The 70363-nt window shown below is 33.8% G+C and overlaps 6 protein-coding genes, 2 long non-coding RNA genes and 1 pseudogene across 13 annotated transcripts in view; 4 read left to right on the top strand and 5 right to left on the bottom strand.

Annotated features, from left to right (window-relative positions):
• The window catches only part of LOC125217082 (DNA polymerase epsilon catalytic subunit A-like), a 19392-nt gene extending 3687 nt beyond the window's left edge, over nucleotides 1-15705 (top strand). Inside the window, exons 12-49 of one of the 2 annotated variants that reach the window (XM_048118906.1) lie at nucleotides 1235-1399; nucleotides 1686-1862; nucleotides 2448-2561; nucleotides 3239-3343; nucleotides 3887-4005; nucleotides 4097-4238; nucleotides 4324-4418; nucleotides 4583-4688; nucleotides 4770-4849; nucleotides 4943-5119; nucleotides 5332-5419; nucleotides 5559-5639; nucleotides 5756-5899; nucleotides 6062-6157; nucleotides 6551-6751; nucleotides 7023-7077; nucleotides 7168-7310; nucleotides 7396-7844; nucleotides 7954-8080; nucleotides 8177-8374; nucleotides 8477-8551; nucleotides 9371-9561; nucleotides 9683-9866; nucleotides 9941-10005; nucleotides 11041-11173; nucleotides 11272-11373; nucleotides 11462-11545; nucleotides 11682-11756; nucleotides 11888-11947; nucleotides 12042-12304; nucleotides 12371-12419; nucleotides 12601-12761; nucleotides 12910-12979; nucleotides 13498-13644; nucleotides 14045-14212; nucleotides 14306-14509; nucleotides 14815-14921; nucleotides 15121-15705. In XM_048118906.1, coding sequence (XP_047974863.1) covers nucleotides 1235-1399; nucleotides 1686-1862; nucleotides 2448-2561; nucleotides 3239-3343; nucleotides 3887-4005; nucleotides 4097-4238; nucleotides 4324-4418; nucleotides 4583-4688; nucleotides 4770-4849; nucleotides 4943-5119; nucleotides 5332-5419; nucleotides 5559-5639; nucleotides 5756-5899; nucleotides 6062-6157; nucleotides 6551-6751; nucleotides 7023-7077; nucleotides 7168-7310; nucleotides 7396-7844; nucleotides 7954-8080; nucleotides 8177-8374; nucleotides 8477-8551; nucleotides 9371-9561; nucleotides 9683-9866; nucleotides 9941-10005; nucleotides 11041-11173; nucleotides 11272-11373; nucleotides 11462-11545; nucleotides 11682-11756; nucleotides 11888-11947; nucleotides 12042-12304; nucleotides 12371-12419; nucleotides 12601-12761; nucleotides 12910-12979; nucleotides 13498-13644; nucleotides 14045-14212; nucleotides 14306-14509; nucleotides 14815-14921; nucleotides 15121-15487 — 5367 coding nt within the window. In that variant the 3' untranslated portion in view covers nucleotides 15488-15705. The remainder of the gene's footprint in view (nucleotides 1-1234; nucleotides 1400-1685; nucleotides 1863-2447; nucleotides 2562-3238; nucleotides 3344-3886; nucleotides 4006-4096; nucleotides 4239-4323; nucleotides 4419-4582; nucleotides 4689-4769; nucleotides 4850-4942; nucleotides 5120-5331; nucleotides 5420-5558; nucleotides 5640-5755; nucleotides 5900-6061; nucleotides 6158-6550; nucleotides 6752-7022; nucleotides 7078-7167; nucleotides 7311-7395; nucleotides 7845-7953; nucleotides 8081-8176; nucleotides 8375-8476; nucleotides 8552-9370; nucleotides 9562-9682; nucleotides 9867-9940; nucleotides 10006-11040; nucleotides 11174-11271; nucleotides 11374-11461; nucleotides 11546-11681; nucleotides 11757-11887; nucleotides 11948-12041; nucleotides 12305-12370; nucleotides 12420-12600; nucleotides 12762-12909; nucleotides 12980-13497; nucleotides 13645-14044; nucleotides 14213-14305; nucleotides 14510-14814; nucleotides 14922-15120) is intronic. The other variant, XM_048118907.1, reaches the window with a different exon arrangement.
• Nucleotides 15706-28453: 12748 nt separating this feature from the next.
• On the bottom strand, nucleotides 28454-31294 carry LOC125210263 (protein IQ-DOMAIN 3-like). The gene is made up of 6 exons (XM_048109825.1): nucleotides 31079-31294; nucleotides 30081-30157; nucleotides 29692-30000; nucleotides 29380-29607; nucleotides 29105-29224; nucleotides 28454-29017 (listed from the first exon to the last, which is right to left on the bottom strand). Exons 2-6 carry the CDS (start codon nucleotides 30153-30155, stop codon nucleotides 28454-28456), a joined length of 1296 nt encoding a protein of 431 aa, XP_047965782.1. The 5' UTR covers nucleotides 30156-30157; nucleotides 31079-31294.
• Nucleotides 31295-34400: 3106 nt separating this feature from the next.
• Nucleotides 34401-37635, bottom strand: LOC125212891 (protein PHOSPHATE STARVATION RESPONSE 1-like). Of its 5 annotated transcripts, none has more exons than XM_048113179.1 (8): nucleotides 37483-37635; nucleotides 36101-36542; nucleotides 35801-35930; nucleotides 35600-35676; nucleotides 35485-35524; nucleotides 35302-35344; nucleotides 35164-35233; nucleotides 34401-34833 (listed from the first exon to the last, which is right to left on the bottom strand). In XM_048113179.1, exons 2-8 carry the CDS (start codon nucleotides 36500-36502, stop codon nucleotides 34588-34590), a joined length of 1008 nt encoding a protein of 335 aa, XP_047969136.1. In that variant the 5' UTR covers nucleotides 36503-36542; nucleotides 37483-37635; the 3' UTR covers nucleotides 34401-34587. The 5 variants fall into 5 exon arrangements, with proteins under 5 accessions (XP_047969136.1, XP_047969135.1, XP_047969137.1 ...); XM_048113178.1 differs by having other exon boundaries at nucleotides 35801-35933; nucleotides 37483-37633; XM_048113180.1 differs by having other exon boundaries at nucleotides 35801-35933; nucleotides 36101-36469; nucleotides 37483-37632.
• A 2210-nt stretch (nucleotides 37636-39845) lies between these two features.
• LOC125215418 (putative late blight resistance protein homolog R1A-10) lies at nucleotides 39846-46460 on the top strand. Its single transcript, XM_048116825.1, has 3 exons — nucleotides 39846-40329; nucleotides 43909-46144; nucleotides 46273-46460. The coding sequence occupies exons 1-2, from the start codon at nucleotides 39913-39915 to the stop codon at nucleotides 46129-46131; spliced, it is 2640 nt and encodes an 879-aa protein (XP_047972782.1). The 5' UTR covers nucleotides 39846-39912; the 3' UTR covers nucleotides 46132-46144; nucleotides 46273-46460.
• A 1298-nt stretch (nucleotides 46461-47758) lies between these two features.
• On the top strand, nucleotides 47759-49014 carry LOC125211251. The gene is made up of 2 exons (XR_007174480.1): nucleotides 47759-47894; nucleotides 48630-49014. It is a non-coding gene; the product is annotated as an uncharacterized LOC125211251 (long non-coding RNA).
• Nucleotides 49015-52452: 3438 nt separating this feature from the next.
• On the bottom strand, nucleotides 52453-53218 carry LOC125211402. The gene is made up of 2 exons (XR_007174503.1): nucleotides 53164-53218; nucleotides 52453-52688 (listed from the first exon to the last, which is right to left on the bottom strand). It is a non-coding gene; the product is annotated as an uncharacterized LOC125211402 (long non-coding RNA).
• An 8187-nt stretch (nucleotides 53219-61405) lies between these two features.
• Nucleotides 61406-64821, top strand: LOC125212092 (annotated as a pseudogene).
• A 758-nt stretch (nucleotides 64822-65579) lies between these two features.
• LOC125210265 (probable disease resistance RPP8-like protein 2) lies at nucleotides 65580-66746 on the bottom strand. The gene has a single exon (XM_048109827.1). The coding sequence runs from the start codon at nucleotides 66744-66746 to the stop codon at nucleotides 65580-65582; it is 1167 nt and encodes a 388-aa protein (XP_047965784.1).
• Nucleotides 66747-66761: 15 nt separating this feature from the next.
• Nucleotides 66762-68564, bottom strand: LOC125213106 (putative disease resistance RPP13-like protein 3). Its single transcript, XM_048113466.1, has 2 exons — nucleotides 67718-68564; nucleotides 66762-67265 (listed from the first exon to the last, which is right to left on the bottom strand). Exons 1-2 carry the CDS (start codon nucleotides 68538-68540, stop codon nucleotides 66763-66765), a joined length of 1326 nt encoding a protein of 441 aa, XP_047969423.1. The 5' UTR covers nucleotides 68541-68564; the 3' UTR covers nucleotide 66762.
• Nucleotides 68565-70363: the final 1799 nt, after the last annotated feature.

Raw genomic sequence — 70363 nt, forward strand, 5'->3', positions numbered from 1 at the left:
GAGAATTACTAGGTTCAGAAGTAGGTGGTATGTTTGGTGGAACCTTCTTCTGTTCTGGAGGCTGATACTAGACAACACACTCAGTCACAGACTTACAATACATGTGCATGCAACTGTATAAGCTGCAGACTGCAACTGTCAAAGCTGTAGTATCAACGTATTATGCAATGGGAGTTGTACAAAGCGGATTTGAATAAATCCAGTCAACAAATAGGAGTTCATGTTATTCAAAACAGGTTCCCATCTGTTACGGGGCTGCTCTAAAATAGAGAATTGGTATGGAACTGGTATAAAAAAGATAAATTATTATCTCAGTATCTCTCAGTATCTCTAGTCAACAACAGCCACCATTGTCAAGGCGAATGTGTTTTAAATAACAGTGAAGGCATGGTTTTGCCCATGTTAGTTGGTTGATCTGAGATGATCATATTTTTGGATTAGTTTAGATAATTGTCAATATTTATCTTTAGTTTATCATCCTTAGTTGTTTAGAGTTGATCTTTAGGAGTCTAATAGCTTGTATTTTCCTAGTTTGAGTATGTTTAGGATCTTTATTTTGTTAGAATTTTATTTCAAGTTGGAATCTTTAGTAGGTTTTATACATAGGGTTACGTTTATCAGTTTTAAGCGTCCATAAATTTAGTTGAGTTTTTCCAGCGCAAGCTATGTGTTGTCGGTGTGTTGCCCTCCTTGAAGGTGTGGCCTTTTCAAAGGTGTTATCTAGTAATCATTCTATTACTTTATAGTATTATATTATTTTCTAGTCCTTTTCTGTTATTTTCCTGGTGGTTTGGTGTTGTCTCTGATCTCTACGGCTTATCACTCTTCATCCACCTATACTCCTACCATTATCAGTCAAACAAATCTTAGAGACTTGGGATAACATGAAACTCTCATGGATACCTTTGAAGTGTTACTAAAGTTTTTTGCATTCAATTTCTTAGAAAAACTGGCACTGGCATTGTTTCTTTTGGCCTATTGGTATTTGGTGTTTTTGCCATCCACCCCCAAGATAACAATGGAGGCATTTAACAATCAAGGATCCCTCATTTTTCCATCCTGAAAACAAGTATCAGGATGAACTAATTGTTCTTTATTTCATTAGTTCTACTTTCTGTTTAACTTAATCATGATCTTTACTTGACCTTTTACTGCTTTCAGTATGAATGTATGATGTTTCATGTGTGATACTCCACTAACCATCTACTTGGTTTACATTGTTGTAACTTCGCAGATGATGGCATCATATTCCGTTTCTGATGCTGTTTCTACCTACTACCTATATATGACATATGTACACCCCTTTATTTTCTCCTTAGCAACCATAATTCCCATGCCACCAGACGAAGTTTTAAGAAAAGGAAGTGGGACACTTTGTGAAATGCTTCTCATGGTTCAGGTGAATCATTGAAGTGTTATACATTATGTTTTATGTTGGAATTGTGGGTCATTGATTCTTTCAAGTGCATACAAGCTTTGTTCTTCATTCACTAGGTTTATGCTTTGCATTATTTGTCTTATGAGCCTTCTAGCCTCTCCATGTTCTATAATGTTATCCAACCCAATGAGTAAAGGAAAAGAAATCACATAACAGGAAACATCAGATAAGCCATTTTAGCTCCGTTGGCCTCTTTTAAACTACATATGGTGATACCTTTTTGTTCTTTGCCTTTTTATTCTTGCAGGCATACCAAGCAAATGTTATCTGTCCTAATAAGCACCAATCTGATCCAGAGAAATTTTACCACAATCAACTCCTTGAGAGTGAGACATACATTGGGGGCCATGTGGAGTGCCTAGAAAGTGGAGTTTTTAGATCTGACCTTCCAACAAGTTTCAAACTTGATCCAGCTGCTTATGAGGTAATCATCTATCTCAGCTCCTATTAAATAAAATATGGAGTATGTGTTATTTTGTTACAGCAGCTGTGTTTTACAAGGTCTTCAGCAAAACTTGGAGCAATCTTAAGTGAAACAGTGCAATTCTTTTATATGGTGCATATCATGAACGGCAATCTGTACCATCAATTTTGGAACCGTAAACATCATTTTCTCACATATCTTGAATAAGGAAATACCTCAGCACACACTATATCTTAGACATGTTGAATGTGTCCTTCCTGTCTTATACCAGAGTGGTCTAGGGTTCAAGCACCACAGTTCCCCCACCCCAAAGTCAAAAAAATCAAAATATATTTTACACGTGCTGAATGCTTTCAAAATCTTATACATATGATTAAATATTAAAGTTACTGATTTGGCTGCTAACTGTTCCTATTTAGAAAGTTGTGATACATTATACACATATAATGTTGAAGGAAAACATGCTAGGGGGTCGATTATTTGTGTTGGATGATCTGTGCTCAATTTTTTAGTCTGCAAAGGCTTGTAACCTGCAAGAAAATTTTCCTTGTAACTTACTGAAGTAAGAATGAATTATCCTTACAGCAATTAATAGACAATCTAGACCGGGACCTGCAATATGCTATCATAGTGGAAGGAAAGATGGATCTAGAATCAGTTACGAATTATGATGAAGTTAAGAATGCCATTTGGGAAAAGGTAATGTAACCTCTTCCGTCCATGTGAAGAATGCTTCTGATCAACTCATTATGTAAAGCACAGATGTTAGATTGTTTCCTTTGCTTTATCCTTATATTTAATCTTATCCAACGGGAGAAGTTTATCTCATCTGAGCTTTTTCTTTCTTGACCGTATCATCTGAACTGTAACCCTTTTCCTCCCTTTTTTTTGCTGATCACCATCTGAACTAGTCAATCCTTGTTAATCGCTATCTCGAGCCCAGTGCAGGTAGAGTATTCCATATTCCTTTCTTTGCACAATATATTTGATCATGCAAAAAGAAAAAAAAAGGGTTTTGAAGGGGAAGTTCAAAAGCATCAATATATTTGGAATTACCTTGTATCTATCTTTCTTCATAAAAAATTAGATGTTGCCCCATGTTTACAAACATACCTTGGAAAGTGTGCATGATCTAGTAGAAGACAATATCTAAATAGTGCAAATTGAGAGGGTTGTATATGCAAACCTGAATACGAATATTGTGTGCATGTGGGTAGTAAAATGCATGTATTATTAGTGTGTATGACAAATATGTGCTTGTTTAAATCTCCTCAATTCTCTTCTTATCTGTTATCATATTCAAGTTTGTAACAAATGCATAGCCTGTATCCATGTGACTTACTAAGTTTGGTTTGCTTCTCTCCTTCAATGTGCAGCTAGTGAAACTGCGAGATGACCCAATATGTGAAGAATTTCCTCTCATATATCATCTTGATGTTGCTGCTATGTATCCAAACATCATTTTAACAAACAGGCTTCAGGTAATCATATATCATATCTCTCATTATGAACTTCACTTTGTAGTGCAATTTAGAGTATTATACACAAAGGAGAAAACATAGATGCACATATCAAACCACAGTTGATCCTATCATCTCAACATGATCCTATCATCTGATGATCTCAACATGATCCATGACCAAATAGGTAGTACTATTCCATGAAATTCAAACCAAGCATTTTCTTTTTTGTGAATTTTTTGGTTATTGCTTATGGGGGCAATTAGCCATTTCCGAAGCTTCCAAGCCTTGAAGCTTCTGTCAGATAAATGCAGTCTCCAATATTTTATCGCAATATAATTACGGTATATGATCTCTACTTGACTGTGTGGGTGCTATGTTCAAGAGTCACGGGAAAGTTTCCGCTTGATGGATTCATGCAAGATGCAACAATAGTCAGCATATAATTTAATTAAAGTCCATTTAGGCTGATATGTACTCGTAAGCCATAATATGACCCTATTACGAGATGGCATCTGACTTGAAATGCTGTTATACTTATGTTTCTTCACTCTCAAATTGTAGCCACCTTCAATTGTCACGGATGAAATATGCACTGCATGCGATTTTAATCGTCCTGGAAAAAATTGCCTTAGGACGCTTGAATGGGTTTGGCGTGGAGAGACATACATGGCAAAGAGAAGGTTTGATTAGTATTCCTCTATCATTTAGTTAATTAAACAGAAAACTGCCGTGAGTATTTTTTAATCAATCCAGTTGATTATATTGCTACAGTGATTATTATCATATAAAGAGGCAACTTGAGTCTGAGTTTGTTGATGGCATGAATGGAAAGTTATCCAACTCTTTCCTTGACCTGCCTAAAGCAGAACAACAAGTGAGACTAAAGGAGCGACTAAAAAAATACTGCCAAAAGGTATGTGTATATCGTTTCCCACATCCCTTTATTTATAACAGCAACTGCTTGAAACAGAGTTTATACTATTTTCTCCATCTTTTAGGCATATAAAAGGGTATTGGATAAACCTATTACTGAAGTTCGAGAAGCAGGGATCTGCATGCGTGAAAACCCATTCTATGTTGACACTGTCCGCAGGTAGGTGTCTAAAATATTGTCATGATTCTTTTTGGCACTTTCAATCCACTATTTCATATGGACCCTGTGAGGATCTTTCACAACATTATTAACTGTAAATTGGAAATTTCAAGCCAAGTGGCCACACTCAAGATTGTCCTCTTTTTTGTTGTTGTTTGGTTTAGCTTTCGAGATAGAAGGTATGAATACAAAGGGCTTAATAAAGTTTGGAAGGGAAAGTTGTCAGAAGCAAAAGCCAGTGGGAACTCTATCAGAATCCAGGAAGCACAAGTATTAATCTCTTGGTCCGGTTTACAGTAATGTAAGGCTGTTGTGGAAGTAAGACTAACTCTGACGGAATTACTTTTTCAGGACATGGTAGTGCTTTATGATTCACTGCAACTTGCTCATAAGTGCATTCTCAACTCCTTCTATGGCTATGTTATGCGCAAGTATGTTGTTAGACTTCCGTGTTATTGAAGTCCTATCTTTCATATAAGTCTTATGTGTTCTTAAATGTCTTGGTGAAATTCTAAATTTGTCAGGGGTGCAAGGTGGTATTCAATGGAAATGGCTGGGGTTGTTACGTATACCGGAGCTAAAATAATTCAGAATGCACGCTTACTGGTAGAAAGAATTGGGAGGCCTCTTGAGTTAGACACCGATGGTATCTGGTGTTGTCTACCTGGATCTTTCCCAGAGAACTTCACATTCAAGACAAAGTGCGTTTTAGTAGCAGAAATGCTTGGCTGCCTTTTATATATTCACCACTCACCCATTTGATTTTTCAGTCTATGTAGATAACAATAAACTGAAGTTGCAACATGATGATTGAGTTGTTATTGTTTATGTTTTGATATAATGTCCTGTATTTTTCTCATGCACTAATGTTGTTTGAAGATATGCTGACCACATTTTTGTAATATATGATTAGAGACTCAAAGAAGAAGCTGACAATTTCATATCCATGTGTCATGCTAAATGTGGATGTGGCTAGAAACAACACCAATGATCAATACCAGGTTAGTAAATAACCCTTCCCTTCTTATTCCAGTTAGTTCCGACGTAACTTTGTAATTTCCAAATGGTTTGTCATTAACGTTGGGCAGGAGAATTAAACGTCATATTACTAACACAAGAATCATCTACTGCTTCTTGCAGAATCTAAAAGATCCTTTCAGTAAGACATATACAACGCATAGTGAATGCTCAATTGAGTTTGAGGTGGATGGGCCATATAAGGTGATGCCAAGTAAATGCATGACAGCTGTAGATTTGCGCTTTCGGCGATGACTTTGTCCGTTAATTTTTCTTATATTACTGATTACTGAAGAACATATGTAATCTTATGCATATAGGCAATGATTATACCAGCTTCCAAGGAGGAAGGGATTTTGATAAAGAAACGGTATGCAGTTTTCAATGATGATGGTACCCTAGCTGAACTCAAGGGTTTTGAGATCAAGCGAAGAGGCGAGCTGAAGCTGATCAAAGTTTTCCAGGTAATTCTGTAACAGGCAGTGCCCCATGCTGTGACATTTGAAGAACTAACAAATTTATCTGCCTATTTCTATCTCCCATGTTTATGCTTTTGTGGTAATTTATCCTTATCAGTATTCTAGTACCAAGGTTTTTATTATCTAAATTGTTTTTATTTTTTGTAGGCAGAGCTTTTTGATAAGTTCCTTCGAGGGTCAACCTTAGAAGAGTGTTATTCAGCTGTTGCTGCTGTTGCAAATCGCTGGCTTGACCTTCTTGATGTATGTTACTTAGTTTGATGATGACTTCCTTTAACATATGCAAGATTGCAATATCCCATTGCCAACATGATTATTAATCAGTTTTATCTAAGTCTAACTCGCACCATTGGAGATACTGGAATGGTTACCTTACTTTCTTTTTTTGACGTTTTAGCTTGCTCTGAATAGTAGAAATGCATTTCTTTTGAGATTAGGCAATTTTGAAAAGTACTTTGGACTTTGGAGTATGTTTGACATATTTTCAAGTAAAGCAAAGTATTGTCTCGAAGATATTCTGTAGCTCTTATTTTGACTCTCTTTCCCAGCAACTATGTATTTTCTTTCTTGTATAACTAAGAACTCTTAGCTGCATTTCCATGAGATTTCATCATCTTAAATATCTTATAATCACAGAACCAAGGAGAGGACGTCACAGATAGCGAATTGCTTGATTATATATCAGAATCAAGTACAATGAGCAAGTCCTTAGCAGATTATGGACAACAAAAGTCATGCCCAGTAACAACAGCAAAGCGCTTAGCTGATTTCCTTGGGGATGCCATGGTTAAAGATAAAGGATTGCGCTGTCAGTATATTGTTGCTTGTGAACCGAAGGTATACAATTCATCATACAATGAGATGCTATCAATACCACCAGTCCTGTTTCTTGTTCTCTTCAATAAATTTAGCTTCTTTGGCAAGGATAAAAAGAATAGCATATAGCCATTTAGTCATGAATTGGTCTGAATGCAATACAATATTCTAATGTGCTTTTGGATAGATACTGATTAATTTTTAAGAATAGCATTCACTCAAGAATTGGTTCCAGTGCAATTTGATACAGCATTATTGGCTTAAAATAATATTGACACACCACATTGAACAGGGAACCCCAGTAAGTGAACGTGCTGTTCCTGTTGCAATTTTTGAGACTGAACCAGGTTTGATTTATACAGTTCTCTCTTGCTCTTTTTTTCTAATTTTATATCAACAGAAAAAAAGTGCTTAGCTGCTATGAAAATGCATTACAGAAATTATGAAGTTTTATGTGAAGAAGTGGTGCAAAGTCTCATCAGATGTTGGCATCCGGTCAATCATTGATTGGTCATACTACAAACAAAGGCTTAGTTCAGCTATTCAAAAAATTATCACAATCCCAGCTGCCATGCAAAAGGTCACGCAAGTTACTGCTGCTGGGTAGCTTATTTCCCTTTTTATACCCCTCTCCCTTTACTGAACTGCAATCTCATACTTGCCAGGTTGCAAACCCTGTCCCAAGGGTTATTCATCCTGATTGGTTGCACAAGAAAGTTAAAGAAAAAGATGACAAGTTTCGCCAGCGGAAGTTGGTTGATATTTTCAACCGAAAAGAAAAAGATGATGCTGTGGGATTGAGTGGTTATCCTCACACTATAGATGTACAGAATATTACAGACATGGAAGACTTTAGATCTGGAAAAACTCCTCCTGTGAGACCTCAACCTATTGTTCATTCATTCGTGATCCATAATGAACAGCATCAAGTTGAAACGAATAGTCTTGGGGGGAGTACGGAGCAAAATGATATACAAACTGGACAAAATCAGTCTACTCATCCATTGCAAAAGGCTCCTGAAGAGACTATTGATAGATTTGTCGACTATCAAGGATGGTTGGAGTCAAGGAAGAGAAAGTGGAGAGGGACTCGGGAAAAAAGGAAACGCCAACGGTATTCTTCATCATTTAAATAATTGTTTCTATAACATTTTCATAATAGGATACTTAAATTTTAAGTTTTTTCACTGTTGATTTTTGTTTGTTAACTTTTACTTTCACAGGTTAAACATTGTAAATGATGTGGAGGCACCCAGTGGCTCTGCAAATAACAGACATGCTCTCGGTGGAGTTGGGGTGAATTCCTATTTCCAGAGGCATGACTTAGCCCTCACCCGTTGCCATTGGCAGGTGATGCATTTTTTTAAGAATAATTTGTTTTGTAAATTTTCAGTTGCTTTGTATTTTCCTCCATAGAGAGCTGACTGTGATTCTTCTTTTTGTCAGATCATTCAGCTCGAACCAAGTGGACAGCATGGCAAATTTTTTGCTTGGGTAGTTGTAGAAGGAGCAATGCGTAAGATCCCCATATTAGTTCCCAGAGTATTCTACCTCAACTCCAAGGCCCCTGTAACAGAAGAATTCCCTGGAAGGCGTGTAAACAAGATTCTTCCCCACGGACACCAAAGCTACAACCTTATTGAGGTACACCTTCTAAAGTGTACATGAGTAGTTCTAAACTTCTAATCACAGAAACCAGCCTTTAAGTAATCAAGTTGTAGTTTAACGTTGCATTTTTATTGATAGGTCATAATTGATGAAGACCAATTTAGGACCGAAAGCAAGAAATTAGCCGCTCACCTTGCAGATCCTGAAGTTGAGGTATCTTTTTTTCTAGCCTAGAGTGATATGCTGCTAGCTTCTTCAAGTATTTGTCTGGATAATTGCAGTGCAAGATGTTAATAATAATACGCACAATTTGTCTTCACTTTGAAACTTCTGAGGTCTCTTGACTTAATGAATTTCTCTAACATCATATTTCCCCATTTCTACACTCACTGCTATAGGGAGATAAAACTTTAACATTTTCAGCGGATCATACAGTGAGTTCATAGTTAAAGGAGTCAATTACACTGAAGTAGTCTTGATGTGATACTTGCAGTTGTCTCATAGTATGACCCATTTCACATTGCAGTAAACTTTCTGTTATATCATTCCTTACTTTTTGTTAAAATCCACTCTTCAAGTTTGTTGTATGGCTTCATTACCAACTTAGACCATGCATAAAACTTGACGTTGAATAGTCGCAATTGCAACCACTTTTTTCATCCAACTCTCAATGGTAATGATATCCTCATAGTAGAAGTAGAATTGTATCCATTTCCTCCTTATGTAATTTAGCATTGTCTAAAAAGTAGACGATGAGAACTTCCCTTGTAGTCATTACAACATAATATCAGTCACATGCTTCAGTAGAGCTGTTTTTTTTAGCTCATTCCTCTAGTTGTGGTTGGTTTGGAGATTCAGGACTTGTACATTAAGCCTCATTTAATTTGGTTGATAAGGGTGGATTACCAGAAATTATGCAACTTAATTAAGTCTATGAAAATTGCAATAACCCTATTTTCCCACTCACAGAGCTAGTCTGGATTTTACTTTCTGATTATAAATTTATGATGATAAGAATATGAAATTTCTCAGGGAATATATGAAACCAAGATTTCACCGGAGTTTAATGCCATCCTTCAGATTGGTTGTGTCTGTAAAGTGGACAAATCAGCAAAAATAAGAAACTTCCAAGATGGCTGGAGTTTGAGTGAATTGCACATGAAGACAACAACTGAGTGCCCATATCTGGAGCATTCATATAATTTCTTCTACTTGTATCATAGGTACTATGTGTTGTCGGAAAACAAGTTATATTTCCTAGTTAATAAACCAGGTTTTCTGTAGTTAAGGTAATATCGTTTCTATCAAATCATACTAAATATTTTGGCATTCAATTTTCTTCAGCATCTGTGACAGCCGAGCCATTTTTGTTGCATATTTTCCTGCATCAAGCCAAATAGCTGTTGTGGTAGTCAGTCCTTTCCAGAGTAAGGAATTGTCATCACAAATGCTAGATAGACAATTTCGTGAAGCTACTAGCCAAGCACTATCCACGCAAACTACTACAAATGAAGACATTACTTTCAAGGTATTTTGATTATTGATGCATTTTTTCATAATAATATATTAATTGTTTTATCATGTTCTTGCACTTTCTCGTAGGTGGACTATGTTGGGCATGTCAAAGATGCTCAAGGAAACTTGCAGAGGATGATAACCGAATACAGGTCTCTCTCATAATTTACAAAATCTCAGCTCCCTATAATAGTTGATGTTGGCAAATGAAACAAAAATAACATAATAATGTCCCACATGCATGTAAAGAGAGGACTTAAACCAGTATATAAGTCTAATGAGTCACTCCTCCTATCACCAATTGGGCGGGTCGCCAACTGTGGACTAAATTTAACTGAACTGAAACTGAAAAATGAGTATATTTGGGCTATAAATTTGCTGATATTCTCCTGAACTTTTCTTTGATATAATTTGATACTCCTTTGATGTAATTTGATACTCCCTGTGTTCCATGTTAATAGAGGCGTCTCATTTTTTGCCCTTGTTTTGGAAAAATAATACTCCCTCCGTCCCACAATAAGAGTCACATTTCACTTTTACCATAAATGGTAAGTAGGTCCCACATTCCACTAACTCACTTCACTCACGTTTTATTATAAAACCAATATAAAAAGTGGACCACATATTCCACTAACTTTTACAACCCACTATTCATTACATTTCTTAAAACCCGTGCCAACACCAAATGTGACTCCTATTATGGGACGGATGGAGTAATAAATAGTTAAAGTGGAGAAAAAGTAACGTGAGAGAGAATAATTTAGAGAAGATCACTAAATTATTCTCCCTCTCACGTTACTTTTTCTCCACTTTAACTATTTATTACTCCCAGTCCACTAGACTAGTTTTACCATTTTGGGCCGTCCCCCAAAATTAGAAAAAGTCTAAAATTGAAAGTTTTTAACCAATTACAAGCCTCTATTAATGAGACCCCATAATCCACTAACACTACTTCAACTATCTTTTCCCTCTCTCTTTCTTACTTTTTTCAATCTCTCTTACTTTACCAATTGCACATTAAAATCCGTGTCATATACAAGTTTGTCTATTTTTGGGGGACCAGGGATTATTATTTTTCCAAAATGAGTGCAGAAAATGAAACGCCTCTATTAAGGCGGAACGGAGGGAGTACCTATTATGTGGCATGTATGATTTGACATATACCCACTGTGTAATTTCTTTGGCAGACATCGGCATCATGGACCTGTAATCGCTGTTATAGAGTGCCCTAATATTCAGTTATTGAAGTCTGGCATTAGGTCACTGGAAGACTATCCTTGTGTAACCATACCCTCCAATGCTCGTGATAGCAAATATCAGGTGAATCTGAGTTTTGCATTAAGGTTTATGGTTTTATTTATGTGTTGGTTTATTGTTGCACTAAGTACTAACGTATTGCTGAATTCTTTGGTTATCAGGCTATTGGTTGGCAAGTAATTGCTGCAAAAATTGGACTACAACGATGTGCTGCTTCATCACAATGGTTGAATGAGAGAGTTACACTTTCACGATATGCCCATGTAAACGCTGCTGCACTCATTACTTGATATATGCTGTACTTTATTATATTATTTTCCGTTTTTTATGAAGATAGTCATATATAAACAGGTTCCATTAGGAAATTTTGAAGTTGACTGGCTCATACACACTGCTGATATATTTTTCTCAAGAGCTTTGCGTGATCAGCAACAGGTTTTTGCTTTCTTTATTTGTTGAGATTTACTTTCCTTCCGACCATAAGCAAAAATAAAAGATGTAGTAAGCCACTTGTGGCCTTACATATTTCACCCTGGGCGAGTTTTCATTGGCATGGAATTTGGTCCAACAGGTTTTGTGGATATCTGATAATGGCTTCCCAGACTTGGGAGGCACTACTGAAGATGTACCGTGTTTTATAGATGAAGTAAGTTATATAGACTTCAGAATGAGTTATATTTGTTGGGCCTGGCACTTTTTTGTACTGGCCAGTGGCCACAGGAAAATACTTGCTCCATTGTTAGTAATCAGGGAGTTTATAATGATGTCTGTAACCAGGTCAATCAACCTATCCTCACTTACCCTGGTGCATATAGGAAAGTTACAGTTGAACTTAAGGTATAATTCTTGTATCTCATTCTCCCTCCTTTTCTTCTGTTTTCCCTTTTCTCCCTTCTATCCATTAAAGTAATCCTTGTCTCTTATTTTTCAGATTCATCACCTAACTGTCAATGCTCTTCTAAAAAGTAACCAAGTGAATGAAATGGAAGGAGGAGCATTATTTGGTTTCGATCAGGATATGAATTCATCTTCATCTAATACAGAGAAACAATATTGTTATGATGAGGAAATTTCCTGTGCTCCTGCATTTCGTGCTCTGAAGCAATTAATCCAGAGATGCCTTGCTGACGCAGTTACATCAGGAAATGTGTTTGCAGATGCTGTATTACAGCATCTCTACCGATGGCTTTGCAGGTTTTTACTAAAGTTTATTTCTGTGCATATAGTATTGTTTAACTAACCTCCTTTCACAATTTGCAGTCCAATATCTAAACTTCATGACCCAGCTCTCCATCGCATGCTTCATAAGGTGATCTTTTTGAACAGGGAAATAAGTCTTACTTCTCCAATTGATAAAGAAATATGATGGGTTGCATATGAGTCAGCTCATGTCATTAAAATTATTTTTTTCCTATCTCATGTTTTTTTCCTATCTCATAAGGCGTTCAATTAATTTCTACTTAGTAAATTGATGATATTTTCACTTCCAGGTTATGCAAAAGGTGTTTGCTTTGCTTCTGGCGGAGTTCCGTAAATTAGGTGCAACAATTGTATTTGCAAGCTTCAGCAGAATTATAATTGATACTGAAAAGTCAGATCTATCTGCAGCAAAAGCTTACTGTGATAGTGTACTTAAAACTCTGCAGACAAGGTTCGTCTCAACATGCATTTTGGTGACTTATTATCTTTATGCAAGTATTGTTGGAGGGAGGGGCTGGGTTGGCCAGTTTTGCATTTTGACCACTTCTATGTGGGTTATTTTCTTGGGTGGCGCATGTCATCTCAAACTTTCTTTATAGCAGGGACTTGTTTGAGTGGATTGAACTTGAACCTTTCCAGTTTTGGCATTCCCTACTCTTCATGGATCAGGTAAACAGCTCTTCTTAGTTTGTTGCGAACCAAAAATTTACTATTTTAGTATTGAAATATCATTATACAGCTTTTATTGTTTGTTGTGATATTATTGATTTGATTATGGAGTGTTTTTCTCTTTTCTACACTTATCAGTTTATTTCACCTGAATAGAGATCTGCTAAGTGTAGTCTTAGGTTACGTGAGAAAAATATAACTGTTATAGCTCATCTTCGCACTTTAATTCACTTTAAAAAAAAAGTGATAAAACTAGATACTTCTAATTGAACCAAGACTTGTACAATGGTTTAAAGCATTTGTATGTCACCAAGTGATTAGTTAGGCACATGGAAAGTGTCATGTCCAGCATTTCCAACACGCAGAAGGGCTTTATTGTCAAAATCTAATAAAAACATTATTCTAGCAACGAACTACTACTAATTTCTGACACCTATACAAACTTTATTTGTTTTATCCTTTCCCCTTTACTTTTTATACATTATTTTGATTGCCAACTTCTTGTTTTTCAACCTTAGTACAACTATGGTGGAATTCAAGCTAGATCAGAAGATAGACCCACAGAAGAATGTACTAGTGCTGTTGCAGAAAGTGTGTGCACTGACTCTCAAGTAGAAATCGTCTCCAACTGGGCCATAGCAGAAAACTTGACAAAAGTAACTCAGGTAGGCTAATCATCCATGTGAAATTAATTACTTCTTTATCTGTTTTAGATCAAATTGTCCCCTTTTCCTCTTTAATTCTGAAGGTTGTTTTGCATCAAAGCTTACTCAAAGGAAATATAAAGAAATCGATATTAGCCACAAACAGTGTGGACAGTTTAGCAACTCACACTCTTGATACCATTGTTGTTAACAACACCACAGATACATCAGACCAGAAAAATGGCCTTAACTAATATGCTACCCTTCCCGTTCCCTGAACCTCCTTTCATATTAAAATATTCTATAGCCGTTTAGTCTGGCAAAGATACTGCCTTTGTGCTACTAAATGAATTCCAGAATTAGTATCAGCTGCATACTCAGTTGCATGTAATGCCTAATCAACTGCTTTTCTTTTGTGCAGGATCACTTTATCTTAATTGTATCAGAATTTTTGTATTTTCCATGGAAGTTTGCGCAAGAAGAAGCAGCAAAACGAGCATCTGGCATGGGAGACCTGTGCACTCCATCAATCACAGCTGCTACTGCTGAGATTCTTGAATCACAGAAAACAGAGTTCCTGAAGAAAAAGGTATAGTATTTAGTTCATACTTCATATGAAGTGAGTTCTAAATCTTAACAGTTTAAAATTTATTGCTTGATAATCAAATTCTGTGTTCTACAGATTGCATCTGACTTTACGGACAAACTTCTCAAAATTGTATGTGATCCACATCTTCACATAAAAGGAAGAAACCAGTCTGAGATTGATCCTCCTGAAAGTTCGCATTCTTCAACCAATGTCCAAAAGGGAGATGCTGCTCTAGATTTCATCAAGTATGTCTGTGCAGTTTTGGCACTTGACCAAAATGTTCAGCATGAAATCCTGGTACAGACTAGCTCTAACATTTTCTCAACTGCCAAAAGTCTAAATTTATTATGTATTTTGCTTCTATTCTGATCCCATTCATCACGCCCTGCAGTGGTAAATTATGCAAGCAATATCATTCATGCGCTATTTGTATGCATAGTGCAATTAGCTATAGCAAAATAAATCGATTGTTATTTTACATATTCATACATGCTGAAGGGCACATAGGAGTTGTACTCATATGTAGCTCCTCTGGTAATTCTTTGGTTGTTGTAGACCAAACATGTCTTGTTTATGCAATTTATTTTCTTGGTTTTGGACAGGTTATGAGAAGGAATCTTCTGAAATTGGTACGCGTGAGAGAATTCGCTCCTGAGGCTGAATTTCAGAATCTACGGACATCTTTAACTTTACCGAATGTCATTTGCAGGTAAAAAATGGCTGGTGCTGTATGGTTCTGTCTTGAGTCTTCTAATTTATATCATCTACGGAAAAATTGTTTATTGAGTAGTACTATTGTGGTGCTTGATTGTCCATAGAAGACAAAACTACATAAATGGAGTATCAAATATTGCCTGTTTTGTGTTCATTTATAGTTTATGTTCTAATTCACAGCATTCTGTATGCAGTTACTGCAACGACTGCAGGGATCTTGATCTGTGTCGTGACAAGGGATTAATCGGGCAGGAATGGCGTTGTGGTGTGGCTCAATGCGGGCAAGCTTACGACCGTGAAGTGATTGAGAATGCTCTCCTCCAGATTATTCGGCAGAGGGAAAGGCTGTACCACCTTCAAGACCTTGTGTGCCTCAAATGCAATCAGATTAAAGCTGCACATTTAGCCGAGCATTGCTCGTGTGCTGGATCATTTGTTTGCAGGGAAGATTCAGCTGAGTTCTGCAACAAAATGCAGACTTTCCAGAATGTGGCGGTGGATCAGAAGTTTCAGCTCCTCCAAGAAAGTGTGTCTTGGATCTTACAAGTCAAATGGCTGTGATCTGAATATCCCAATATAAGCTTTGGACGAAAGTAGAAGAGAATCACTCGGATTCTATATTTTAGAAACCCAAACCAAGATGAATACAAGTCGAATCTACTTGTGTAAAAATGTAATTTAGCATTCATTGTAGGGTATGTTTAGACAATATTATACTTGTGTATACAAATGCCTCATGATATGAAATCATTATATAATGTCATTTCAATTTAATCTTAGATGGATAATCATGAGATAATTAGTCGTAGCTAACCCCTCCAACTAAAATAATCTCACGACTCAATCCTAGAGTATATCACATAAAATGCTTATTTCCACATGCCTTCATAGTCTGCTAGATTTTGTGCGGGTTGTATTCTGAATTATATACTACTAGCATTTTTGTGATTGATTGTCTTCATAGTGTGCTAGATCATGTGTTTATATCCACATGCCTTTCACGATATTCTTAGTTGTTTACATTCATTAAAGTTTTTAGCTATTGTGTATTTTCCAGTGTACATTGTTATTGATGCAAATCATTATGGTTACTGGCTCTTATTATTAGTGTTTAACTTATGACTATACATGATTCCATGTTTCTGAGATGTCTGTTATGCTGAGGACTGTCATGAGTTATTATTTGAGATATTTATTGTTTATGGAGAAGTAATAAGTGTCTCTCTTATGAATTCGTGTTGTATGGTAAATTTGCTTTACTAATTAAATGCAGCAGGTATATTTATTGGGAATTTACTCAAACACTATTTGTGTTTCAGTTGGAGAGAGTTGAATTGGTATTATCCCAAGTTGCTGGCAAAGATATCACTGAGCCAAATTGGCTTCAGTGCCTTCAGGAGGTGGTGTAGTTGCTGTCTCTGCATCATCCGGTGGAGGAGGTGGTGCTGCACCTGCCGCAGCTGCTGAGTCTGATGGTGTGAGTTGCCAAAAATGGCAAAACTGGACAATATTTCACGGACGGAGGGAGTAAAACTTAAAATCATGAATTACAAAATGATATATTTCATCCGTCTCAACTAAGTAGAGTCAAAACATTTAGACATGCATATTAAGAAATTAGGACATCCAAAAAAGGAATACGATTCAATTTAGTTGTGACGGAGAGAGTAGTATTATAAAATTTTGTATAAATCTTTCTAATGAACACGAATGGAGTACAACAGGACCTTCACTCCCCTTTCAATCTGACAGTATTTGGAGGAAACTCACCCCTCTCAGAAATACCAATTTCCGTCCCCAATCCGGCAAAAGAGGAGCACCGAAGAGGTGAGTATGGTGACTGGAGGACAGGCGACTACATGTGCAGCAGCGTGGATTCTCGAGAGAGCGAAACTAATAGCATCACTAGTTGTTTGCATTGCCAAAATTTGGAGAAATAATAATAGGGTCTTGTTCTACATCATGATCAAACAAACCATCACTATATACGTAGATAAGATAAGGGAATCGGACTGCTAGATCCTTGCAAGTTGCAACAAATAGGCGCAGATCAAAATTCTACTCTAAATCTCTACCAGTTAAAGTTCATCAATTGCTAGCTTAGAATATTCCCATTAGCATCTTAAGTCAATGAAGAAGTTCAGTGTTTAAAAAACTAGTATTATCACCCGTGCTATGCACAGGTCATATAATTTTCACGTACTAATTACACATTCATAACGATGAAAATAAGAACTGATATCATTGAATAAAGTTTAAAAATAAGAAATAGTACTATATAATAACATTTGATTAGATAAATAAAACAATATTTCAAATAATTAAATATAAGGTTAAAGATATCGATTAGTATACTTTAGAATATCTAAAGCAAATATAACAATCATACTTCAATAACATAATAATCATACAAATTAATCACAGCTTATAATATTCAAATAAAAAAAATTCATAAGTGAAAGAACAAAAGAAAAAATATACTACATGAATGAATAATAATATAACTTCACTTGATAACAACAACACAATAGTTCATAATTTTTAAAAAATTGTCCTTATAAACAACATTAACACTAACTCACAAGTGCTAATTATGAAAACCAAACGTCCAAACGAAAGCAGAAACTACGGCAAAAGAGAAAGATACCGAAAGGTACAAAAACAAGCAAGGTAATGAGCACAACTGTGATTGCCAAAACATCAAATTCTCATCGACTAAAGATAAATCATCTCTATCATCATGCGAGTAAATGAAGTCTTTGTGTGAAAAAAATTGAGTAAAAAATAGCATGAACAAGTTTATTTTAAAAGATGTGCAATTGCTCCAAGGTATGGCTCTTGTTAAACCCAAAAACTAAGGGGCTTCTTGTGCTTGGTAAGCGTAAGGAATACAAATGGAATGGAATTGTTACTCCTTGATTGATTCCATAAAAAAATTATTAATTCAAAAATATTTTTGCAAAATATTTTGGATCATACTATTATTTTGTACTATACACATGAGTGAGTGTGTGTGGCATTGTGTGTGTGTATGTATGTGCCGATGGGTGTGTATGTGCATGCTTGTGTGTGTGTGCATAGTGTGTGTATATGTGGTGGTGGAGGGGTGTGTGTGTGTTGTGCAAGTACGTGCAAGTAAAAATAAAAGGATTTCTATACTTGAGAAGCAAAGAATCATTATTATTGGCATTAAGGAAAGGAAGAGTAATGACGGCAATTATTGGTACCTATCCAAGAAAATCCACGTAGTATAGGAAGGTATTCTCTCGACAAGGAAGTTTGATTGTTCTAGAAAACACAACTACTTCTTTCCTGTAATCAGCATCGTCTTCAGATCCTTGAACAAGTCCACTGAGTTTACTGAGAGGATGGTTCATCCTCAAAGAAAGGTGGTTGCCTGAACTACTCGGTATAGAATCACCCTTGATGCAGCCAAATTCTTTGAGGTGAGAAACATAAGATTCAATGTGTTTGCTATTGTTTTCAAGTTTTTCCTACGAAGAATAGTGGCTATCAACCATCAGTGCTCGCACGACAGTCAGTGGAAAAATCAACAAAATAATTCACTCCGTACATTTGGATTTAAGGATGATAGCTCAATATTTAAACATATTTTATTATGATTATGAAATAGAAGCAACAATTAGAGCATCCACAACGCTGTCACTCGGAAGAGCACAGCTCGTGCCAACTCGTGCGAAGAGGGCGCTCTCTTTACAGCGGCGCGACGCACCTGCCCACGTGTCGCGACGTGGGTGAGCGGTGACACCCACTCGCCCCGGTGAGTGGGCGTCATTTTAATGCAGTTTTTTTTTTGTTTTTTTTAAAATCATAAAAAAATTCCAAAAAATTCCAAAAAAAATTTCCACTTCCCAAAATAGATCTGTTTTATGACTATTTTTTTATTTTTTCCTATTTTTTATTCCCAATTCATCCAAATTATCTATAAATACACCCATTCTTCAATCATTCATTTTACATCAAACCAAACTATGTGTCTCACTCATACTTTTTCATACAATTATTTTGCATCAATTCAAACATATTGGGGCAAAATTCGGCAACAAGTAGTCGGTTCCTCTAATTGAACATATTTGTAAGTTTTATTGGTTTGTAATTTAATATTTAGAATTTAAATTAAGCAATTTAAAACTTTTAGTATTTGAATTATGCAATTTTTTATGTTTTAGAAATTTGTAATGTAATTTCGAATTTTTAATGAAATTTTATTAATAATGAAATGCTTTTAGTAATTGTGGTTTAAAATTGAATAATAGAATAGTGAGACCCATGAATAGTGAAGAATATAATTGTGGATGTTGTGTCTTAGCTAAGAATAAAGAATAAAGTATGAATAAAAGTGGGACTAGACCCATGAATAGTGAAGAGCCTGTAATGGATGATGCCCTTAGATTAAATATGGACTTGTAAAAAAGAGAAAATTGTTAAAACTTACTCTTATTGAGACAAATCTTTCATTCTGAATTTGCATTTCATATGTGAGAGTGACGCAACCAAGTTTGCTTTAGAATCAATCCCATGTTCCCCGTTCCGTTTCTGTCAAAGAATGAGTAGAATTAATAAACAAAAAATACAATGGACTACAAAATCACTAATCAAATCAAGTATTCAACCACACATTTCGATCGTAATTAATCAAAAGATAATTCACTTCGTACATTCTTCCCCGATATCACCCCGAGTACAAAATAAATAAAAAACAAATACTAATCCGCATCCCAGCTCTCATCGAATTTGAAGACGATTACATGATCCATCACCTTCTTAGCTGGTTTTCCCCATAAAAACAAAAGGAAAAATCTATGATTCAACCATACGACATGCAAGCTTAATTTGGGGAGAAATCAACACTTAACTATCTTATGATCACAACAAAACTACTTGATGATCGAATTCTCAGATCAAATTTCACCGAAATTAAACACATGACATCAACTTATGAAAATAAACATGAAAAGTGAGGAAATCAAACCTTGAATTTAGATATGGAGACCATGACTCTGCTTTGACGATGATTTTTTTCTTAGATCAAGAAACAAAGAGCGCGATTCAGAGTGAGAGTGTGATAGTGAGAAATAGAGAGTGAATTCACTTATTAAGAATTAAAAAATAATAAGATTTTAAATTGCCAAAATTTTTAAATAATAAATGAAACATTATTTTAAGAGGCACGAATCTAACATTTGACTTGTTAAAGAAAATTTTAACTAATTCATAAGAAGTTTAAATATTAACCAGTTATTATTTTTTTTAAGAAAATAAGAGAGAAATAGTAAAAAAAGAATTATTACTACAACCCATATCTTTAGTTTGGGTGTATTCAAGTTTCAACGAAAAAATATGTTGGCGTTATCGGATTGAATAAAAATGAATTCCAGCGAGAAGTGCGTTGGTGTATTAATACCCACACCTTTAGTTTGGGTATATTCAGATTTCAATTAAAATATATTGGTATCATCAAATTGAATACAAATAAATTCTAGCGAGAAGTACGCTGGCATCATAAGTGTGAAAAGCATATTTCAACGGAAACCAGTTTAATGTAAACAGTGAAAAACGCGTTGGCATATTAAATTAAAAAAAAGAACCTCGCTACGAAAAGCACGATGGTTGAGAAAAAGAATATCGGCGAAAATCACAATGGCATATATATATATATTCAAATGAGGAAATTTTTTTAAACAAAATTGAGGCAAAAGTTTAGAGTTAGTCTCACGTGCGCGCATCACACTAAAAAATAATCAAATTAAATTATGTTTAAATACAATAATTAACTTCATAAGTATAGCAATTAAAGTTTCACAATTCTAGAGATAAAACAAACCAATTATTTATAGAATGTCTCAATAACAAGTTTCAACATTCTAGAGAAAACAAACCAATTATTTCTCAATATGTGATTGGGGAAGGTAATGGAAAATAAAACTAATTATAGAGAGAAAACAGAGAGAAAACAAACCAATAACAAGTTTCAACATTCCAGAGAGAAACAGAGAGAAAGAAGATATGACATAAAGTGATTGAATAAGTAGATATGACATAAAGTGATTGAATAAGTGAGTGAATAATATCATTTTAGGTACTCAAACTATAAGAAAATATCATATTCAGTACTAGAGAGATAGATAAAGAAAATATCAAATCCAGTACCTAGATATGAAAGTCCCAAAATGTCCTTCATGTCTTGAGGGTATTTTGGGTGTAAAATTGTGATGAATAGTCAAAAAGTACCATAAATATGATTACATCTTAGTTCAGGGACTACGCATGATATTTTTAAAATTTAGATACCATTTGCGTGCAAAACGCATAGTTCAAAGACTATTTGCATAGTTCACTCTTTATTTTATACTCCCTCCGTCCCATAAAAGATGGCACACTTGTGGAACGACACGAGATTTTAGGAGGTTTTGTTTTGTATGTTAAATGGAGAGAGAAAATATAATTTTTATATTCATATGAGAGAGAACTTTTTCCAAAAAGGGAAATGTGACATATTTTGTGGGACAAATAAAAAAGAAAAATGTGACATCTTTTGTGGGACGGGGAGTACTAACAATGTAACAATAGACAGTTAAATAGGTTATATACTTTGATTACAAGGATTTTTTTTCTTCATAGCCAGCTAATTAAAATGGACAAGGTTTCATATATCAATTAGTAGTATAATTTATCTCATGAAAAGTATTAATGTTTATCAACACTATGGTACACCACCGTACAATGTGATGGATAATTTTCCAAAGAGCAGTATAAACGCAGTGAATTTCTACGTACATAATTGGATATTTTAGATATTTTCACTTCAAAATCAATTTATTATTTTTAATTATTTTAAAATAGATTACTATATTACATATCTGTCCTTTAATATAATACATCCGAAAAATTTAAATTTTCAAATTAAAGATTATAGATTTGGAAAAAGATTTGCTTTTCTACTGTATATCTATTTAATTATATCTAAATCAAATGCAATTGGATATTTTAGGTATTTTCACTTCAAAATCAATTTATTATTTTTAATTGTTTTAAAATAGATTACTATATATCTGTCCTTTAATATAATACATCTGAAAATTTTAAATTTTCAAATTAAAGATTATAGATTTGGAAAAAGATTTGCTTTTCTACTGTATATCTATTTAATTATATCTAAATCAAATGCAAATCATTATGAATCTTACAAACAGATTCCTTCAAAGCATTTCCGTCAATTAAATGTTAGTCATATAGTTGTACAGAGAAAAAGAAAAAATATTGTTGATATAGCTTTAAAATATTAAAATCAGTCCAAAAATTTAAAAATTATACGGAGTACTATAATTCTTATAATCAAAATCGAAAACTCAATCAATATTCATACACTATCAAATTTTCATTTATTCCCTTCATCTCTAGTAAGTGATACTTCCTCCGTCCCATGCTACTTGCACATTTCATTTTCGGACTGTCCCCAAACTATTTGCACTATTTATATTTTAGAAAAAAAAAAATTATGGTATTTAATTAAGATATTCGAGTTAGTTCGTGTTTCCTTTATCAAGTGTTGTCTTATTGCACTTAAAATTTTAATTTAATTACATTAATTACTCGTGTTCAAATTTACGCTGTTAAAGTGAAAAGTGTGAGTAGTATGGAACGGAGGAGTACATTTCTTTTTCCTCACGTGTGTTTTGAGAAAATGATAATAAATAATTAAAGTACGGTATTTTCCCACTTACTTTGTTTTTTCATCATTTAACTACTTATATTAATTTTTCAAAACACTTGCAAAAAAAATGTGTCACTTACCTTAGGATGAGTGGAGGCAAATTATAAAATACTCTATATAGCTTTAAAATATTAAATACATAAGTTAGGAACTATGTTACAATTATTTTATCGAAATTTCACTGTAACGTTGTAAAAATTAAAAATTTAATGGAGCTAAAAATTTGGAAAGTGAAAAGTTAAAACAAAATTATGAAATTCTTAAATCAAAATTTTAACCTCAATTGTTGGTATCTTTAAATCATAATTTTCCAATTTTAATTTCTTTTATGATAAATTAAAATGAGTTAGGAAGTCTAATATTTTTACAAAGAAACAGAGAAATATTAAAAATATAAATTTAAAATATTAAAGCTATACCAAAAATTAAGAGTTTAGTTAGAAAACTGAAATTCGGAATGTCAAGTAAATTGAGCAGGTATTTAAATAAAAAGATATTTAATATTTATTTTTAAAATATTAATTGGACAAGTTAGGAACATGTAATTATTTTCTAACAGAATTTGCCTGTAAAATTCTAAAAAATAAGAATTGAATAATATTAAAATTGAAAAATAAAGTATTAAAATTAAATAAAGTCAGAAATAGCCAGGGTATGATTTATTTAGTATGGGATAGTAATTATAGGATAAATAATTAAATACTTAGCTTCAAATATAAAATAAAAGAGTTAAAAATATATGATTTTTTTTTTTATCATGGTTCAACTATAGCATCCCAAAAATTAATAATTTCATGAAATTAAAATTTTAAAAGATAAAGGTATAACATGAAAGTGTATGAAAATATTTAAAATAGAATTGTATATTCAATTAGGATTACGATAAAATATCTCAAATTTTAATGTGTTACTTCATATAGTATATCGAGCTTGAATTCTAATATTTTATGAAGGAAAAGTTAAAATACTAACTATATAACTTTAAAATACTATATTGAATAGATGAGTTATGAACATATGGTTATTTTTTTTATCGATGTTCGACTGTAACGTTTCAAAAATTGATAATTTGTAGAAATTAATCTTTTGGAAAGTAACGTATTCAAATCAGAATTACAAAATTTTAAAAAAATTAAAATTGTAAACTCAGTTAGTAGTATTAAATTTTAATTTTTGCATATAATAGTAAATTGAACTAAGAAACCCAATACTAACCTAATACTTTATATAAAAAAAGATAAAATATTAAATAGAAGAGTTAAGAACATATTTTCGACTGAGGTTCAACGTTTTGTAAAAATTAAGAAGTTGAAGAATGAAAAATTTGAAAGTAAAGAGTTAAATTCCATTAGTATTAATATATCTCAAATTTTAGTTTGCTGCATGATATAGTAGTGAACTGAACTAGGACCTATAATATTTTATAAAGTAAAAGATAAAATATTTACATATACCTTTAAATTAGTATAAATTAGTATGGAAGAGACGAATTAAGAATATGTGATTTTTTTTTTTTGGGTACGATTGCAACATTTGAAAATTTAGAATTTAAAGAAATTAAAATTTGAAAAACAAAAAATGACTATCAAAAGTATGAAATTCTTAAATATAATAATCATAACCTCAATTAGTATTAATATATTTTATATTAGATTTTAATTTGTTATATGTTATATTGAATTGGGTTCAGAATAACAAAAATTGAAATATTAACTGTATATCTTAACATAATTTGATAGATGAGTTAAGACTGTTGATAACTTTTTTTTAATTGAGGTTTAAGCGTAATGTCCTAAAAATTATGAATTTACATAAAAGAAAAATATAAAGAATTAAATCAAAATTATAAAATTCTCAAAATCAAAATTGTAAAATTCATTAATAATAATATATAATATGTATCAAATTTAAAATTATTTGAATTCTTTTTTTTTTTTTTGGAACTTTACTAAAAAATAATCAAATACTTTTTTAATTCATTTAATTAACATTTTATATATATAACTAATATTTTACAATCTTTTTAAAAATAAATTGAAATTTGAAAAGTAAAGGTATATACCTTATTAAAATACTACTCCATGTATTTTGGAAATTAAGATATATTTACAATTTTTATTTTTGAAAGTAAACGTATATAGTTAACGTTCCAAAATTAGTACTCTTATATGAACAACTTAGAAATTTAATTAAAAATAAAATACGTATATAATATAAAATTACAAAACATCATTTCCCATTCCATTGCTTCATGATTTTAATTTGTACGTTCGTAAGATTGAATAATTGATTTGTTACATATAGATTTATAATAGGGATAATGTAGTAAATAAACAATATAATTAATAACAAAAATAATAGAAATAAAACTGATTTGGTCCTATTTAAAAGGTAAGGGTATTAACTATTATGTATGTAGAAATTTTTGTAAGTAATATATTAACTGTATTAAAATTCACAAATATTTATTCAATAAATTATGCATATATTCATTATCAGATAATAAAATGTTTCAAAATAAACTATATTAAAATTAGTGTCACTAAAGCACGAATTTAATCATAACTTTTATTTTGTACTGCATTTATAACAGTTAATGAAACATAAAATTGGATGCAATTATTTTATATATTTTTTTAATTATATTACTATAACATTATAAAATTTAATTAATATAAAAAATGAATATCGCAATTAAACTTTATAAGTTAAGAAAATATACAAACAATATGTATAACATAGTAAGAATTTAAAATTTGTTAATATTTTTAATTTATAAGTTAAATTAAATTAAATTTATAAACTGTAAATTTCTTATATTTCAATTTATAAATTTAATTTAATTTCTATAGTGTATGTCAAAGAACAAAACATACGAACAATATACAATATCACAATTATTATTTATAAGTATTTGAAACTAAAATTTACATATATTTAATAATTTTATTAATAACATAAAACTGCACACATGGAAGATAGTGGGGGATGAGAATGCTAACTCTAAAAATGTGGTAGAGAGAGAGAGGAGAGAGACGAAAGAACTGCATTCAATCCTAGCAACATTTTGGAAGATAGAGGAGAGAGAGATAAGAGAGAATTGCTCCAGAATTTTAGCAAAAATAGGAACAAAGAGGGGAGAGATTATAGAAAAAACGTTTTCTAAAGTATATTTATTCCTAAAGGATAGATAAGTAATATATTAATTAATTTAAAAATAATAAAAATTTATGAACTGGTTTTAAAACTGAAATTCCTAAAATATCCAATTACGTACGTAGTTATTCTCTACGTTTATTAGTGCTCTTTCTTTAATTACTTTTAGTTACAACAAATCTCCATTTGACAATTCTATTATTTGAAACTTGATTGTGATTGTAATTCGCAAATAATGATAACTTAATTAATTAATTATTTGACATTCTCTTTACTATTTTATTTAATATTTTAAGTTAAATAATTCTTTTTCTTTATAAAGTATTACAGTTCTTAGCTCAATTCATTATATTATGAAAAAAAATGATATATAATCTGTTAATGCAACTTTTCTTTTATAGTTTTAATATTGAGAATTTCATAATTTTGATTTAATTTATTGAAATTCATAATTATTTGAATATTACAGTCTAATTAGATAAAAAAAATTCACATGCTTTTAACTGGTCTATTTAATATTTAAAAGCTATAAAATAATTTATTTTCTCTTCCGCTTCTTCTTCTTTATATAGTAGTACTATTAAAATTCTCAACTCAATTGCTGTTGCGTAACAAATTAAAATTTGATTAATGATATAGTAATATGAATAGAGTCTACCATTTTGATTTAAATTCTTTACTTTCTAAATAATTCGAATTCATTACGATTTTGATTTGAATTCTTTACTTTCGATTTAGTACTAACTTTTATTCTCATAAATAATAACTTAATGTACATTAAAAAAATTAAAGCAATAAATTGTATTCAAAATAATAATAATTCTATATAATAGAATAATAAATTTTATTTAATTAAACAATATGATTTTTCATAATAAATATAACTTTTATTCTCTAGAATACTACTCCACTTTCGATAATGATTTTCAATTCAATCGGTAACATGCTCTCCATATATCCAATAAATCAAAGGGTTTGAGTCACGAAAGTAAAATTTATCGTTGACAATAATAATTTTTATTCACAAAATAAATTTTTCTTGAAAATAACAATATATATTTTTTATTACGACAATAAGATTTATTAACGAAAAGGATAACTTTTATTTATTAAAATAATATTAATAAATTTCATTAACAAGAATTATTATTATTTATAAATATAATAACTTTTATTTATAAAAATAGTAACAAATTTTATTTGTAAAAACAATCATTTTTAATTTTATATTTTAAATATATATAATTATTTCAGTAAAATTACGAAATATACTTTTAATTGTACTATAATTAAAAGTATGAATACTCTAATTAAGACTTTAAATACTCAATTTAAAATTATGAATATATTGAATTAGGCATGGGGATTCGGTCGGTACTTTAAATACTCAATTTAAAATTATGAATACATTGAATTAGGCATGGGGATTCGGTCGGTACGGTCGGAACCGAACCGATTAGTCAGTTAATCGACTCCCATTTTTTCTGAAATCTAGAACCGAAACCGAACCCTTAGTCGGTTCGGTTCCTTAAGGAACCGATCGGTTATGACCTACAGGTTCTTAGGTTCTACCGAAGGAACCGAAATCAATTGTGGTCGGAGAAGCGGAGCAGCAATAGCGGCGGTCGGCGCAGTGGCAGTGTCGGAACAACAGCAGCAGAGAAGAGTGGGCTAGGAGGAGAGAGAAACAACTGTCAGAGAAGCAGCGGCGGTCGGTGCAGCAATCGCGTCGGACAACAACTACCGAGAGCAATGGCGGTAGGTGCAGCAGCCGCTTTGGATATCGACAACAAAGAAGAGTGACGAGGAGGAGAGAGCAATGACTGTCGAAGAAGCAGCGGCGGTCGGCACAACATCAATAAAGAAGAATGGAGAGGAGAGAACAACAGCGGTTCTTTTTTAGAAAGAGCAGCAACCGTTTTTCTTAGTAAATGCCTTAGAATCTTTTATAATTTTTATTCAATTTGATAGATGATTGATTACAATGAATATAGTGAAAAATTAACCTTTCTGTTCTCGGTTAGAATCGAGAACCGCCTAAATCCAAAACTCACTAACCAAAACCGAATCTTAATCTTATTTTTTCGATTCTCGGTGATCCTCGGTTAACCGAGAACCGGGAACCGTTTTCCCACCCCTAATTGAATGCAAGCATAATAAACATGTGCCGAGTAATTAAACTTCATAATCTAACATTTATGTTTCTAAAATAACAGTAGGGTAAATTAGTCACAATATAAAATATAATTATATCAAGATAATATAAGGGTATTATGGCATAGAAACATTATGTCTCTAAATCACTGCTCTTTTACATATTTGCGTGCGCAAAAATTAGAAGTTTCTCACAATCTCTATTGAGATAAGTATTTATTTATTAAAATACCATTGTTACCCACACATATATGAATCTTCATTTAATGATATCACATCATCATATCCTCAATTTAATGAGATGCGATGATGCATAACAACTGACACCAAGACACTTGCACTATCCACATGTTATATCTCCCTAATTTGAATTATTTTACCATAATCATGCTCATTTTCTTCTCTGTTGTAAATATAGAAATTCATAAAAAAACATAAACTCAAACATCATCTCCCATTTTTAAGAAGATGAGTGTTCAGTTTCATGTAGTAATGTCCTTCATAGGGCTAATATCAACCCTCGGTGGGCCCGAATGCCTCCTCGGTCCGGCCGGGGAGAAGGACAACCGTTTCTTTGCAGAGCCGCCGGCTACCTTATCAGGCGTCCGGCCTCTCTCCCCTTGGACCGGGCTAGCCATCCGCGACTTAGCTCTTGTCGACTCTGTTGAAGCCATGTAGCCACGAACCGTGGCTTGTGAGCTTGTTATGCTATCATCATCCCTCACGGACGAGCCAGCAATGCTGTGCCTCCGATATCTATACGACTGAGCACTTCTGTTGCTTTTCAACTCATCATCTGTGCCATTAGTTTCCCTTGGCCTAATCTTAGAAGATGGTGTGATTTTCGACTTGGGAGTAGAGGGCGACTGCCTGCTGGGAGGCCGGCTTTGTTTATGGTCACTGTTCAGTTCTTTACTCGTTGCATTCCCATTTTCGTGTGGACGAGTAGCCATCCATCGCTCTAACCAACTCCAACCCCAATGAGGATTACTCGGATCCATGAATGTTTGGTTAGCACTGTTTAAAGAGGCCCTCCATGTTTGCTGCTACACACAATTCAATCCATATCAGTGTAAGAAACACTACTTCTTTGTGATTAATTCTAATTGTATTGACAAGATCGCGTGGATTACCTGATGAGTATACGCATAAGCTAAAGCGCGCTCCCTTCTTATCGCAGCTTCTTGCCGGTGGTGTAACCTGGCTTCGATCTGCTCTTTCGACAGCATGCTATCATCCCAATCCTCCCCAATCTATATTCCAAATACATAACTCTATGAAGCACATTATATATATTTCTTGCTCATGAAAAAGTGATTAGCAAGAAACAGCCATAAAGAGAATCATGGATCATATGAAAAATGAAAAGATGCAATGAGAGAGATAACTGAGGGCGGTTTCACTTTACCGATGCTCTCCACTTCTGAACCTCGCCTTCGTGTTTTTGCTGGATCTGATGCTGAATGGACAAGTTCTCCTCAGACTTTCTGGCTCTCCTTGCTCGAACCTCTGACTGCATACGCCCCAGCATTTGCGTATATTTTAAGGTGCTCGTTGCTTGGCGCTTCACTGCTTGCCCCTCTATCAATGACTTCAGCCTCGCGCGACCTCTCAACGCCTTCAATTCTCTCCTAGCCTAAAATCAAAGAAAAGGTTATGACTTTAGATGAAAATATCTATTTTTCAGACATTGTTACTAAGTTGAGACAATCAATCATACCAAAAGGCAACGGAAAGCTGACTGAATCTTGATAGCAGCTATCTCATCACTGGTTTTACCCGAGCCACGGGGTGCAGATGTGAGCCGGACAACCTCAGCAGCAGCGTGAGCAGCAGCAACAGCGGCCTCAGCAGCCGCAGCAGTGGCAAGAGCAACAGAATAAGCATGCCTACTCTGTTCATTCTCGGCTTCCGTTAGCTTCACCTCCTCCACCGGAGATTGAGAAGCAGGAACCACTGCTGTGTTTTCTGCATTGTACAAATCCAAATACAACACTTCTTTCCCCCAATCTCCAGATTTTCGATTCTTCTGATTACACAAACAAAACTAGTGAAAACATCTCACTTCCACACCCCCAAAAAGGTGAAATTTTGAAATAAGTTTGCTACCTTTCTGCTACTCTGCCCTGATCCACAGCTCATTACTTTCTTTACTGTATGAAGCCATCCCATTTTCCTTCCCATTCCTGACTGAAACATATTGGACTGCCACTTTTAATCACATATAAACTAATAGTAGTATAAAATTAATACTACATATCATGATCTATTACTCCTATAATTTTTGGAATAGCATACAAATAATTATAATTGCAAGTATAATACAATGTCCAAGAAATAAAAGTTAATCAGATAAATGTCTATATAAAAGAATTAAGTCTTGTAGTTAAATTTTTTGCCTTCATAACTCCAACTTCATGGAGGCATAAAAATCAGGTCATTAAAAGGCATGCAACTGCTCAGGCACCTGGTATTATATTTCAAAATTTAGTTCATTATTTGACTATATGTGAAATGATTTTTATTCTAATCCTACATCATGATAAGTACTAGTATTATTTTTTATTTTAATTTATAATCATAATTAAAAGTGACAGTCCAATGTAGTATGAACAGAATATACCTAACTATTGAGCCACATATAAATATCAATATTCACAAACAACTAGTTTAAAAAACAATGAACAAATCTGTGCTGAACATACCTAACTATTGAGTCCCACACAATTTAATTAAAGGGTCTTTTTACAAATAATCAAACTTTGCTGTTCACATTCAACAAAACGGACATTCCCACAGGAAATCACCCTAAAATAGGATAATATGTCTTGAAATTACCAAAACAAAGGGAAGAAAAAATCAAACAAGAGGTATTCATTCCATTAACATCCAAACAAGAAATTTACCAGAAATCAAAATAAAACAACCTAAACCCTCCAATTTGAGCTCCACTACTCGGTGCGAAACTGTCTAATCGGATGTCTCTCCAATTTTTTTTATCGTTTCAATAGTAAAAAAGTTTGAGACCTCCAGCATGAATCGAAGGGATAGCAGAAACATAAATAAAACTGAAAATAGGAATTAAAAATACATGGGAATGAAGAAACCGTTATTGAAAAATCTGGTGTTGTGAATTTCAAAGGCAAATCGTGTATAATGAATCTCCTCTTCTCCGACTTGTGCTACTGATATATCGACAAACAAGCAGTGAATCTGTCACCAAGGTGGCTTCAAAGCTGTCATATCATATCATATGTAAGCGGAAATGTTTGTTTAGAGAGTGTTTAATAGAGAAGAGAGAATGAAATCTTAATCTGATAATTAAGGAAGTGATGAAACACGTTTTGAGAAAATGTAACGGACAGGGTTAGTTTGGGTATTTGCCTGGGTGCGTAGCTAATAGCAAGTCGCCACGTGGGATGTCTGTGGGTCCTCATCTAATTCTGACTTGGAAATATTTTGTTTATTCAAATAAATAATGAGATGGTCAGTTTAATAAATTTTCGAACTAGTACTTGAAAACTAACAAACCACCACTTCTGTTTTCCAGGTTTTGGGGTTTGTAAAATCGTTTACTGTGAATTCAGTTACTTGTTCGACAAGAATTTTGGTAGTCATCGACACATATAAGTAATACTCCATCAGTTTTAGCTTAAACGAGACGTTTAATTTTTCGCACATATCTTAAAAAAATAATGATAAATGATTAAAGTGAAGATAAAAATAAGTAAAAGAGAGAATAATATAGAAGATTGTCCCTCTTACTTGATTTTATCATCATTTTTGTAAAACAGGTCAGAAAATGAAATGTCTTGGAAGGCATATTTAGAGTTATTATGTCATTTTGGTATGTTCCATAATAGTGGAGTTATTTCTTTTTTAGTAAAAGTCTAACATACTTACTCTCACTTACTTTATTTTTTCTTCATCTCTCTTTATTTTTTATTTCCTACTTTATTCTTTCTATACTCAACTTATTCAACATAATTTTTTCAAATCGCGTGTCAAAACGTCTCCGCTACTATAGAACGGAGGTAATACATTTTAGACTTTTGTTTTAGGTAGACACTGAAGAATATAGCAGGACAAAACTAGCATGTGAACACTTGGGAAAAGCATTTGACCAAGTCAGTGACATGGTACATACAATTTTAATTTTTTTCGAACTTGTACATTAATCATTTACAATCGGAATCTTTAGTTCACAAGAGTATGTCAGAAAGACTATTCTTAAATTGTAAATAGGCAATTATAGTGTCAGCACAATCTTTTCCACATTTTTTTGTCTTCAGTGGTGTTAATTTTACCCATCATTAATCTGAAAGTATAATTATTTTTTTTTTAACAAAAACAGCTCTTTTAAGACATCCGCTATCACAATAAGTTAAAATGCAACTTTAATTTAATTACCCTACCAAATAAAATATTTGTAGCAGGATAACAAAATACTACTGCCAAACTAAAGAAAATTCCTTGTTAGCCAAAGAAATCCAAAGAGAAATAACAAGTGATTTTAGCACTTTAGGGATAGTGGGTATCACGTTATTTTTCTTTCTAACGTTAGAAAGACAAAAGTAAATTTTGTTGTTTGGGTGATTTTCAAAGTCGGCTAATATCATTATCAGCATCACATCAAAATTTAGAATTTAGAATTTAGAATTTAGAACTTTGATGTTAATGTTGTTTTGACTTTGACATATTTGAATTGTTTTTGTTTATTGAAGTAATTAATACTTGCGTGTAGATGTGTCAATTGTTGGAATAAATCTAGAACAAAATACTCTTATCATTCAAACAAAGTTTAATTCACATTGGAATAAATTAGTTCTTTTATTCTTCTTTTAATCTATTTGGCTTATTGTGATTCGTATATATGTTTATTTGGAAATTATGACCTTGGACCTTTGGTAGGAGAGGTGGAGGTGGACCCATTCCTAGGAGGGTCAAAGATTAATTTTGAGGGTGTTTATTTAACTTGTACGGTAAATTATTTATTTTTTGTAATAGCAAAAGATATACTCTATATTAATAGTGATAAAATGCAAACTTATATATGGTACAAATTCCAAATTTTTTAACATAGTGTTAATACAACAGTATAAAATTTCATGATTTTGATATAACACAATATCAATGCAATGTCAATATGGTGTCAACCGTTGATATTGTGTTGATATTTTCTATTGATGTTATTTTGTCATCTGTTGACTTTTCTAACGGTTCAGATCATAATTTAGAGTTTGTAAAGTATTTAGAGTTTGCATTTGATCACATTCCTAGTCAATGTACTAATAAAAGGAAAACCAAATTTTAGGCAAAGTTAATGGTTTTAAAGACCAATTTCCCTAAATTTAATTATAATCTATTTTATTTCACGTGAAACCTTGTTAATTTTTATACAATGTTTTCAGGTGGCTTTTCATACAACTGAAAAATCGACTTTTTACGTAATTGGCCCGAAGAGTTGAGCTAGTACCAAAAGTTAACGCACTACTTTCCATCACGCTACTTTAATATAATGTTGACTTTTAATGAGTTTACTCAAAAATCGAATACTATATAGAATTGGATGCATTTTCTATACCTTTTATGACATTGATTTCTTCTACGTGTGATCAAAAGTTTTGAAAACACACGTTAGCATTTTAAATACATACTACTATGTTGAAAGGGTATAAACTTGATAAACCGGCAAAAGGTTAAAGGAGCATTATTTCAGATAAAAAGTTAGTAGTAATCAATATATTACTTCTGGTTGAATTTATCATAAAAAACAAAAGAATTTTACAAATTTTATTTTATTTTCAAGAATAATATCATTATTTTATAGGAATTGGTGAATGTTTAATATTTAGTACTCTTCCGTCCCAAGGTAATTGAGTTGTATTTATTTTCGGATCGTCTCAAGATAGTTAAATTATTTTTTTTGGCAAAACACTTTATTCTCTCTTTCTCTCTATTACATTATTATCTTTCCACCTAACATGTAAACATCAATGTATTAAATTGCATGCCAAAAATTGCATCAATTATGTACCATTTTTTAAAATTGTATTGTTGTTTTCTATGTGTTTGCTTTTAAAGCTCCGTTGAATTGATGGGATAACTTGGGTCAGTTTAATTCATACCATACGTACCAAGTAGTATGGTGTGCTTGTATAAATTTAGTGAATTCAATTACATAGTTTGGTAATCTGGGTTACCAAACCAGTATACAAGACTTAGGTTCGAAAAATCTCATATGAATTGACTATATTCATACTATAATTTCCAAATTTTCATAGCAAGAATTCAAACCATCAGGATGAACTATGAAGGTTATTTTTAGTATACTCAAGTAAAAAAAAAAAGAGTTTTAAGAGTACGTATCACAAAGCATCATTTTTTGTACAAACTAGAAGAATTCATGATTTTACCATGCACAAATAGTTTCGTTAAAACACATGAGCACTTTATGAAGGATACTGTCATTAAAAATACAATGAATATCAGGGAAAGGCTAAATATCTACAAATAAATATAGATTATGGTTATTTAAAAACAAATTTTTATGCCATTCTAGATGGCATCAGAATCGGGATTCCCCAATCAGCATCATTTTTCAGAGGAGTATATGTCATGACTCTTGAAGCGATCCAAGTGTGCCCGGGGGAGGATTGCAGGGAGCACGAGAGCTGCTTTGTGATGATTCTGGCTTGTCGTTGCCAAGGCAAGGCTGTGAATTTTTAGCTGGCGTTCGAGGTGTATCCATCTTCAAGGATGGGGTTTTCCCTTTTACTTCCTCCAGCTTTCTCTGCTGCTCGAACATTTCTTGGAGACGCTTCCCTTGCTCTTCGATACGTATCTGCAGATTTCTTTGAATCTGAAAAGACACGGTTCGACATTACAGTACCTTACCCAAGAAATCCGGTCACTTTTATAAAGTTAGTATCCTATTTTTTCACCCAAAGATGACTAATCCAAGTTATTCATTAAACCTATATCCAAGTCTTTGGAAAGAAGAAATGGATTGATAATGCAACTAGGAAAACATATCGAACTATTAGTACTGAATTTTGATTTGAAGATACTAGGATGTGTTTGTTGGTTGAGAATCACTATATTAAGGGACAATAAGCTGATCAGAATCAGACTGATTAAAGCAGGAAAATTTCGTGGACTTTCTAGGCAGTGATAAGAATTTTAAACGTACCTCAAGTTGATCGTGTAGCTGCTTCTGTACTTCCATCTGCAGTCGGAGAGCTTCAGTTATCCCCATTGTTCTGCCATCAAAAGTTAAATCTGAGAAATCGACCTTTAGTTGCAAGAGTAGAAAGAGATAGAGACGCACGCTTTCAAGTCGCTTGCAGTTTTTAACTTCTTTTCTGGAGTTCCTGCCAATGAAGAGCATAATACAATCGATTATTTACAATCAGATAATAAACGCGAATATCATAATCGGAGAAAGCGCATAAAATGCTATAGAAGTGAAAATGTTGCCAAGATGCACGAGAATCAATCAGTTTCTATCTACCTTCTGGTGAGTCTGGCTTATATCTGGCAGTTCTGTATTTCTGAAATTCCACAGCATAGTAAATAGAAGAATCACAAAAAACCAGAATCTCAAAAGAAAAAGCATCTTCTCATACCTGTAAATGGCTTTTCACGTTATATATCGTCAGTCCTTTGACATTCATGATCTTCAAAACACCCTTTGGCGTAGCTCCTGAAATACAAGTTTTTTTTTTTTTTTTTTTTTTTTTTTTTTTTTTTTTTTGGGAATTTATCTGTTATATAGGAGTACCATCTACATATCAATAATTGGAAGTTAGTAAAAAGCAGATACTCACTGTCGCCACCACCGAGCTTATTCACCGCTTCCACAAAAGCTTCATGAAGTTCTGGAGTCCAACGCATTCGTGCTTTGCTCGAGCCTATTGCTGGACAATAATTTACATTTGGTACCGGACGAGGCTGCAGCTGCTGAATAGAAAACAGAAAAGTAATAAATTGTGAAAATAGAAGAAAAACAAGGAGACAACTAGACATAGAACACCAAATATAAAGAAAATCGAGACTATTTTTAAGTTAACGTCCGAAAGCATCAAACACCATATAACTATTATGGGAAATGGTATAGAAAAACAAACGTTTAGCTCAGATTCGGGAAGATTGCCAGGAAGGAGAAGATCACCCCAGTCTGAATCGAGTGTCCCATCATTAAGTTTAATCAATTGGTTGGCCCATTCCTGCCAATTAGTTTTCCTAGCACGGTCTTCTATCACCACCGGATCTCTAGATGTCTTGATCTGGCTGTCCTGGTTGGGGACTTTTAGGGGAGTATCGAGAAAGTTCTCAATCTCATTCCACAAAACATCATGGTTCCCATTGGCATAGCCTTCTAGATGTGAGTAAGGATGTTGGTTTGCCATAAAAGAATCTCCGTATTTTGGCGACAACGAATACATTGTCGAACTTATTGATGCATTGGAAGAAAAAACTCGAGGCGAATCTGGTAACTGCGGAAACTTGTTAAATGATGCAGGGGCCATCCTCAGCTTTATTCAAGAACAGGAAAGAACCGGAAGATACCTACAAAAAGAGGAGAACGAAGCCACAATTATCAATTCCATACAAATCCTTCATGTACTCATTTGATTGACTCCCAATTTGAAACAAAAAAATAAAAGGAATCAATTTTCTTCTTCGAGAGATATAACTCATTAGGTAACATAAGAAGGGGAGAGTCTCTGTCTCTACGTGATGTATATCTATCTATTCAATCAATTTAGAAACACTTTCAATGCTATAAAACTAGCAAAACTTGAATCAGATAAGAATTCAAGAACTTAGTAAGATATTCAGGCACGATTTAGAGCTAAAACAAATTGACAAAACGAGTAAAACAGCTAAAAATTACCACCCTAATTGAAACATACAAGGAACTACTTTATCCATGACAGTCGTCACCTATATGTTAAATTCTCTAAATTCTTGTCCCACGTCGACTTAGTGATGATATATATAAGTACAGATAACTCTCCCCCTTATAAGGCCTTTTAAGGGGTGAGTGACCTATTTCTAATACTATAAACTATAACTACACCAATTTTATCAAGTATTTTATCATCAAAAATCAACCAAATAAATCGATGTAGACCTAAAACCATCAAATTTCATTGCACCAATTTCGTATTAGGGGAAAATATCTACCATAAATTCAACAATTTGATAATGAAATATTAGCTAATTTTACCCCACAGCAATGAAGATACATTGGTTTAAAGGAAATAATTTTGATAATTCCATTTCAATGTTAGTTCAGAAGCATCTGTTAACACAACTAACTAAACTAAATTTACATTCAATAGCAGAAGAGGGGAACAAAAAAAAAAACAAGTAAATTTCTCAGAACACAATTCAATTCAAGAAAATCAAGAGCAGGAAATAGAATCAACGCGTGCAAAGAAAGGAGATGATATAGAATATAACGTGAGTTGAAAAAACGGAGCTTGAAATATAAGAAACGAACCTTTTGGAATTCGAGAGGTGGGAGAATCCGATGGAATCAATAATGTAGCGATATAATCCAACGTTGAGTTTGAAGATGTTGTTTTCGAGTAGCTGACTTTCCAATTGTAGCTAGATGCACGTATATAATGATTGGGTATGCTCTTTCTTTTAAAAATAAGACAGACAGACAGTTTGCACACACAATCAAATTTACTTGCATGAAATGAGTTGTTGATGAGTGTTAGCGTGGGGAAACTCTGTGTTAATCTTGTCGTCATCTGGGCCGTTGATTTGCGATGACTTTTTTCTCATTGACTTTTAAATCTACGGCTGGAAAAGTGGCTAGATTACATGATTTATTCGTCAGAGCATCTCCAAGGAAATGAAAGAGGTAAATCTTCTATTTACAAAAGTGAAATATATCCTTTAAAAAAATAACACATTCCAAAAGAAAAATGTACTTTGGGACGGAGGGAGTATCTATTAGTATGGTATACCAAATAGGATCGACACTTTGGTGAGGATTGACCACTAAATTTTTACTCCTTTTCAACTTATATCTTTTTAAAAAGTAATTGACTTCCATGAAAGAAGGTAATTTAAAAAGAAAAACAAAAATAACTAACTTTTTATCATTTGTATGAAGAAGATGTATACATACTTTATCAAAATAAAAGAAGGTATACTATCTCCTCAAACAACCTTTCCATTGGAACATGAAATTTTATGAAGAAGAGGCAAATATAGTACTCCCCGTTCCATAATAGATGTCACACTTTCCTTTTTAGTTTGTCTCACAAAAGATGTCACATTTTCATTTTTGAAAAAAAGTTCACTCTCACATTAATATAAATATTATATTTTCTCTCTCCATTTAACACACCAAACAAAACCCCCCTAAAATTCCGTGTTGTCCCACAAGTGTGACATCTTTTATGGGACGAAGGGAGTACTTAGTTAATTCTCTTTAGTACCTCTCCGTTTACCCTTTTCCTTGGAGATGCTCTTAGTGGAGTTAACTTATTGTGAATTACACTATTAATGAAAAAAATATGTTAGCACGGAGCTGCGTGACCTTGAGGTCACGGGTTCAAATACCGCCACCTGTTGGGAGACTTTCGGCCTTAATCCGTAGATCCGGTCGAGCAAGGTTAGTTGGATTTCGCCGGAGACAAGTCCGGTATACAGTTGGTCAAACCAAACAAAAAATAATAATTATGTCGGAAAATGCAAATACCCTTAAATCAGTTAAAATGGAGAAGCATTTTATGATATACCTGTGATACTAATCCGAAAGGGAGAACAAAGAATCAAAACTTGATATAAAGTATTTAGGACGTTCATTCCTTTTAAGTTTCCGTGTTCGTATTATTTCTTGATAACGTAGTATGTATACTGACGACGTTCGGCCATTTAAAGGGGTGAATATAGGTACATATTACATCTATAATTTAATGTACACTATAATTAAATTCAGAGGGTAGTTGAGTGCCTTAATTAATTGCAATTGATCATGTGCAGAAATCAGTTGGTGTTAGTCAACCTAGCACGTCCATTGACCTCAAAGTTGTTACATGTAGAGCATGTGACCTCCACCAACAATTAGGAATCAATTCAATTTTATAAAATCAGCTTGCATTGTCCAATAGCTTAATTTCTACATTTGGACAGATAAATTACTTAATAATAAGTCCAGAGTCTACACTCCATATTTCTTCGCTCAGTGATGCAAAACGCATAGAGAAACAAGACTGAACGGATAAGTAATAAGAAACCCTAATTTATGTGAAAACGAAATTATAATTATAAAAAATAAATTGCCGTCCAAAACAAAAGCAACACTATTTATAAGCGCCTAAAAACCCTAGAAATTCAAAAGGAAATAAAACGCAAAATAGAAAATTAAAACAGAAATTGCAGTTTTCACCCCATAAACGATGTCGGTGTTGCGATGAGTTCAATTCCAAATCGCGTTTCGCATGCACCGTGCAAATTTCAAGTCATTCTAACACCGTAGGTTTTTGCCCGATTTCTACGTTGGAACTGCATCATTCAGTTTCTGCATACTTATATTTCCTCTATCCCATTAAAAATTAAATATTTTCTTTTTTAAGTTTATCCAATTACAAATGAAATTTTTCCTAAAATGTGAACAATACCATCTCTATTTTTTCTTACTTTACTGTCTTTTCATTAACTCACAAAACAACACTGCATAAAATCTCTTACTAAAAATCAAATATTTAAATATTTATTGGTACGGAGGTTGTATAATAGTACAACATAATTTGTGGTTGTAATTGAATAATTTATTTACACAAGCTGGATTGAAAAGGATACTTCACCAACTACTTGCATAAGCTATCACAAGACTTTCATAATTTCCTGCAAAATATAAACCAAAGTTGCACCATTATTTCACAGGTTCTGCAAACATAGAGAGAGAGAGATGGCAGATGCTGCAGTAGAGTTCTTGTTGAACAATCTGAAGGATCTGTTGGTTTACCACTCTCATCTCATCACCGGCACGAAGAAGCAGATCCAGAGCCTGGAGACGGATCTGCGTCTCTTGAACGCGTTCCTCAAGGACTCGTCGAGGAAGCGGAGGAAGGATGACCAGACCAAAGTGCTGCTCAGGAACATCCGCGATGTAGTTTATGAGGCCGAAGATGTGATCGACGCCTTCATTATTAAGGCCATGGAGAAGAAGGCCACCACTCCCTTCTTAAAATTCTGGAAGTCGTCCGTCGATCTCCATGAAATCGGAGGAAAAGTGGAGGAGGTCAGAACCAAGGTCGAGAAGGCCAGGATTGACTTCGCCAATCACAGTGTCCACCACGACGACGATGACGATGGAAAACCTGAGGTAAGCTTCACCATTTTTACCCATATAGTGTTATTTATGTCCCTCCGTTTCTTAAAAATTGAAACTTTGATAACGATAAGAGTTTTAATGCAAAATTGATAAAATAAAATAGATGAAAGAGAAGATTGGTAAAGTAAGAGAGACGAGACAAAAAGTAGTTTTCGTATTAGTGGATCGTGGAATCCATTTCCTAAAATGAAAAGTTTCTATTTTTGAAACGATCAAGAATGAAAGAGTTTCTATTTTTAGAAAACAATGGAGTATACATGTGAACATTACTCTTATAAAAATTGTTATTAACATTTTTAGTTTTATAGTTTTTGTAAAATTCAAAATTCGATTAGTTCGTTTTGTAAATAAAAATATACCTTTATTTTATTAAATTTTTTGGTATAATAGAATTTGGTATAGCAAAGTTAAAAAATAATCAATTTTAATATCGATACCATGCAGTATCTTCGGTAAGTTATACTGAAATTAGGTATATCGGAATTTTATGGCACACCGGATTTCAGTACATCAATTCCATGATATTGTTCTACTGCGCCGTCCCATAAAAATAGTTATCTTTCATTATTAGTAAATTTTTCTTTCTTATGAGGTAGACTTCATTCTCTACTGACAATATTTCAATTACTTTTTCTTTTGTATCTCTCTCTCATATTTTACCATTTTGACAGTAAACCTCGTGTCGTGCCTTTCCAAAAGTACATATTTTTATGTGAAGACACATTATTTTATATACTCTTATTTTTAAGGTGTTTAACCATTAAGAGAAAAGATTGTTGATTGTGATAAAGTAGAAAATATGAATAAAGTAAACAAGAGAAAAAATTGTTGAGTGTTTAAAAATGAAAGAGAGATATAAAAAAAGAGAGAGAAAAAACTAGTTGAACATTTTAATTATTTTCCAAAGAGTAAAGATAAATTAACAAAAATTGTACATACAAAATGCCCCTTCTTTTTAAACCGGTTTTTATTTAAACCGATTTTCTTATTAACTATTATTTCTTCACATAATTACCCTTTTGTTATATTTGTAAAGTTAAATCACTCTTAAATTACATTAGACTATATATGGAAAATTTGAAAATAAGGAAGATCACTAGCAACAAAAAATATGAAAATAAATGCATTAGGTTTTCTCGACCATTTTAATCCTATGTATTTGGTGTTTTTATTTAGCGTGGAATCATATTAGCTTCAAAATTCTAATTGTTTCTTATTCTTAGATTGCACTCAAACAACTTTAAAATTAAATGTAAATATTATTATTCAATAATTATAAATTAATTTTTTACAGAAATTTATGAAAAAACCAAATAAAAAATTACTTTTTTTATTATAAATTTATGAAAAGAACGAAACATAAAATAAATAATTTCCCACTTGTTAACATTAAAATTAACAAAATGATAAGAATATAATAAAAAGCAAACAAATGAAAACATTGTTAATTTTAATTTAAATTAATTTCGTATGTAAATTTAAACGGAAAAAATAGTATTGTACTAGACAAGTTAAAAAGAGAAAATGGGTATCCCAGACTCCAAGTCTCCAACATGACTTGTGCTATTACATTACTATAATAATGTTAATTCTAATTTATAGGAATAATATAATAAAGACTACAAATGTTTGCAAATGCCAATATTTATTTTGTGTAATGTTAGTATTACGAAATTAAGTGTGCATGCATATACTCATTTTATAATATAGAATTTTAAGAATTAAATAAAATAATTGGATTCGAACGACTATGATAACTCTAAGATTTTAATTATATATTGATCGTTTTTATAACTTAGAATTTAAAGATAGTTTAATAATAAAATAATTGGATACGAACGGTTATAATTATTTTGTAATTATATGCGTATATAATCGTTTTGGTAACTTAGAATTGTAAAGATGAGTTAATAATAAAATAATTGGATGCGAATGGACATTACTATTTTTTTATTTCATTGGAGGATAACACTAAGAAATTAATCATATATGCGTGTAATCATTTTTGTAATTTATAATTTTAAGAATTATTTAATAATAAAATAATTGGATGTGAATGACTATAATATTTCTTTGGATGACAATACTAAGAAATTATTATATACACATGTAGTTGTTTTTATAGTTTGGAATTTTAAAGATTGTTTATTAATAAAATATTTGGATGGAATGACTACGATTATTTAGTTCGATGATAACACTAATAAATTAATTATATACACATGATGTTGCTTTTATGGACTTATGATTTTTAAGATGATTTAATAATGAAATAATTGGATGCGAATGACTATTATTATTTTGTATTTAATTGGATGAAAACGCTAAGAAAATAATTAAATATGTATGTAGTCATTTATAACTTAAGATTTTAAGAATTATATATTAATAAAATAATCGGATGTGGATGACTATAATTGTTTCTTTGGATGATACACTAAGAAATTATTATAATAGTCAATTTTATATTTTTGAATTTTAAAGATTATTTATTAATAAATATATGGGCGTGAACGACTATGATTATTTAGTTAGATGATAACAATAAGATTTCAGTTGCATATATTTATAGTCGTTATAACTTAGATATTTAAAGATGATTTAATAATGAAATGATTGGATGTAAATGATTATTATTATTTATTATTTTGTTGGATGATAATATTAAAAAAGTACTTATGTATATATATATATATATATGTAGGTAGTCATTTTTATAACTCAGAATTGTAAAATTGATTTAATGATAAAATAATGAAATGCAGAAGTTAATTTAAAAGATAATTTAGTTTGTATTGGAGAATTTAAATTTAGAGTAAATGGAATGAGGAAATATCCTTTTTGTTGTTAATGGAAGAAGAAATTATGCAACCAATATTATCTACCTAATTGAATAGATCGATTCAACATTATTGATTACAAACTATGCCATTGATTATGCAGTAAATCAATTCCTAAATATATAAACGTTGATGAAGGAAAACGCTTTCCTAAATTATTATAGGAGGGTAATCACGTAATACAGCAAATTAGTTAATAATTATAATTTTATTTTGTAAGTAAAATACCTAAAATGTCCAACTTTGTACATACAATTTTTGTTAATTTATCACTACCTTTTTCAAAATAAGTGATCAGTCATCTTTGTTGGACAAACATAAAAGAAAATTAGATCATTTTTAGTGGTACATACTTACTATTTTTACGTATATATTGATGTCAGTATATACATAATATACCATAAATTATGATATATACTGAAACTTCGGTATGCCCGACATATGAGATTTCATACGGTAAACATACCGAAATATTCTGGGAAGGTATCATATTGTACCGAAATATCAAAAATTCAATATTTTTGATATTTTTTCAATGTGATGAGTCTGGTATTATGGTTTTTGTGTATTTTTGATATTTTTTCGATATGATAAGTCGGGTATATAGTTTTGTAATGACCCGTTCTTTCGTTTTAAGAATACTACGATAGTCACAGCGAAAAGTTTCGGTGAATTCTTCCAAGTTGACAAATCAATGCATTGACTTACTGAATTTCATCTTTTCATACAGCCTCGACCACCCAGACAGAAAGATGTGGTAGGATTCAAAGATGTAACTGAAGAACTAATATCACGTTTGACTAACGAAAAAAACGACTTTGATGTGGTTTCCCTGATTGGTATGTTTGGACTAGGCAAGACAACGCTGGCATGGAAGGCTTTCAACGATCCCGAAATAATCTTCAAGTTCCCCGTTCGTATATGGCTTCCTGTTTCTCAAGAGTTCTCAGACAAGGATATCTTTCTAGCTATTCTCAAAGAGTTCACCACAATAACCGACGAAATCCGTCAACTAGATGACATGAAGATAGCCGGACTAGTTGCTGGATATCTTGCGGATGCAAGTTTCCTGATCGTTTTCGATGATGTCTGGACTCAGCCTGATTGGGACAGACTCCGCGTTGCCATGCCAGAAAACAACACAAAGGGGAAGGTTTTGATCACTAGTCGTATTGAAGATGTTGGCAGATATGCTAGTTCGCCTAATCCTATCATGAAGTTGCGCTTCTTCACGCAAGAAGAAAGTTGGGAGCTGCTCCGGTTAGAGGCGCTTCGCAAGTTAGACTGCCCTACTAAGGAGTTGGAAAATATCGGCCAACGCATCGCAAGAGATTGTAAAGGGCTTCCTCTAGCAATAGTTGTCATTGGAGGCATCCTCGCGGCAAAATATTCAGCCTCTGACTTAAGTGAAACGAGAAAAGCATGGGAAGATGTATCCACGCGCGTAAGCTCATATCTCAACGAGAATGACCCTGCAGATCGCATGAAGAAGTTCATATTGTTGAGTTATGACAGGTTGCCTTACCACTTGCGCGCGTGTTTTCTCTATCTGGGGCTGTTTCCTGAAGACTACGAAATTTCAGTGTCAAAGTTGATCTTCATGTGGATTGGAGAAGGATTCATACAACAGAACAATGATCTTAGCTTGGAGGAGTGTGGGGAGACGTATTTGCAGGATCTTATCAACAGAAACTTGGTGACTGTTGAGAAGGTTAAACCTAATGGTAAGGTTAAAACATGCCGGATTCATGATGCCTTGCGCGATTTCTGCAGAACTGAAGCCAGCAATGCAAATGAAAACTTTCTCCAGGAAATCAAGTCCAAAAATGGAGGCTTTTCACCTCCTGTTTCCGACTTGGATAAGTATCGCCGTCTTTCTATTCATTTCAATTGCTTGCAATTCCTCGCTTCGAAACCTTTTGGTCCTCGTGTTCGCACATTTGCTTGTTTTTCCAAAGATGAATTCATCTTACCGGCGGAGGACATTCCACACATGTTCTCAGCTTTCAAATTGCTCAGAGTTTTAGAAGTCAAGCCAATACGGCTCACCAAAATCAGTAGCCAGATGTACCAGTTGATCCATTCAAGGTACATTTCCTTGTCTTTGGATCTGTCAACTCTCCCTTCCAAGTTCGGCTCGCTTTGGAACACGCAGACTCTTATAATCGACACAACGCATCGCACTCTTGAAGTGAAAGCAGATATATGGAAGTTGACACAGTTAAGGCATTTCAAGACAAATGCGTCAGCTATCTTGCCAAAGCTAAGTAAAGATAGCAAAAATGGCGCGGAGCTCCAAACACTAGGCACGATTTCTGTAGGGAGCTGCACACCTGAGCTTTTCGAACGAGCATGCAATTTGAAGAAATTAGGCATTCGCGGGAAACTAGCCCTGCTTGTGGAAGGAAACACTGGATCCTTTGATAGTTTGGGGAAAATGAAATATCTTGAAAAGTTGAAGCTGGTGAACGATGTACATCCTAGGCCGATTTCAGAAGGCCAACTGCGCGGCCTTCCTCAGCACTATCAGTTCCCATCTAAGCTCAAGAGCCTTACGTTAGTCGCGACATCCCTGAGTTGGAGCTGGATGTCTACCCTCGGCTTGCTGGAGAATCTCGAGGTGCTCAAGCTGAAAGAGAAGGCGTTTGCGGGCGCTGACTGGAAGGCAACTGATGGAGGTTTTCGTTGCCTTGAATTCTTGCGAATTGAAGAGACGGATTTAACTATTTGGGAGGCATCATCATATCATTTCCCTAGACTTAGAGGCCTTGTGCTCAAGAACTGTGAGAAGCTTCTTGCAATCCCGATCGGGCTTGCTGAGGTAGCAAGCCTGCACATGCTGGAGTTGTACGTCTGTAAATCTGCAGCTGCATCCGCGAAGAAAATAAACGAGACGAAGAAGAAGGCAGAAGGCTCTGTATTCAAGTTTTCCATTTTCCCTCCTACTGATTGATCAATCTCAACAGGTAACTTATCTTTCGGATGCTAAATACTTATGTCTATTGAATATAAATTTTTTTTATTGATAATTAGTTTAAAATTTATTATCACATTTAGTCTAGATTCTAATTAAATTATATGTTGATGTTTGCAGGGCTTGCAAAATTGTTTGGCTTTCTTGAATAAATGCGACAGTGCATTTTAATTTGCTCTGTTAGCAAAATGTTGCACATGTTGAAGTATTTTGTTTTGTTGAGTGAATACGCTGCACTTGATTCGTTTCTTTATCCTAAACTGACAAAAGAACTTAAATGGTTGTGATAATAATGTTCAGAATCATCAGATAATGTATGCTGCGCCGCAAGTACATTATATAGTTGCATTTTCTGAAATTATGGTAGTAGTTCACCAGATCATTGATTTCAAACTTTTGTAAAGAAATGAACTTACATAATTTTGTAGTTTTTCTCCATACATTTATTTTTGAACTTAAATAGTGAACTTTGTTAGTTTAATATGTCCTCAGAAATTATTTTTCTTTAAACTGAAGCGCACTGGATCGTCGAAAGTGCCACCGTTAAAAAAAGCGATGAGTTTTAAAACGACGGTGTTTGAATATAAGTAGTATGTAATTTTTCTATAAATGCACGAACTTCAGAGGCTTTCGAAAATTTTGCCCAAACTTTGAAATTTTCTATAATTTCCCCCAATTTTTTAAATTTTCTTATTATTCTCTTAAGGATGGACTTTTTAAAATCCTTTAATGCTTACTTTGTTTTAAATTTGATATGAATATTAATTTTATTTATCAGTAAAAATTTAAAAAGAAAAATAAGTAAAAAAATTTAATTCACATAATTTAAATAATGATTTATATAATAAAAAATAACCGTGTGTAATTTCTGGCATAATCATGTTAAATCATTAAAAATAAGCATTAGCAACTAATATACTCCGATAAAAATAAAACCAACATTCTAATAAAATGCAATTTGAAAGTCAAATTGCAAATATGCCATTTCACAATCTCTTAAATTTTATTATATTTTTAGACTTTAGACCATGTATATTGGGGCCATAGTATATCTCCTTCATATCAAATTATAAAGTAAATGAAAATGAATGAATGTCTCCTTCTCCTTAACTTGAGATCGACAAAGTTAGGACATGAGACCACTTGGTTTCTCTCTTTCTTTCATCATGCATGCATCAATGAGATTGTACGAAATGTTTAATTATTTTTCTTAGTATTTATTTATCTTTAAAATATTGTATTTAAAAAATAAATAAAAATATAAAAAAATTCATAATTTTTTATTCTCTATAATTATTGACCAAATTTGCTATATTTTTACACAATTATTCTCCAAATATAATCCTTCCTCTTAATCACAATTTCTTATTTCTTAAATAGCAATAATTTATCTTCAATTTCATCTTTGAAGTGTTGTAATTATGTTTTTAGTTTGTTTTATATATATATATATATATATATATAGAGTTGTGATCAAACTCAACTCTACTGCATCAGGTAATACACTGTTTTGAAGCTTTGCATAGTTCAAAAGTTTAATTTACTTCATCTATTTGTAAATTGGTTTATGATTTTTGTCTTATAAGTTTATCAAGTAGAGCCGAGGAAGGTCAACATAAGCTTCAAATATACTCATAGGCCGATGGACAAATCACAACTGGTCGAGAAAGCAAATCCTGAGGAAAGTTTCTCTACTGGTCGGTCGGAAGCAAATATTGCAAGTCAAATCCCTCCACCAAAAGGTAAATGAAGTGATAAGTTGTTATGAAGTAGTAAATTCATAGAATGAAGTTAGCTGTGTTTTATGAATTTGTTAACTGTACTGTATGAACAACTTAACCTATTTGATGAAGTTATAACCTCACGTACTGAAGTAATGTAAATCGATTACTTCACAATACTTTTGATATTTGGGAGAAAAGGTATAAAAAAATGTGGCTGTGTAAATCGATTTAGTCCATTTCATGAGGATGTTACTTCATTTCACAAGGCTACTTCATTTGATGAGGCTATGAGTTTGGTGCTTGAATCATTTGAAATATGTGGCAAAAACTAATATGCATCTTCTTAATGTGATTTATTACTTCATAATTTGGAGATCAAATCGCAAAGGAAAGTTCGTCTGATGTTCGTATAAATTTTATTAAATGTGTTGTATGCATATTTTGCTAGAAAATAACATTGAATGAACTAACTAACCTATTTGATGAAGTAGTATTCAGAGGATGAAGTAACTGTGTTGTATGCATATTTTATGAAGAAATAACAGTTGAATGAACCAATTCAGCTATTTGATGAAGTAATAACCTCATGGAATGAAGTAATATAAACTGACCTATTTTGTATGTACATTTAGTTGTGAATTATACCTTTAATGAACTAAAGAACCTAAATCATGAAGTTCCGAACTATTTTAATGATGTAACATAAACTATGTTTCAAATGTTGAATTGTTGTTATGTGTTTCTTGTATATAGGTGAAGAAAACAGTGGGGTCCTCTAACTCACAGTTGGGTGAGAAATCAAATTTGAGGAGCGAGATAAAGAGTTTCGGGAGATGTAGTTGAGTCATGGTAACATGCTGATGAGGACATTTGTGCAGTCCGTTCCCACGCCTAACAAATGGGTGGTGCCCAGAATCACGGCTCAGCCGATTGAGATGTGCTTGTGTGTCAATTTTGGATGATTTCTTGTATTGGACAAGTTTGTGTTTTTTCCTTTTTTTTTGTAATGGAGAGTTTGTATTGGTTATGGGGTTTATATAGTGAGGATGATTTGGTTTACAACTTTCACATATTGTTTAAACGGTTTTTACCTTCCCTTTTATTAACTCTGTTTGAAGTAATATTTCAGTATGATGAAGTAACTATCGTACTGAATGAACTATTTTTTACCTTGCCTTTTATTAACTCTGTTTGAAGTAATATTTCAGTATGATGAAGTAACTATCGTACTGAATGAACTATTTTTTACCTTGGCTTTTATTAACTCTGTTTGAAGTAATATTTCAGTATGATGAAGTAACTATCGTACTGAATGCACTATTTATTAACTCTGTTTGAAGTAATATTTCCGTATAATGAAGTAACTATCGTACTGAATGAACTATCTTTTACCTTGTCTTTTATTAACTATGTTTGAAGTAATATTTCAGTATGATGAAGTAACTATCGTACTGAATGAACTATTTTTTACCTTGCCTTTTATTAATTCTGTTTGAAGTAATATTTCAGTATGATGAAGTAACTATCGTACTGAATGAACTATTTTTTACCTTGGCTTTTATTAACTCTGTTTGAAGTAATATTTCAGTATGATGAAGTAACTATCGTACTGAATGCACTATTTATTAACTCTGTTTGAAGTAATATTTAAGTATAATGAAGTAACTATCGTACTGAATGAACTATCTTTTACCTTGTCTTTTATTAACTCTGTTTGAAGTAATATTTCAGCATGATGAAGTAACTATCGTACTGAATGAACTATTTTTTACCTTGCCTTTTATAGACTCTGTTTGAAGTAATATTTCAGTATGATGAAGTAACTATCTTACTGAATGAACTATTTTTTATATAATACTACTGGCAGGGTCTTCATGTACAAATGGCAGATGTTACATCGTCATCAAACTTCAGTGTTGACGCAGGTCTTATGGAAAACTTAAAAGCTAATATAATGGAGAAGGTAAAATCAGAATTTTCAGAAGTATACATCTCAAACAATGAAATAGCTTGTCCTTGTAATGAATCATTTTCTAAATCAATATCAGGATTTGAATACACTATGTGTTGTTCAACATGGATCAAATGTGAGATCGCATATAGATAATGAGCCAAAGGATGATGGAACCAAGGTATAAATCTAAATTACATGACTAAAAATCTTTATCACCCTACTACACACAACATACAACCATGTGACATGATCCCTTTACTTGTTTGATCCATGTTTACAATGTCAAACCTAACAAGCACCGAATACTTTTTACTTCATTATATTTATAATTTGGTTCATTATGTAGAAGATCCAGTTCGCAAATATGAGCTGCGAACTCCAATTGCACCAATCCGTTCACAATCTTCAATGACAAAATATGAGCTGCTTCACCACCCCCTTCTCTGTGAAAAACACAATGCCATCTTTCTTCTCTCACTAGTCTCTGTCGACAACCTCTATATACTCTTTTTTGCTTCTATCCGATTGTATCCAGATTCACGACAATGCTGCCGTTGCCGCACCACCGCCTTCTCATGCCGCTGCTCGCCGCGGCGGCGGCGCTGGCGCTTATATTTGTATCCGTCGTCCTCTACCGGAAGATCACCCGCAAGAGGACCGTTCCGGCTGATCTGATGAAGCCTCCGTTTCCGCCACAACGCTTCTCCTAATCGCTCCTCCGCACCTCCAAATCGATCGAGAATTTGATGAAGATCGCGATTGTCCGGCGATGCAGATCGTGGATTGATGAAATTGCAAAACGATCGTGAATTGAGGAAGCAAAATTGTCCGGCGATGGAGATAAATGAAGATTTAAGTAGATTACAGGAAGAAGATCGATGAAAATCGATGGAGATCGACGAAGATTGAAGAAAACCGAGATCGAAGATTTGAGGGAGAGATGAAACACGTATTTTATTTTAGGAGAGTTAATAAATTGATTTCCTAAAATACCCCTCAACAAGGTTTTTTTAAATAAAATAATTAAATAATGGTAAATTAATCCTAACCACAAGATAAAAAAAATGGAGGGCCATAATTAAGTCTCTAGTTCGGCCCTTAAGAATGGTTCGACATTGATCACAACTCTCTCTCTCTCTCTCTATATATATATATATATATATATATATATATATAGAGTCCTATTAACCACAAATCCACCCTTAAAGACCGAACTAGAGACCAAATTAGGACCACTCATTTTTTCTTAATCTTATGGTTATGATTAATTTACAATTAATTCAATATTTTATTAAATAAAAACGTTTTTTTTTATTTTTTAGATTTTTTAGATTTTTTTTAAATTTTTTTTATTTTTTTTATTCGATAAAAACTTGCTGGAGTAAATAATGAACTATATTCACTACATAATGAACTAAATGAATGTATGTTATGAACTTATTACTTCATTCAGTCGTGCTATTACTTCATTCCGTTAGTTTATTACTTCATTTATTCATGCTATTACTTCATTCTATTAGTTTATTACTTCATTCCGTTAGTTTATTACTTCATTCAGTCATGCTATTACTTCATTCCATTAGTTTATTACTTCATAATGTGTTATGACATAATTATCATTCGGTTGAGTTTAGGGTTATTACTTCATTCCGTTAGTTTATTACTTCATTCAGTCATGTTATTGTTATGAGCTTATTACTTCATTCAGTCTTGCTAATACTTCATTCCGTTAGTTTATTACTTTATTTATTCATGCTATTATTTCATTCTGTTAGTTTATTACTTCATTCCGTTAGTTTATTACTTCATTCAGTCATGTTATTACTTCATTCCATTAGTTTATTACTTCATAATGTGTTATGACATAATTATCTTTTAATTGGGTTTAGGGTTATTACTTCATTCCGTTAGTTTATCACTTCATTCAATCATTTTATTACCTCATTCTATTAGTTTAGTACTTCATTCCGTTAATTTATTACTTCATTCAGTCATGCTATTACTTCATTCCGTTAGTTTATTACTTCATTCAGTTATGTTATTACTTCATTTCATTAGTTTACTACTTCATTTCATTAGTTTATTACTTCATTTTATTATTTTATTACTTCATAATGTGTTATGACATAATTATCTTTCAGTTGAAGTAAATTCAGTATATAATGAATGCGAAAAATAACTTCATAATATACATTCATTTAGTTCATTATGTACTGAATATAGTTCATTATTTACTCCAGGAAGCTTTTATCGAATAAATTTTTTTTTTTAAAAAGATTAAAAAAAAAATTAATTTTTTTTTTTTAAGATTAAAAAAATAAATAAATTAAAAACATTTTTATTTAATAAAATATTAAATTAATTCTAAATTAATCATAATCATAAGATAAAAAAAAAAAATGATTGGTTCAAATTTAGTCTCTAGTTCGGTCTTTAAGAAGGGTTCGACATTGATCACAACTCTATATATATATATATAGGGATGTACTAAGATGCCAACACTCTTTATTGTAACACCATACCACCATTGTCACGCCTGTATTTTCTAAGGATAGAAAACACGGTTGATCGCGACTAGGGGATGATTAAAGAAGCGGGGAAGAAAGGGGAAAAAGACACAACTCGACCAAAGCTTGAAATAATAGTTATAGCTCGATTAAAATCAGAGTATCTCAACAATCAACAACTTAAAAGAATACTATCTCAACAATACAAGAACTCAAAAGAAAGACAATAACTCAGCGGAAGCATTTCGAGAGTAGAATACTGCTATGTATGAAGACACAACATATTCTGGACATTTGATAAACATTCTTCACTTTTATGCTCAACACCCGCCGCACTCGTCACCGCTCAACCTGCACATTTTTAAAACAAATGCAGGGCTGAGTACTTGATGCACTCAGTGGACTCATGCCGAAAACATTTTTTATAAAAATTGTTTATCATGCCATTAACGAGTGACCTCGGAGTTTTAACTTTGAAAGGGCCCGAGTCACTAAAACACTTCACCAACATCATCATCACCATCAACCTCAACGTCATCAACATCACCATACCATATCTGAACTATATGACAAGGAATGTGGCCACATTCCAAGTCACTAAACCGGCCAACTCAAAGAGATAGCGCACGATCTACTGGGTGTACACCAGCCTGAGTAAGGACTCACTCCCTAGTCAGACCCGAATTCGTTAACCATACATGGCAAAAGCCACTTCAGATAGGTCCCACAGCATCACAAAAAGAAAATATGGCATGACAAACACATCTCCCATCATTTCAAAAATAACATGATTAGGACATAGCCCTTATTTAAAAAGAAAGTCCACCTCGTTCGTTTTAAGCCTTAACTTGTGCTCCATTCCATTCTCGAAAAGCGTGCGTGAAGTCGCCTATTGATTTAGTGTACTCCGGCCCAATCTTCATTTAATTAAATTGGCCCATCCCAACTACTCCAATCCATCTCCTTTATTAAAACAGGAGGCCCAAAACTTTAATATAAATCATTTGGCCCAAACATTATATAAAACAAAGGCCCAGACCTTCTCTCTTTCTCACCTTACGTGAGAGTCCAGAATGGGAGAAATTTCTAATCTCTTCCCTTTCTCTCAATTCCTTAAGATTGGTCTCTTCTTTCTTTTCTATATCGTCTCCTTCTGTCTAGCCATCGTCTCTGTCATGGCACCACTGCCTCGTTTCTCTCTGCACCGCCGCGCGTAGCGCTGCTGCCGTCCTCTCCGTTGAGCGCTGCCGTCGCCGTCGCCATCACCGCCCTATCTTTCCCTCATCTCCGCCACAGCGCCGCTGCTGTCAAAATGTTGTCGGCATCATTGCTGCCAGGTAAGCCGTTGCTGCTCCTGATCGAGACAGCCATCAGCCGAAGTCTAAGCATCACCGAAACCATCTCACTCTGCTCTCCGTTCATACCGCTGCTGTCCGTCGCCGTTTCGCAGCACAGCCGCTGCTGCATTTCCACCGCCTCGCACCCTCTCTCTTTTCCTCTCTCGGTCGAAGGTAAGGCTGCACTTCCCCTGGTCAGAACGCAACACTGCTGCTGTCGCGGTGCAGCACTGTTGTTCGTACCCAACGCGGGCACTGCTGCTTTGCTCCCTCCGTCAGCCGGTCTCTCCTCTCTTCACGTCATTCCCGATGAAAGCCACCGCCGTCTCTCTCTCTTTTTCTCTAAATCCTCCGCCACCAAGCAGCCCCAATTCACCCTCTTTTTCCTCCTCCATCTCTCCATCGATCTCGCTGCTGCGTTCCCTCTCTTCTCACCGAAATTTCAGCGCTGCCTGAGTCGCACCCCTGTCATCATCGTCGTCAAACTCTGGCGCCACCCTCGCCTTTCGCTGGGGTGCCATCGCTCATCTTCTCGCTGCCCCATCGCTGCTCTTCGTCTCCCTCTCCGTCAGCTCTATCTATCTCTCCCTCTTTTCTCTCTGCCGCCATGCTACTGCCCGATTGTGGTGTAGGATCGACACCGCCGTCATCATAGCGCCTCACCGTATTCTCTCTGAAACTCTCAAGCTTGAAACTGGTGAAACAAAATGAAGTTGATTGGGAGTGATGAACGTGGGATCATGGGGAGATATATATGTAGAAACCGATTTCATGGAATCAAGGGGAGGTAGAAACTGATTTGTTGCGGGTTTTGTGGAACAGAAAAATTTGTGAAACTAATCTGGCGTTTAAATCCTGATGATTGGTTGCATAATCAAAGTGGCTCAACATGAAAATTTAATAAATGACTTGGGCTCATAACAAAGGGCTTTCTTCAAAAAGAATTGAATAAATTCTATAGGCCCAAAATGTATAGTATATTATTTTATTACAAGAATCGTGGGTGAAAAATCGGCTAAAATATTCGACTTCCTTCCAAGACAATTATAAAAAAAACAAAAAGTCGGGGTGTTACAACCATTTTAGGCCATTAGATCTGAAAATCGTGTGCTTGTCATGCTGCCACGTGTAAAAACACGGAGGGGTAAAATAGGAAATTTCTAATTTTACGTTACCATTTCAGGCATTGAATATTGCAGCCTTACCACGAATATTGCAGCTGACCACGATCGCAATATCATGCAAGAGACGCAATAATTGCAGTCTCCACCTATGTATTAGATATATTGCAGCTTTACCATCGACTGCATTAGATATTGCAAATGTGGTAAACCGCACTATTGTTGTGGTAAGACTGCAATATTCAATGAACATCACTGCAATCTGGTAACGTAAAATTAGAAATTTCCTATTTTACCCCTCCGTGTTTTTACACGTGGCAGCATGACAAGCACACAATTTTCAGATCCAATGGCCTAAAATGGTGGTATGGTGTTACAATAAAGAGGGTTGTCATCTTAATACATCCATATATATATATATATATATATATATATTTTATGTATTTTTTTATAAAATTAAAATAATAAAATATTTAATACAAATAAATGTATTACTTTTTAAAATAATATCAAAATATATATAATGGTTTGTTTGGATGGTTATGGATACACTACTTGAAGAAATATGGTTGGAATAGGGGAATATTACAGACGCGTAAGATATAGAAATAAATTAAATATTGATAGACGATAGTAGTGGTTGGTTTGGTTATTTGATGGTTGTTTATAATTGAAAAATATTTATATTGACCTTAGACCTAGTCCAATAAAATTGAAAAAAAAGGTTATCGTCTAAAACAGTAAACACTACGGGATGAGATCTCCTGCTATGTGCAAAAACACAATATTTAGTATTGTGCATGAAATGCATATAATGCAGCCCATGTTTCTTTATGACAAAATTTTAGACAAATATATAAAGGAATGTGATCAAATGAAAACTCTAAATATTGTACAAACTCAAAACTATAATCTGAACTATTGAAAAATGTCAACAGATAAAAAAAAAGCAGCAACTAGAAAATGTCAATAGAATTTCAACGATAGTCAATGATTGATGTTGTGTTGATACTGTATTGACATTAAAATCTTGAAATTTTACACTGTTGATATTGTATTGAAACTGTGTTAAAACTGTGTTGAAGAGTTTTGAATTTGTACAATATATATATTTACATTTTATCACTATCCTATATATAAATATCTAAAGAAATGCACAAATTAGATGGAGTACGTATATTTTCAAGAAAGGAAGCAGCGCAAGTTTTCTGTGTCTCTATTTTGTTTAATAAGTTTACTTTTACTATTGGATAATTTTTTATTATAAAATTTTATAGTAATACTTTATAAATTAGTTATTATATTCATAAATCAAACGAACAAAATATAGATTCATGAATATACGTAACATATTTTATAAGATTCACAAGTTTAAAACATATTTTGTGAATCTAACAGAAATTTAAAAAATAGTGCGTTATGTTTTATTTAATATTTTTATTTTAGTATCTTATCATATATCCGCCCACAAAAAATAGAAAACATTTGTCATTTTTTGATTGTCCACGAAAAATAGAACACATCTTAAAAAGGAAAGTTTTCAAAAACTTGTCTCTTACTTTTTCCCCTTCTCTCTTACTAATAATATGGACCCCATATTCCACTAACACTACTTCTCTCTTACTTTTTTCTCTTCTATCTTACTTTACCAATTCCACATTAAAACCCGTATCATTCATAATGTGTTCTATTTTTAGTGGACGAAGAATATAAACAAAAACATAAAACATGCATAATATACTCCCTCCGTTCCAAAAGATTATGCACTTTGGGTTCGACACGAGTTTTAATGCAAAATTGGTAAAGTAAGAGAGAGGTAGATAGAAAAAGTAATTAAAGTATTTTAAGTGGAGAATGGGTCTCACTTTATTAGAGATAAAAAAAAGTTTCCAATATTAGAAATTGCATATTCTTGTGAGACAAACTAAAAAGAAAAAGAGTACATATTCTGATACGAGTATATCTACAGAATATCCTCATATCTCTATTATTCCATATATTATTGATTTAGCATATATTTCCCTTATATTATTAGGATCTTTATTTTCTTGTTCTCTCAGTCAGAGTAGTCTTATAAATAGGAGACATTATATTCTTCTCATTCAATCAAGAAATATCAATTATCCTTATTTTATTTTCACGCTTTTATTTCAATTCCGTATTGTTCTTGGTTTGATCAACGGGCAAAGCTCCCGCGACTACCTTTTATCCCTCTGACAATCGCTATCGCGATGCCAGAATCTTGTTAAAAGAAATCATCTCTTAACAATTGGTGCTTTCATCTTCGCAACTCATAGCTCATACCAATTATCAGTCGCCCGTTTACACAGATTGGCAGCAGCCGTATCAATTCCACGTTGCCCTACAACCGCTACCATACCCGTCGGATGGACACCAACAACGTCACCTTTACCACGCCCAACAGCCCACTAGCTGGGACCCACCATAGCTATGCCAGACCACAACATATCAGCAACCGACGTCCTACGAGGCAGATATGTACTCGCCACCACCACCCGAACGTCGTCCTACCTGCTGGGACCCACCTGCCTACTTGGAGACACCGGGACAACGCCCCTTCCACGAGGTCTCAGCATACGGTCAGCCGCAGCCCGCGCCGCAGCCGCCTCATCCAGCCACAGCAGTGGCAAACCCAATTGAAGCGATGCTTGATCAATTATTGGAGGCATGCAATGTTAGATTTTAGTATACTGAAAAGCATGTATCGAGCAAGTTCGCGCGAATGGAATCTTGTTTGTATACGAAAAACTCTACAATCCACTTTTAACCCGATTTAGTATTATTCGAGCAGTTTTGCACGAATAGAATCAGTATATTATTAAATTGTGTTTTCTTGTGCATTTATAAGATGTTTTATAAACATTTAAATGTATAAGAAGCAAACAAAGTCTAAGTCTTTTGCTTAGTAGACTGGTTGTGGGCGTCGTCCACTTTAAGGTAACACAATCGGTTCTATGCAATGCTTTGCAAAAGAAAAAGAAGAATTTCACAACCCAGATAGGCTTAGACTAGCTATCATGAAAGGTTGCAATGTCAATCTGATTATTTCTAAGCCTTTCTGAAATAAGTTGAAGTTGGTGTGATATAGCACTGAATGGATCTAATAGCAAGACGTGTCTTTATGTTATCTACTGTAAAACTAGGTCTTGATAAAATACTACTCCCTCCGTACCGGCTAAGATGACACATTGCTTAGCCGGCACGAGATTTTAGGAGTTATTGGTTAAAGTGTTTAATTGGAGAGAGAGAATGTGGGTGTAGGTATTAAAGTAGAGAGACGGAGATAGATGAATATTTTAATAGGAGTGAGAAAAAATGGCTGAGTGTATTAATTGGAGAGAGAAAGTTACTAAAAAAGGAAATGTGTCATCTTAGTTGGGACAAACAAAAAGGAAAATGTGTCATCTTAAGCGGGACGGAGGGAGTATTTCTTAATCTACATACGTTAGCATTGAGCATACGGTATTGATTATGCACTACTTTGACTTATCAATTGGTGCGGGTTTTTCGTATACCATCAATCCTCATATATTGGGTAGTGGTGATTAATATCTTGGTGCTAGGATTGCTATTATGTTGAATCGTGCGCGAGGTGAGTCTCGTTTGACAATGTCCTCAAGAGGCGCTCGAACAAGGTTTTATTATTCGGAAAACTGATCAGTTGGAGTTTTATTACTCTACGAATAATAAATAAGTGTTTCTTGCTAAGTCCACTCTTGGGATTAATAAGATGTTAATTAATTAAGTTCATAGCAGACATTAATTAATTAATGGACATTTCTATCTTAAGCGCGGGAAATAAATAATATAAATAACGGAAACCCGGATTACTTGTAATTTCGGATTTGGATGGGGAGGTCAATATTACTTCTGTAGTGGTTGCTCGTAATATTCCAATATAAGCTTATATTAAATTGCGGGTGCAATTTAATTAGTAAAAAGCTAATTAGGGTGAGCCCATATTCAAAACCTTCCATAGATCTCTGATTGGGCCCATATATGAACTTAATATAAATAGGAGAATAAAGGAGAGACATAGACAATTAATTTTCTCTACTAAAGTTTCCTTCCTTTCTCTCTACAGAAGGAAGCGATTTTTTTTTCTCCTCCGTGAGATTTTCAGCTCTTCCTTCGTGAGAAAGTTCTGTCTTCTTTATTCGAGTCCTAGTATTTTGATAAGATCAGTCCACCCAGATATCGAGATACAGTTCGGGAACCAGTTAAAAGATCCGTGGTAGTATTGAAGATTATCGTGGAGAAGGCGCAAGCAATCAACGATTCTTTGGAGAATCAAATTGATAACTCTAAACCGTAGTATTCATGTTTATGATTTACTTTCTGTAAGCATGAATTATTTGCGTTCTAGCATGCAATTAATTGTTTAACATGTAGTTAATTGATCCCATAATCGATTAAATAGATCTGTGTGTATGATTTATTTATGTATGTATGACTTCTGTTGTGCAAGGGGCACCAAATCCCAGCATGCAAAAGGATGGAGTCTTGCCTTGATGAATGCATTGACCGCCGCATCGACAACGATGCAGTGTATGGCAGATGGAGTAATAATTAGAATTGTAAGGTTTTAAAACGGAGTACTAAATTCGGCAAGATGTTGTACCAAAAGTGACATTTCCTCCTATTTCTAAAAATAGAATTTTTTCATTTTTAGTTTGTTTACTAAAAAATAGAAAGTCTCCATTTTATGAAATAGACCTCACATTTTACTATCACTAACTAAATTCATTTTTCTCTTCATGTCTCTTACTTTATCTACTTTTTCTTTTCATCCATTTTACTTATCAATTTTATATTAAAACTCGTATCATTTCTTAAGTTCTTATTTTTAGAGGACATACAAATGATATGCTATATTATAAGTATTTCAAATGCTAAGATGGAATATTAGAATTTCAAAATAATATATAGATAAACATGAGGGAGTATTTGGGTGGCACCATGTTTAGAAGGACACCATAAGATGGACGCCAAGGATTGAATTGATGAAATAGAGTTTGTATTGTAGTCTTATGTGTTAATATTGCAGACGTGGATATTTTAGTCAATTCCTAAAAAATTAAATTAGAAACGGATTTGGTAATATGTAAACTGCAAATACTACTTGGTAATACTCAATATTCAAAGAATATTACTACAATCTGGTAAGGTAAAAAACTACTCCCTCCGTCCCACAAAAGATAACACACTTGTGGGACGACACGAGATTTTAGGAGGTTTTGTTTTGTGTGTTAAATAGAGAGAAAAATATAATTTTTATATTCATGTGAGAGAGAACTTTTTCAAAAAAAGAAATGTGACATCTTTTGTGGGACAAACTAAAAATGAAAGTATGACATCTTTTATGGGTCGGAGGGAGTATTACAAAAGATGCAGGCGTGTAACACTGCAATATTCAAAGAGTAACACTGCAAAATTCAAAGAGTACCCACAGCAATCTGGTAATTGACTGAAAATAGAGAATACTGATTTTTTCCTTCAACGTTTTTTTATGTTCTAATTTAATTAAAAATAGACTGTCACATAGCAGCTTGAGAATCACACAATCTTTAGATCTAACAGTTTAAAATGATGGTATAATATTAACAATAAACAGGATTGTCGTATTAATACATTCCTATGAACATGTGACAACTTGCCATACTCAATATTGTTTCACAATAGAGTCTGCTGTGAATTTTTCCTGTCCAACCAATATTAGTGTGCCTCCCTCCAATTTAATACAGTATTGTTCTAATTTTCATTTGATATATATAGTGATAGCTTTACGTGTCTGACTCTGTCTTTCTTCTGTTTATATTTTACCTCCCAATTAGTGTTGTCATCACATATTTTACTAAATAATCTAATAGCGACATCTAAACTACCAATTTACATTAATAAACTTTTGAGACATACTATAGAGAAATTTATAGTTACGGTAAGAAATAAAAAATAGGATACGAGAAGATATGTAAAATAAGATAAAAAATACGCGCTTCATGTCAAGATATGCAAAGATATAATTTTTTTTGGTTATTATTTGATAGAACAGAAATTATCTAAATTTGTATTGTATATAAAATAATATGGCTTAACTTGACAAATTGGTGAGTTACATAAATATGGTTAAAGTTATAGTTTTGTTAAGATTGGATAGAGCCCTTATCAACTTTGAGTTAAGCTTAATTATGATATCAAACAATTAGAAATATCCATATATAATTCTCTATCTTGATATTACTAACTTATAAATACGTTCTAATATTACTAGATAATATAACAGTTTTGGTGTGTGCTATCTATATACATTTACAGTTGTTTTGCAAAAAATAATTATTTAAGGAATTTAATTACTATTTCCTCCGTCACATTAAATATGTAATATTCGGGAATCGGCATGAGTTTTCATTTAGTGTTGTTTTGTCAGTTAATGAAGAGATAGTAAATTAATAGAGATGAAAAGGTACTAATAGAGATGTTTCCATTTTAGGAAAGAGAGAAGTATTTTCCATTCTAGACGATGGTCAACATACTTATAATAATAAGGATTTCTTGGTTTAGTAAAATTTGGAAGTTTATAGAAGGGGCCGTTGCCGGAATATTGGTAGAGAGAGATGTCAGACACAGCTGTTGAGTTCCCGCTTAGTGTGGTGAATAGGTTACTGATTTACCACTTCTCGGATCTAATCGGCGATATCGAAAAACAGATAAAGTCTCTTCAGATCGATCTCCGCCTCTTGAAAGCATTTCTCAAGGCAACGGTGAAAAAACGGAGAAAGGATGAGAATGCGCAATTGCTTGGCATCAAGATTCACGATGTTGTTTATGAGTTGGATGATGTGCTTGACGTCTTCTATTCCAAGCTCATCGACATCGAGGAACAACCGCAGCCCATGTCTCTCAATCTCCACCGCATCTGTGGAAAGGTCAACGGCGTGAGAGATGAAGTCGAACGATACTGGCTCATTCATAGCAGCAACAATGCTCAATAAGACTACGGAAAATCTGAGGTATTCTTATTTCTTAATTTACGATTACGGAAAAGTCATGTGATATTGTAAATACAAGAACACCGTATTGATCATTGAAAGGGTTGGATTGTTGGCACTAGAATTTCTCTTTGTTTTGATTGAGATAATGGTTGTAGTTTCTGTTTTTGGAGCTGTTACAGAGATATGTTTTGGAGGGAGAAAATATTGGTTCTTGGATAGATTTGAAAATAGTTCAACTTACAAAATACTTAAGGACTCTTCATCTTAAAGTGGAATACCAGACAACTCTTCTAAGAAATGAAAACACATGCTAGAGAATTAATGACTAGTGTTATAATCAGCCAACCTACTAATGACACTCTAAACAAAAAGCATAATTATACGTTTGCTGCACATTAACTACAGAAAGTATAAAATCACAACATTAGTCATTAGCTATTTGTAATTTTTTGAATAATGTGTGTTTTACTCAGTGTCCTGAAACTAAACTCATGAAATAGGTTTGATGGCCAAGGCAGGAAGGCGTGGTGGGGTTTGAAGATGTGACAGAAGAACTAATAAGGCAGCAGACTACAGAAACCGATTATTTTGATGTGGTTTCTTTAATTGGCATGTATGGCCTCGGTAAGACTACGCTAGCATGGAAGATATTCAACCATCCAGAGATAATCTACAATTTCCCTGTCCGTATATGGCTTCCAATTTCTGAAGAGTTCTCCCAGAAGGATGTCTTTCTGTCCATTCTCAAATATTTCACCACTATAAATGAGGATATACATCAAAAAGATTGCCTGGAGATTGCCAGAATGGTTTATACCTATCTCCAAAGAGAAAGATTCTTGATTGTTATGGAAGATGTGTGGAGTTCAACTGACTGGAACACACTTCGCATTGCCATTCCAAAGTCCAATAAAAAGGGTAAAATCTTGATTACTAGCCGCGATTTTGAAGTGGGAAACTATGCTAGTCACCCGAGACCTCCCGCAAGGTTGCGTTTCTTTAAAGATGATGAATGTTGGGAGCTGCTACAACGGAGGTAGTCAGAGAACTAGACTGCTCTCCTTTGTTGATATATTATGCAAAATATATTGCGGGCAGTTGTGAAGGACTTCCTCTTTCAGTAGTAGCCATTGGCGGCATCCTTGCAGCAAAATTTTCAGCCTCAAATATGACTGCAACGGAAAAGGCGTGGAAAGAGGTATCCAGGAATATAAGTACATACATTAATGAGAATGACATCAACATAGAGGTTTTACGTAAGAGTTATGAAAAATTACCTAACCACTTGCACTCATGCTTCCTCTATTTTGGGATGTTCCCTGAAACTTATGAAATTCCAGTGTCAAAATTGATCTTCATTTGGATTGGAGAAGGATTCATACAACCAAAGTTTGATAGTAGTTTGGAGGAAATTTCACACATGTATTTGGAGGAACTTATCAACAGAAACTTGGTAAGAATCTCTAAATTTAAGCCTGATGGTAAGGTTAAAGCATGCCGGATTCAGGAAATCATCCGTGAATTCTGTCGCATTAAAGCTGCAGATGAAAATTTCTCTCAAGAAATCAAGAATGTTGCAACTTCTAACATATCTAAGTATCGTCGTATTTGTATTCATGCCAATGAGTTAAAATTCATCTCATCAAAACCTTTAGGTCCTTGTGTACGCTCATTTGTTAAAGCGGATATCTGGAAGATGAGGCATTTAAGACATTTTCAGACAAATGCCACTGCTACCTTCCTGAAAGCCAAGTCCAGGAAGCAAACGTGGTGCTGAGCTTCAAACACTTGGAACAATCTCAGCAGAAAGTTTCACTGCTGAACTGTGTGAGAGGGCTCCCAATTTGAAGGAATTGAGCATCCGTGGTAGACTAGCCATGCTTCTTGAAAGAAAGATTGGATGTATTGATTGTTTGGGGAATATGGCGCATCTTGGAAAGCTGAAGCTAATAAACGATAAACTTTTTGAAGGGGGACTGCGTCGCCTTCCTTTATACGATCAAATCCCAGCTGGGCTTACTAGCCTTACACTACGCTCCACTTTCCTTAGTTGGGATCATATGTTTACCCTCACATTGTTGCAGAAACTCGAGGTGCTCAAGCTAAAAGATAATGCATTTGTGGGGGACACCTGGGAGACACAATGTGGAGGTTTTCAGTCTCTTGAATACTTGCACATTGAACAAACAGATCTGGCTATATGGAGGGCTTCACCACTTAGCTACCCCAAGCTTACAAACCGTGTGCTCAAGAACTGTGAGAGGCTTTGTGAAATTCCTATTGAACTGGCTGACATACCAACCCTCCGAGTGTTGGACTAGTATCGTTGCCCATCTGCAGCTGAATCCACCAGGAAGATTTTGGATGCAAAGCAAAAGACACCAGCTGAAGGCCCTGAATTAAAGTTCTCCATCTTTCCTCCTATGAAATGACCAAGTGATGTTTATCATTCCAGGTATCTTATATTTCAAATAATTTATACATAAACTTATAATAGTTTAGTGTCAATCCTTAATTTTATCTCTATAGACACTTGTCTTTTGCATCCCCTCACATTTCAAGCTTCTTATCAGGTATAGTTTTGCTAATTCTACTTGTGGTTGCATAAAAACTCAAGAATGTGCCTTCATTATTTCAATTTTATTTACTTATATTCTAGTTTGGGGAATATTCATTATGTGGCTTGCTTGAATAAGTAATGCACCTCAATTTGTTTTCTCATTAGGCTCGACTTTGTTGTGTTGGAGTTGGAGTTGTATATTTGCATCTCTGCAGCATGATATGCAAAGAAAAAGACAATGGTTCAAGGCTCATGCGACATTTCTTTTGTCAAATATTCTCTACGTTGTTGGTTGCCTCGAAAACCTGTGAAGAGAGGGCCTTGGTCTACCATTGAACTTCTTTTGTATATGTTCCGGGACTTTAGCAGATATTGAATCTCTCTTTTGAATTCAAACTCAAAGCATTTTCGTGTATATCTTTTTTGTGCTATGAAAAATATCACTCCCTCCGTCCCAGCAAAAGACTACTCTCTCATAAATTGCTCAAAATTATACTCTGAACAAAATCAAAGACTCAGCTGCTCATACTCTTGAATTCGTATATAAGCAAATTAGAATAATCCTAAGTTAAGAAGAGCTGTAGAGTTAGGAGTTTGAGAAGTTGGTTAGACTCTGCTACACATACTGTTGAATTCGTTTACATCTTGTGCCCTTGCCCATTCTATTTCCTGTTTTCAACTTTTTGTGTGAAAATTATTTTTATGCTGAGATTTGCTTTGGGTGTAGGATTGAGCATTCATTATTATTTTCTATTTAGAGTTCATCTTATTTCTAGGTCAGACTGCAGTGGACCTGCCTAAATGAACGTGATAAAGCCATAGAAACTTGAGTGTAACAGTTTAGGCTTATGTCCATAGCCATAATCATAGGTGCATATGATCAAACATGACAGTGATGTGATAGAAATCCTCAAGCAAGGAAATTAACAGGGAAATTACAACCATGATAGACCACTCAATATTCAATAAAACACTATCAGTTCGGTTCCAATTGTATTACTTGAATAACTAATTAGCATCTTCTCCAATTATGCTAGCTTGGTTAAGCAGCTGGTTGATTAAGTGGAAGAAGGGAAAACCACAAAATCTAAAATATAAAATGAGAACAAAGCAAACTAGAGTGTATTAATCCAAATTGCCCACACAAAAGATAAAACACAGTATTAACTTCAACAATGCATCCACCTGCAGTATTTTGGAGATCATTAAGCTTATTTCTTTCTTGCAATGCATTTGGTAAACATGACCTCTTGAGGGAGGACCTTTAGACGAGGGCAATTTTGTATCTCTACCCGCTCCAGCTTCGGTATTGCACCTTCTCCAACTTGTAAACTCTTCAAACTCCACAACTCCCCAATACATAGAACTCTAAGCTTTGCAAACCCAAGTTTTGACACCACCATTTGTTCACCGGTGAAAGCATTCCTCAGTTTGACAAAGCCTAGCTCGGATAGATTCTCTAGTACCGGCATGGGGTCTTCATCAAGAGAGCTATTAGCCAATGTCAAGTAACGAATCATCGGAGGAAAACAGTTGGGACTTGTTAACCTGGGGAGGACTCCATCTAGTTTAAGTTGAGTTAGACGGTTTAGAACACCAAGCTCATCCAATGAAGGCATGCTTCTAAAACGAGACCCTCTTAAGATAAGGCATTCAAGATTCTCCAACTTAACCAACGAAGCAAAAGTCTTGCTTACATCTGAGGCTCCGTCAAATTCTTCCATGCCCAATTTGCGAAGACTACTCATCATTTCCAGGCCGGAGAGCTCATATATCCAACTATCAACCGAGATGTAGGTCAACGTCTGAAGATTCATCAATGAATCTATCGTCAAAGGCTCCCAACAGATTATATCAGACATGTAGAGGTGACGAAGGCTGCCCATTTTCCTTATAATATCTGACAGTTTCACCATGAAGTTCTGTGCTATATCGAGAACCTCGAGCCTTTCTAGGGAGCACAACGATTGCGGGAGCTCTTGAAGGAAATTGTTTCTCAACCCCAAGTATTGTAAGCAAACCAATTTTCCAACCATTTCTGATAATGCTTTTAAGCCAAAACCTTCGAAGTCAAGTCTCTTAAGCAGTTCAAAACTCTTCCAATACGACGGGTTAACATCAAAGTGAAGCCCTCCACGAAAGAAAAGAGAAACAAGATGCTTAACTTGATTGGCGGAGTAATTGAACTTCTCTCTGCTACAATTTATAGCACTATGACGAGGTTTGTTCGTGGCTATACTACTTCCATCACTCCTTAGAATCTCAAAACGTATATCCTCCTCTGCTTTAATGACAGCTAACCTGTGAAGATTGCTATTGATGCAGCAGTTTTTCACGCGTGAGTTGTCTTTGCTACTCAAGTCCTTTACTTCAACCATGTATTGATTAACCAATTCATCTAATTAAGTACTTTCTTCCAATCTCCTCATCCGTTTCGTATTTCGCTTCTCCTTGTAAGAGCATACCTCCCGTTGTCCACAAATGTATCAAATTTTCCACCCTTACAGTATTCCCTTCCTTGAAGAAGACCAAATGCAAGAAACATGACTTGAGCTTTGGAGGCAGTTTATGGTAGCTTAACTCCAATACTGATGTTACTGCACTTAAATCCATTGTTTCTACTAGAAAACGTTCCCATTCTTTCTCCAAATGTTTCTTGTTAGATAATTGGCTTCCCACCACCACTATTGCTAATGGCAAACCACTACACTTTGCCAAGATCTTTTTTCCTATTTCCTCCAAGTGGTTGGGGCATTTGGTGTATTTTTCATTGAATACCGTCTTCACAAACAATTTCCAACTCTCATTAGGATCAAGAATATTCATCTCATGAATGTAGTGTGCATCCCTTATTATGTTCCGTGTGCAGCTCGTCAGCAACAACCTACTTGCTTTACCTGCTCGCAGAAGAATCGATTCAAGATGGAATGCTCAAATTGCAGTATCGATATAAAAAGTGAACTAGAACTATTAGGATACTCTATCTACCTATAATTAGTTTAGAATGAAAACTTATGAATTTCTATGTCATTGATGGATTTTTACTTAATTTTACAACAACATGCAAGTCCAAGAGATTAAGTGTGATGTACACTCTAGTTCATAATCCTTATCTAATTGATTGTTAGTCCTTAATCCTTATCTACAGGTAATTAGAACCAGATCTACATTGATGAACTTTTACTTCATTATACAATAACATGCAGGTCCAAAGTCAGAATTCAAGCATAAAAACTAAACCAACAACCGGCCAAAATCCAAAATTTCCGGTAGTGGATTGAAATGTATTGTTGCTTGCAAGTACATAGATTTGGAAATAAAAATAAAGAAAGTTGTGGGATGATAGTACCTTGATGATGAAAAACAGTCATGAAAAGCTCCAAGTCTGTGTTTCTCCAAACGTCATCAAGAACGATGAAATATCGTTTGCCCTTGAGTTGTTCCGCAACCATATAACGGAGGTCAGTGTTAGTCAATCCCTCCACCTTGACCTTGTTGTATTCCATTCCCAACTGCATAAGCACTTCCCTAAGCACATCTGCTTCACTGAAATCACTGGAAACATATACCCAAGCACGACATGGAAAATTCAAAACCACACTCTCATGATTGTATATAAGCTTGGCGAGAGTTGTCTTCCCCACACCCCCCATTCCAACTATACTCGACACACAAACGCCATCTTCTTCCTCGTTGAAAACCGCTTTCTGAAGAAGAAACTCGACGTCCTTGCCCAACCCCACAACATTCGGTTCTTCAATCCAAGCAGCCGATTTCCGTGGTTGATAACTTGAGTAGGAAGACTCCAACTTGGCATACTCCATGATTTTTCCGATCTTCATCCGGATGGCAGCGTTCAGTTCGCCAATGAGATTGAGGTGGAGTACTTTCGACTTTTCCATCGACTTGTCAAGATTGAAGATGAAGATATCAATGGCAACGTCGGCGTCGTGAGCCATATCAAGGACTTCAGACATCCAGTGAGAGTATATGGTTTCCTCTCTCAGTTTCACGGCGCTGAGAGCAGAGTTGTTGAAGATTTCCAGCGTCATATTCAGATCATCCATCACCGCTTTCACTTCCTTCTCCGCACCAGCTGCAAGGGGAACAGCCTTATTTAACACCAAACTCTCCAGCTTTCCCATCGCCGATGATAGCACTAGCTCCGCCATATTCCACACCTGCTACTCTCTTTTTCTTACTTCAATAATTCACATAAATTTTTTGACAAGCTTGCAGCAGCGATAATATAATATTCTGCTAAATGTTTCAATTAGTTGTATTACAAGTTCTTTATATTATTACACCCCTCTTTGTTTATAAATAAAAGCAGTAATAACGTTTTGGTTTCGGTTTCAAACCGGCGGATTTTTGGCGGTTTTTTACGCTTTCGAACTGCCGGTTTTTGCAGTTCCGGTTTGGTTGTTTTCCCGGCGGTTTTTCGCGGTTCAGGTACGGTTTCGGTACAAAAATTTTTGAACTTGAATCGAACCACGGTTCAAAAATCGACGGTTTCGGTTCGGATAAATTCTCACGGACCGCAGGTTCGATTAACCTTGGGCAGGTCTAACTTGAGTCCTACTTTTGTTACAATATAACAAATCCCCAAACATTAATAGCAACTAGCTGTTATAAAACAATTATTTGTCGTTGACATTTGCTCTTACAACTGCCCTTCGCACGTTCTTAGACTCAAAAAATTTGCATCCCACGTTCTTATCTCACAAGACATGGAACAAAAAACCATTATATGATACAGTAGTTTTACCAAAGCTATTTCTCCATCTTTATTTAAACTTGGGTTTCATTACTTTTTTTTATCATTAAAAATAGTTTTCATGGTGAATAACGTAAGTAATAATGATTAAAGTAGTAGTATTACTTAAAAATGTGATTCACTATATAAAAGCTAGAAACTGATATAAAAATTTGAATAGACAATTCAAAATATAAAAATTAAAATATTTTTCCATAGTTAGAGACAAATACAATAAATTAGTCACAACTAACGATTACTAAACAAGAGCGAAGTAATACAACTATTGATTATTGATTAACATGTCTACTTACAAATATTTAATGTTTTAAAATATTAAACTCTGTTAGTCGTTGCATCAAGAGTATGGCATTTAATTTTGGACGGTCTACCAATTACCAATAAATGATCAACTAGGGCAATATAAAATTTAATACTATTTCATATGCTATGATGGAATATTGATATTTGAAAATAATATATAGCAGTGCAAGGTAGTATATGTTAAGATCACCATGTGGTGCAGGGTTATGAGTGACATCAACATTTTTTTAAATGTGCAAATAGACATATTGCAACGACATTGAATAGTGTTTCACACCTTTACAGTTGTTGTGACTTCTTTGAGCCAAACTTAGTTTGCCTTTCTCCGATTTGATAATATCCGATTTCATTTGATAGCTTTGCTGACTTGGTTTATATTCGTGTCATCACATATTGTATTAAGCAAATCTGGACAACCGATTGCTAGCATATACTCTTTCCGTCCCAAATTTATAGTCACGTTTAGTTATGAGACGAGTTTTAAAGAATTGGTAGAGTGTGTAATTAATGAAGTGAGATGGAGGAGTGTGTAATAAATGAAGTAAGATGATGGAGTGTGTAATAAATGAAGTGAGTTGGTTGAAGGTGAGTCTCTTTTTGACTTTTTGGTTTATTTTTGTTTTGATAATGACATTTGGGTGTAATTTTAGTGAATAATGGGGTAAAATTTTATGTCCAAATATGGAAAATTCTAAATGTGACTATAAATATGGGACGAACTTTTATGGCAAAATGTGACTATAAAACTGAGACGGAGGTAGTATCCCAGAATATGTTATAATTTTACATTTTTATAGCAACGTTTGCTATTTTATCAGTATTTTGTTATAGTATCAAAATTATAGTTGCTGTGGTACAAGCTAGATATAACAATTTATAAGGAGTACAATTATAGCTATTTTGCTGTGTATTATC

This window comes from Salvia hispanica, chromosome 3 (genome assembly GCF_023119035.1).
Source record: "Salvia hispanica cultivar TCC Black 2014 chromosome 3, UniMelb_Shisp_WGS_1.0, whole genome shotgun sequence".
Classification (NCBI taxonomy): Eukaryota; Viridiplantae; Streptophyta; class Magnoliopsida; order Lamiales; family Lamiaceae; genus Salvia; species Salvia hispanica.

Coding starts and splice junctions, on each gene's coding strand:
- LOC125210263 (XM_048109825.1), bottom strand. CDS start 30,155: ATGGGAAGGAAAATGGGATGGCTTCATACAGTAAAGAAAGTAATGAGC. Junction 30,001..30,080: donor CAGGGCAGAGTAGCAGAAAG/GTAGCAAACTTA, acceptor TTGTGTAATCAG/AAGAATCGAAAATCTGGAGA. Junction 29,608..29,691: donor CAGCTTTCCGTTGCCTTTTG/GTATGATTGATT, acceptor CTTTGATTTTAG/GCTAGGAGAGAATTGAAGGC.
- LOC125212891 (XM_048113178.1), bottom strand. CDS start 36,502: ATGGCCCCTGCATCATTTAACAAGTTTCCGCAGTTACCAGATTCGCCT. Junction 35,525..35,599: donor ACGTGAAAAGCCATTTACAG/GTATGAGAAGAT, acceptor GTGGAATTTCAG/AAATACAGAACTGCCAGATA. Junction 35,234..35,301: donor ACTGCAAGCGACTTGAAAGC/GTGCGTCTCTAT, acceptor TTTTGATGGCAG/AACAATGGGGATAACTGAAG.
- LOC125215418 (XM_048116825.1), top strand. CDS start 39,913: ATGGCAGATGCTGCAGTAGAGTTCTTGTTGAACAATCTGAAGGATCTG. Junction 40,330..43,908: donor ATGACGATGGAAAACCTGAG/GTAAGCTTCACC, acceptor CTTTTCATACAG/CCTCGACCACCCAGACAGAA.
- LOC125210265 (XM_048109827.1), bottom strand. CDS start 66,746: ATGGTTGAAGTAAAGGACTTGAGTAGCAAAGACAACTCACGCGTGAAA.
- LOC125213106 (XM_048113466.1), bottom strand. CDS start 68,540: ATGGCGGAGCTAGTGCTATCATCGGCGATGGGAAAGCTGGAGAGTTTG. Junction 67,266..67,717: donor GACTGTTTTTCATCATCAAG/GTACTATCATCC, acceptor TTCTGCGAGCAG/GTAAAGCAAGTAGGTTGTTG.